Consider the following 55,885-nt stretch of genomic DNA (forward strand, 5'->3'; position numbering starts at 1 on the left):
ACGAAGCATCCTCATCTCCGCTACACCCATTTTGTGTACGTGTTGATGTTTCACCGCCCAACATTCTGTGCCATACAGCATCGCCGGCCTTATTGCCGTCCTATAAAATTTTCCCTTGAGCTTCAGTGGCATACGGCGGTCACATAACATGCCGGATGCACTCTTCCACTTCATCCATCCAGCTTGTATTCTATGGTTGAGATCTCCATCTAATTCTCCGTTTTTTTGCAAGATAGATCCTAGGTAACGAAAACGGTCGCTCTTTGGTATTTCTTGATCTCCGATCCTCACCCCTAACTCGTTTTGGCCTCCATTTGCACTGAACTTGCACTCCATATATTCTGTCTTTGATCGGCTTAGGCGAAGACCTTTAGATTCCAACACTTCTCTCCAAAGGTTAAGCTTTGCATTTACCCCTTCCTGAGTTTCATCTATCAACACTATATCGTCTGCGAACAGCATACACCAAGGAATATCATCTTGAATATGTCCTGTTAACTCATCCATTACCAACGCAAAAAGGTAAGGACTTAAGGATGAGCCTTGATGTAATCCTACAGTTATGGGAAAGCTTTCGGTTTGTCCTTCATGAGTTCTTACGGCAGTCTTTGCTCCTTCATACATATCCTTTATAGCTTGGATATATGCTACTCGTACTCCTTTCTTCTCTAAAATCCTCCAAAGAATGTCTCTTGGGACCCTATCATACGCTTTTTCCAAATCTATAAAGACCATGTGTAAATCCTTTTTCCCATCTCTATATCTTTCCATCAATCTTCGTAAGAGATAGATTGCCTCCATGGTTGAGCGCCCTGGCATGAACCCGAATTGGTTGTCCGAAACCCGTGTCTCTTGCCTCAATCTATGCTCAATGACTCTCTCCCAGAGCTTCATTGTATGACTCATTAGCTTAATACCCCTATAGTTCATGCAATTTTGTACGTCGCCCTTATTCTTGTAGATAGGCACCAAAGTGCTCGTTCGCCACTCATTTGGCATCTTCTTCGTTTTCAAAATCCTATTGAAAAGGTCAGTGAGCCATGTTATACCTGTCTCTCCCAAAAGTTTCCACACTTCGATTGGTATATCGTCTGGGCCTATTGCTTTTTTATGCTTCATCTTCTTCAAAGCTACAACCACTTCTTCCTTCCGGATTCGACGATAAAAAGAGTAGTTTCTACACTCTTCTGAGTTACTCAACTCCCCTAAAGAAGCACTCATTTCATGTCCTGCATTGAAGAGATTATGAAAATAACCTCTCCATCTGTCTTTAACCGCGTTCTCTGTAGCAAGAACCTTTCCATCCTCATCCTTGATGCACCTCACTTGGTTTAGGTCCCTTGTCTTCTTTTCCCTTGCTCTAGATAGTTTATAGATATCCAACTCTCCTTATTTGGTATCTAGTCGTTTATATATATCGTCGTAAGCCGCTAACTTAGCTTCTCTGACAGCTTTCTTCGCCTCTTGCTTCGCTTTTCTATACCTTTCACCATTTTCATCGGTCCTCTCCTTGTATAAGGCTTTACAACATTCCTTCTTAGCCGTCACCTTTGTTTGTACCTCCTCATTCCACCACCAAGATTCCTTTTGGTGTGGGGCAAAGCCCTTGGACTCTCCTAATACCTCTTTTGCTACTTTTCGGATACAACTAGCCATGGAATCCCACATTTGGCTAGCTTCCCCCTCTCTATCCCACACACATTGGGTGATTACCTTCTCTTTGAAAATGGCTTGTTTTTCTTCTTTTAGATTCCACCATCTAGTCCTTGGGCACTTCCAAGTCTTGTTCTTTTGTCTTACTCTTTTGATATGTACATCCATCACCAACAAGCGATGTTGATTAGCCACGCTCTCTCCTGGTATAACTTTGCAATCCTTACAGGTTATACGATCCCCTTTCCTCATTAGAAGAAAATCTATTTGTGTGACAACTAAAACAAATTTTATTAGATAGTTGCAGGATGTGAGTGGCTGGTAGATTAGACACTAAAAGGGACTTAAAACTAACAATGTGGAAACCATAAATCACAGGTAATGACCCAAGGGGATTGAATCACTCTCATAAAATTCATCATCCTTACTCTCATTATCGTAAGCATTATCACCATAGTCGTCATATTCGTTATAAGGATCCAGTTGTGGATCTTCTTCATACACTTGGACTGAGCTGTTGTTGTAGTCGATCGAGCGTTTCGAGAGAGACATCATTTTGGAGCTTGATGATAGAATATCAAAACCATCTGGTTCTGAAGGTGACGGTGTTGATTGGTACATTGATATCCAATTTGAACCCTTCCTCATTGATATATGTTCATCATAAAAAAGAAAGTACCACGCAAGGAACCAATTCATGTAAACAAAGTGGAGATTGAAAAGGTTAGGAAATTAAGAGAATGGGGGGACGAAATGATAAGGGTATCTCTTTGCAGAATATATGTTGATACACAAAATCCGGATGATCTTGGACCAACATAAATCCTGCCGTGAATCACACAAACGCACAAGAACACAAAGATGTATCGTGGTTCACCCCAATGTTTAGGTTACGTCCACACTGATGTTGATTCCATTTACTGTATGAATGTATGAACTATAATAGATCGGCAATGGAGCTCTCTATGGATGCAACCCTTGCCATTTTGCTCTCTATTTGGCTGATAGGGTATTGCCCTCTATATTGTTGTGAGGGTTGAGTGTGAGACTCTCTGGATGTGAGGCTGAATGTGATTCTATTTGGATGTGAGTTCTTAATAAGGGTGAGGGAGAGTCCATATTATAGAATAAGGGCTCCCTCCCCTTTTACATTTGTCATGGGCTTAGGGATGAGGCCCAAAGACGAGGCCCAATATATGGTACCAACAGGAGTCCCCCAAGTCTTCAATCAACAAAGTTTTTTGGCTGGAGACTTCAAATCCAATCCATTTACGGCCCGAAGTGGCTAGATGTCTTGAACCAGTACTCAACACAAGGCAATGCTCAACATAAAGCAATACTCGGATAGAGGTATCACACGTTACGAGACTGCTCGGTTGGAGGCGATACTCGTTGCGAGGCTGCTCGGCTAGAGCCTATGCTCGCGGTGATACGGTTGCTCGGCTGAAGGCGATGCTCGTTGCGAGGCTGCTCGGCTAGAGGCTATGCTCGCTGCGAGGCAGCTCGGCTCGTGGTATTCCTCATTGCAAGTATCTACTTTATGTCGACATGCACTCAGTATGAGTTGATTCTCGACATGACTTGGGTTCGCTTGTCGGGTTCTTTTAATCAGCAACAATGTTGATCAGTGAATCTAGTTACTCAATAATTCCTGACAAAAAATGACAGTATAAATATGACTGTATAATGAATAAATCAAATTGACAAAGTTTGTCAAGGCAAAATATTGTACTATGTGCCTTCTATAAATAAGTAATTTATCCAATCGTGTAGTAAATCACATGTTGTATAAGTGGCACAGTTTAATGGCAGTCACAATACTCTAGGCCAATAAATAAATATTGCACAGATACTTGGGTTAAATATATGTCACTAAGTGATGAATAATACTCTAGACAAAGTTTCATCATATCGTTTAAATAATAAAGGTTACTTTCATCATAACATATATCAATAACATATTAAATAAATGATGAAAACATAATGATGTCTGCTGAAAAGAAAAAGTAAAATGTTTTATTTCTTTTGGCAGAGAAGAGAGAGAGATGCAGAGAGCCTAAACAATGAGGAGCTGCTGCTCCATTCGTCAATCATCACTCCGCTAAAGTGTGTGTGTATATATATATATACATGTATAACTTTATGTGATGTGCTTTGTAATGTTTTTGACAGTGAGCATGTGATAAAATCATTACATAATGTAAATGGTGTAGTAGATGTACAGACTTTTACCACGTTTTATGATAATGATCACTGTGATATCACAGGTAAAGGAACGACTATATTATTTAACTAATATGCCCTCATGTTAATAGATAATAATAAAGTAATAAAATAACAAAAAAAAGAATCTTATCTCTTTCTTTCTCATGGCTTTGTCAGAAAATGGGCATAGGGTCCAAAGTTTTCCCGACATATTGGGTCAAAGGTGATGCTCGTTGTTGCTTTTATTGTTGTTTTCCTGACATGTGAGCAGATCCGTCTCACATGACTGCACCACTGTAAAATGCTCAATAATTTCTAGAACGAAAACCAGAACTTTTAGAACATGGCAGAGAGAGAGAGAGAGAGAGATTGAGAGATGATGGAGACGGAGGTCCAAGTCTCAGAGTGGGGAGGTGGAGCGACATTGTTGAGATCGTCGGTGACACCGAACTTCTTGAGCTCTGACAGCGAAGGCGGCTAAGGGGCAGATGACGGATGAGGGGTTGCTTTGAGACGGGTTGGTCACTCTCGTATTTGGAAAAAGAAGGGCCTTTGGTGGCAGAAAGGGCGGTGACGACTTGGATGATAGTCTCGACGCATCGCACGAATGACGAGACGAAGACGCGGTGTATTGGAAACCCAAGATTCGATCGGAGCTAGGTACCCGTGCAGAAGGCCCGGAGCTTGCTCTCTTCGATCAGAGGCGAGTCCTACGGCTTGGGTGATTGCGATGTCCAGAGGGGCTCGAAGTTGTTGATGGGGCTCTGAGACGGATGATGGGCCTCAGATTGCACTGGCCATCGACGGAGGTTCATAGGACGCCATGGCTTAGCATTCTGAACCAATTTATAGGTGTCTATAGCAAATCTCGAACACCCTTTACTGGAGTTTTCTGCTTTTGGTCTTCTGACTCAGGGTGAAGACTTTCTTTTTCATGTTCTTCTGCTTCCATTTCCATGGCTGATAATTTTGATTTTCCTTCAAAATTTGAGAACAATAAAGCACACCCAGTTGATATATCTTGGTTTTCTGAGGTGGGTTTGTCAATTTGGTCATTGGTTTCTGCAGATTCACGGTGGAGGTGAAAAATTGAAACAGAACCAACATAACTTTTCGTGTCGTTTCCCACAGACGCCGCCAAATGTTGATGCACAAAATCCGAAGGATCTTGGACAAATGTAAATCCGATCGTGAATCACACAAACGCACAAGAACATAAAGATGTATCGTGGTTCACCCCAATGTTTGGGTTACGTCCACACTGATGTTGATTCCATTTACTGTATGAATGTATGAATTACAATAGATCGGCAATGGAGCTCTCTGTGTGAGACTCTCTGGATGTGAGGCTGAATGTGAGTCCTTAATGAGGGTGAGTGAGAGTCCCTTTTATAGAATAAGGGCTCCCTTCCCTTTTACATTTGTCATGGGCTTAAGGATGAGGCCCAAAGACGAGGCCCAATATATGGTACCAACAATATAAGTGGTATCTGGTACTTATACAATGCAATTCATCTTACCGCGCGAGAGGAAAGCTCGCATCAAACATTCTTGAGGTCTTTGGTCCAGTTCAAGCAAATGAAGGACATACTAGACTTTTCCATCATGCTTTTCTCCCTGGGGGTGAAAACCATCTTGACCGAAGTTTACTCTACTTCTCTTGACGGGTTACTTGTACTAAAAAAATAAGCAAGCCTAATTCCTCCTAAGAAAAAACAGATTAACTTGATGAGGAATATATTTACTCGTTATATTATTGGTAATTGCCTGAACCTCAATCTTAAGATGTTTTCCAAACTTATCATAGATTTTAAGGAAAACTAATGAAAATAGTTTGAAAACTTTGAGTTTTAACGAAAATAACAAAATAAAGGGTAAAGTGAATAGTATCAGGATTAACATTTTAGTGTACAAATATAGTTTTTTGTTAAAGTAAACAGTACCGAAAGTTTTCATTAAAGTTCCTAGATTTTATTAAGATAAGAGCAGTTCCACCAGAGGTGGAATAGCCCAGCACCCAGTCAAAAAAACCAGGCTGGGACTCTGTCAACCCACTCTAGCCCACGGGATTGCCTGACACTCAACCCAAGCTGGTCTCCAGGCCAACTTTAAATTGACAGACATTGGGACCGGCCTATATGACATCATGATTTGAAATCGATGACGACGAACTCCATCTCCGGCGAGGAAGACGGTTGGATGACGCTACCTTCGAGGGCGAGGCCGCCAACCCGGAACTTGCTGTTGAGGACGAGCTAGTCTTGGAAGCTGTTAAAGACGATGACATCAAATCCGGTGATGCAGTTGAAGGTTAGGGCGTAGGTCCAGAGGCGGTGGGTTTGAAGCTGGTGAGCCCATGCGGCGATGTCGACCAGTTTGGGGTGGGTTGGACTGCGGAGGGCAATGGGCGGTGGAGAGGAAACGGAGAGTGAAAGAGAGGTGGGGATTTGATGGAGGGTGAAGATGGGGGTGTGGGGTTGGTGTGCTCTGGTTTGAGGAGCATTTTTGGAGAGAGAGGGAAAGATAGGGAGAGAGAGAGCTCACGGTGATGATGAAGGTGGTGGTGGGTTGGTGTGCTTTGATGTACAATCTGTCAAATTATTATTTTTTATTATTTTATAATAAAAAATAATAATATTTTAATAAAATTGACTAGGCTATTTTTTATTAGGGATGAAGATGCTTTGGTCTATTACTGTTCACTGTGGTATATTACTGTTCACTTGAGTGAATAAATGCGCTGGACGCTGGCGTAAATTATTCAGAGATGGAATTGTTCCAAGTAAATGGTGAAAAACATCATGATACTTTGAGCGGGGAATTCCCATTTCCGAACGACACCTCTTTTGGCGCCGTATCTTTATATGAGACCACATCAACTCTCATGCTCCTGCACCGCAGCAAATAATTAGCACGAGTGTTTGTATTCCCCCAAAACCCTAGCCTCAGGATACTATATAAGCTAAGCCCCTCCATTTTTCCCTTCCCAGTCCCCTTTTAACTCTGCAGCCCTGCGCCTCCCTGCTCCTCCCCTGCGATCCTGAAGCCCCCCAACCATGCAGATCTTCGTGAAAACCCTAACGGGTAAGACCATCACCCTAGAGGTCGAGTCCTCCGACACCATCGACAATGTCAAGGCCAAGATCCAAGACAAGGAAGGCATTCCGCCGGACCAGCAGCGCCTCATCTTCGCCGGCAAGCAGCTCGAGGACGGCCGCACCCTCGCCGACTACAACATCCAGAAGGAGTCCACCCTCCACCTGGTACTCCGCCTCCGCGGTGGCGCAAAGAAGAGGAAGAAGAAGACCTACACCAAGCCCAAGAAGATCAAGCACAAGCACAAGAAGGTGAAGCTCGCCGTGCTCCAGTTCTACAAGGTGGATGATTCCGGCAAGGTCCAGAGGCTGAGGAAGGAGTGCCCCAATGCTGAGTGCGGCGCCGGGACTTTCATGGCCAACCACTTCGACAGGCACTACTGCGGCAAGTGCGGATTGACCTATGTTTACCAGAAGGCTGGCGGTGATTAGAGTAATTTTGAATTTAATATTTTGAATTATATCGTTATGGATTTAAATTTTGATGCTTTATGATCGTTTTGGATTTCAATTTCCGTGCTTGAAGAACCTATGAGCTTTAGTTCTTATCGTTGTTTCAATTGCATATGCCACATCGAATTATCCTAATTTTGTTGTTTTTGGCTGATGATTTGATGTTGGTTTTTGTTTTGGGTTGTTTGATCAGATGCATTTTCACACAGCAGGAGTAGAAAGTTAGGTTAATTTAAACTATGAGCTTCATTTGCTTAACATGGTTATTAAGACGGTTAATTTGGTTTTGATTAGCTTTGTTCGATTGATTTGGTTATGAAGCTGGTTATTTGGTTTTGGGTGACTCATTTGATTATATTGGCGATCAAGCTGATCAAATGGGTTTTACAAAATGGTTTTGGGTGACTCATTTGATTATATTGGCGATCAAGCTGATCAAATGGGTTTTACAAAATGGTTTTGGTTTATGTTCGTCGAGTCTGGTTAAAGCTGGTTTACCAACTAGCTTTAGGGTCTAGTGGTTTGAGTTGTTTGACGCACGCACACGATTTGATATTTGTGTTCGTTAACTAGTTATTGTTGGCTCATTGTATAGCTTAGCCCGAATGTTCTCTGAAGGAGAATATTGTGGTATTAAAAAAATGTTTGTTATCAGTGTGTCATATGCATGATTAGTATCGTAGTATTAGCCATTGTTTTTGTTTTTGTGAAATTGCTGCTGGTCGTCTATGATAAGATTGGTGTTTTCGCATTGATGCTAGCATGGTTGTTCCCCAAGAGGTTCCTCATGGGACACTAGCCTTATATACTAGGTATTTGTGCATGATTAGTATCGTAGTATTAGCCATTGTTTTTGTTCTTGTGAAATTGCTGCTGATCGTCTATGATAAGATTGTTGTGTTTGCATTGATGTTAACATGGTTGTGTCCCAAGAGGTTCCTCATGGGACACTACGCATTATATACTAGGTATTTGTGTGCATCATCAGTGCTGCATTGAGACTTTCTATGTCAGCAATGAACCGAACCAAATTTATACAAGCTATTTCAGTGTGCAATGCTGCTGCATTTCATCTTTCTATATCGGCATTGAACCAAATTTATGGCGTTGACATGTGGTGTAGTCTTGTAGAGTAAGGTGTAGTTTCACATCTTTTACATTGCGACGCCATGTTTTATAAGATTGCGTATCTAAATTCTTGTTATGTTGAACTAGAATGGTATGGGCTTCTTTTAAGATGCTGAGTTGCTGTAGTCTGGAGTTTTCTTAAATGTATGTTATATTGAGTCATGCGTTTGAACTTGAAGTAAATTGTTTAAGCTGTTAACTAGCGGACGGTGGCCCTTTTTTTCACCTTCTGCACATCATTTGGGATTCTAGCTAGTCCTTAAAACATTGCATTTGAGTGCAAGATTTATATGGTTTGGTTTGAGTTGTTGAACAAACTGGGAAGTGTAGTTTTACAGTGCGATAAACCACGCACTAAGGTTAAGTCGTGACATGATACAGCGTATTGGAAGGAGTTTAAATTTTGGTTCAATATTTTTGGCTTTTAAAATGTCAAGAATACCCATTCAAGAAGGGTTGTGTACAATGCACATGCAATTTTACGGATGAAATCCAAAAAACAAGTACTATCCACACATTTACTTATTTATTTTTAATTCACTCTCTGTTAATTTATATATTATGATATTTTTTAATTTATCCAATTCGATTGTTGAAAAGTGAGGGGATTGTGTAGGAATTAAAAAGAGGTGTGTGAATAACACTATCCAAAAACTATGTGTAGGGGTAGGCTTTGTGTGGTTCGATGCGGTTTCGAGTGAAATCGTAATCGAAATTGAAACTTTTTGCGGTGCGGTTAGGTACGGTTTCAAACGGTTTTGGTTCGGTTTTTTCTTAAAAAATGTACAATTTAAAATAGGAGGATGTTTTTCTTCTCTCCTAATCTCTCAAATTCCCTCCTCTTTTATTTGAACGGTCACGGTTAAGTCACGTAAACATTTTATATTGATATTTGTATAGAGACAATAAGACAAAAAACAATGTGTGAGAGAGGAGAGGGAAGGGGATGGAAATAAGAGGGAAGAGAATCATACTCCTTTACGCATAAGACAGTCTTATTTTTCTCATGTATTAATTAATGAACTTACAGCAACAACAATGTAGTAAAAAACAACAGCAAAATTGCCACAAAAAAAAATGCAGCAAAATTGCATAAAAAATGCAACAAAACAACAAAAACACAGCATAAAAATGCAGCAAAACTACAAAAAAATTGTAGCAAAACAGCAGCAAACATGTACCAAAACTGCAGCAAATGACAACTACTAAAATTGAGACAACATCCAATGCATCAATGGGTTTAAATCTGTACACAACACATCTACTAAAATTCAACTTGATCACCAATCACAATACTTTACTACAACTCAATTAAAAAGTTAAGTTTGTCATAATACAACTAAAGTTCAAACTTCAAAATCTCAAACAAAGTTGAATGTCAAAATGCCTTATGGCATTAGTGCAACCAAAAAAATAAATGGTTTATGGATTCAATAGTCTTGATTTTCAACTTACTTTGCATCGTTCAAATTTCAAACATTTGACTTTCTTTTTCCTTTTGAACACTTATTCTTCGAAGATTTGTCTAACCATATGCAACAGTAGCACCAATCTACAACACACAAGCATTAAAGAAAGTATATATGTATACATCTTTCATAATGCACAATTTGTTCAAGTTATATATCAAGATAAGCATTGTCAAGCTCCTAGCACATCTATTTCGTTAAATTATTGACAGGTCATGCACTCATACAGATTCCATCATGTGTTTTAGAATACTTGCAGATTTTAATATACTAAATTTTAATTACGATACTTGGCAAACTCCAAACAAGACAATTTTGAACCAAATCAAGGCAATATAGTAAAATACGAACTGGTACGAGGATGTGAGTAAATAAAGAAAACAAAATCCAAAGAGAAGCAGGTGAAAACAGTGGAGGGTAGTTCCTAAAGAAATTAATAATTTAGAACTTAAATTGATACTTTGCTGGTTCCTAATCTAGTTCCCCTTTTGATTCACAAACCCTATCCTTAAAATTAATTATAAACCCTAACCCAGTTGCCCTTTTGAATCTTTGATTCAAACGAACCCTAACTCTAAAATTAATTTAATTACAAATTATTAACTAAACTAACTAATACAAGTTCTAAGTTCTTACCATATTAGCTGGAACGAAAAGCAGGTGAATGATTTGCCAAGTCTGTTTTGCAGAGCTTTTGATTTGCAAAGTTCAGGGCTTGCGGAAGCAGGCCCGACCCAGGCCCAGTGCCACATGGACAACTGTCCAGGGCCCAAAGCTGAAGGGGGGCAAAAAAAAAAAAACCCAAATAACTATGTATATTAAAAAAAAAAGTCCAAAGCCCAAATTGGGGCCGAAGGGCAAGAGCCCAAGAAAAATGAAAAAAGGCCCACATTTTGGGCATTACAAAAAATAAAATAAAAAATAAAAAAAGACATTAGGGACCACTCGGTCCTGGTATTGGGCACTACAAAAATTAAAAAAAAATAAAATAAAGACATTAGGGACCACTCGGTCCTGGTATTGGGCACTACAACCAAAAACTAAAAAATAAAAAAACAAAAACATTAGAGGGGCCACTCGGTCCCATTTAACCCTAACTCTTACCCCCTTTTCCCGCTTCCCCAACCCCCCCCCCCTTGTTCCCCAATTCCCCCTCTTCCCTCCCCTGCCGTCCCTACCCCTCACGCTGCTGCACGCAGCCAGAGTCCCAGACAGACAACACAAGAGGTCCTTGTCCGGCTGTCCCTCATCCTCAGCTCAGCACCAAGGGCATTCACTCACCAATCATCATCAACCCTTTTGAGTTTTGAGGTAAACTAATTTTTAAAATTTGAATTATTAATTCATAATTTAATATAAAATTTTGCAAGTGACATAGAATTATATGATAATTGAGGTATATAATTGTTGTTGTTGTTGATGAATTGAATTCTTGACTAATTGAATTATTTGATTTCATTTCAAACCCAATTTTTAGGTTCAATTTTTATAATATGTTAGACTATGTGTTAGTGTTTTTATAATATATAATATGTGTTGGAATGATAATTTTGATAGGAAATTTTTGTTATATCATGTGTAGGTAATTTTTGCAAACAAATTATCGAAGCCATGTCTTTTAGAAAACAACTCTTTGGTAATATGAAAAGGAAAAAAAAGGCAAGGGATAACGAAATTGCCGAAAGTTTAAGATATCTCTTAATAAATTTTTCTCTACAAATAATAAGTCAGTTGAAAATTTGAGAGAAAATGATGTTGGTGAAGAGTCACAAAATGTTGTTGGGGAGTCTCATGATCATGAAAATGGTAGTGATTTAAAAGAAAATATTGGTGATGAGTCTCAAGATCATGAAAATGGTGGTGATGTGGATTTAAATGTTGATGATGATCATATTAGTGTAGAGGAAAATATTGAGTCTCATGAACCTATTTTCCATTTAAACATTTATGATCCAAGAGTTTGGGATGGTCTTAATGCAAGAAAAGGGACCAATTCGAGAAACTAATTTCACTTATCCTAAGGACAAACTCTCTAGAAAATTTTCCTCACACTTCTATGATCGAAAATTACCAACGGGTGAAATTTATGATAGGAAATGGCTTGTGTACTCAAAAGAGTTGGATAAAGTCTTTTGCTTTTGTTGTAAATTATTTTAAACAATTGCCTCAAAAAGTGAGTTAGCAAAAGATGAAATTAGTGATTGGAGACATCTTGGTGTGAAGCTTGACCAACATGAAAAGAGTAAAGAGCATCTCATTAATAAGAGAACTTGGGTTGAGTTGAAAAGTAGATTGACAAAAAAATCAGACGATTGATAAAGAATTTCAAATGCGAATCAAGAAAGAGACAAATCATTGGAAACAAGTGATGCTTAGAATTATTGTTGTTGTAAAATGTCTTGCCATACGTAATTTAGCATTTCGTGGAACAAATGAAAGACCTTATGAAGACTCTAATGACAACTTCTTAGGTTTACTTGAAATGATTGCGGAATTTGATCCAATAATGCAAAAGCATTTTCGACTCATTGAGAATAAAGAGATTCATCACCACTATTTTAGCCATAAAATCCAAAATGAGTTGATAGCTACTTTAGCTTCAAAAATCAAAACCGCAATCATTAAAAAAGTAAAAGAAGCCAAATTTTTTCTGTCATTCTTGATTGTACTCTTGATGCAAGTCATGTGGAACATATGACTTTAATTTTGAGATGTGTTGACTTGTCAAGTATGTCAATAAATATAAAGGAGTATTTCATGAAGTTTTTAAGTGTGTAAGATACATCAGGACAATAACTTTTTAATGAGTTGCAAGATGTCCTAAAGTCTCTTGATCTTGATATTGATAATGTGAGGGGACAAGGTTATGATAATGGATCTAACATGAGAGGGAAACACCAAGGTGTCCAGAAAAGATTGCTAGACATAAATCCTAGAGCCTTTTACATGTCATGTGGTTCTCATTGTCTTAATTTAATAGTTTGTGATATGGCAATTTCATGTCTTAAAGCAAAATCTTTTTTTGGAGTATGTCAATGCATATATACGGTGTTTTCTAAGTTCACAAAGCGTTGGAATATTTTGCTTGAACATATTGATGATTTAACTTTGAAGTCATTGTCAACTACTCGATGGGAAAGTCACATTGAAAGTGTTAAAACAATTAAATCCCAAGTAGCCCAAGTTAGAAATGCTTTGTTTACTTTGGTGGAAATCACTGAGAATCCCCAATTAAGTAGGGATGTAGGATGTTTAGCATTAGGAGAACTTTCTAGTTTTGATTTTGTATTAAGTTTGGTTATTTGGTTTGACATTTTGTTGAAGATTAACATGGTGAGCACAAAATTACAATCTGAGGACATGCGTCTTGATGTTGCTGTAAAGGCATTGGAAGCACTTGTTACCTTTTTTGAAAACTACAGAGAAACTGGTTTTGCTTCTGTCATGCGTGATGCTAAAGAAATTGCACTTGATTCGGAAATTGACCTTATTTTTCAAACTAAACGTCATAGACCTAAAAAAAAACATCATGATGAAGTTGATGGTAATGAGAGCGAACAACAGTCTGCTAAAGAATCATTTAGAACATATTATTTTCTAGTTATAGTGGATATTGTTTTTTCTCAGCTGAAACACATGTTTGAACAGTTAAAGGCTTTTGAATCTATTTTTGGCTTCTTGTTTGATGCACCGAGGTTAATTTCATTGGATGAGCAACAGCTAAAAGAAAATTGTAGGAATCTTGAAGCACATTTGAAACATGGAAATACCATGGATGTAGATGGAGCCGATTTATGTTCCGAATTACATGTGTTGCAAATGATGTTACCTGAAGAAGCATTTCTCTCCAATAACCCTTGGACATCCATGGAAATAGCAAACTTTGTAAAAGAAACTGACATGTGTCCTAACGTCTTGATTGCTTATCATGTACTGTTGACTGTACCTGTGACTGTGGCATTTGCAGAAAGAAGTTTTTCAAAATTGAAATTATTAAAATCTTACTTGCGGACCACTATGACTCAAGATAGGCTAAATGGATTAGCAATCTTATGCATTGAAAAAGATGAGATTGAAGACTTGGAGTATAATGATATAATTGATGATTTTGCTTGAAAAAATGCCAGAAGACAATTTCTTAAAGGTTGAAATTTCAAGGAGCTTTGCTAGGAATGGTTGTATATGATTGTATTTTTTATTGTCGGGGTTTAGGTACTATATCCCCCCCGTTGTATATTTTCTCAAGTAATATAATTTGGGTGTGAGGGCTTAGCCCCCCAGCTTCGACTGGGTTCCAACCCTCGTTAATTTTTTTTTTTTTAACATATGTTTCCGTATTAAAAAAGGGCATATTTTGAGCTTTCGCACTGGGCACCAAAAAACTCAGGACTGGCCCTATGCGGAAGAAGGTGATCTGGGGATGCAAGCAGTGAGGTCGCAGAGATGCAAGCAGCCAGGTCGCAGAGATGCAAGCACCGAGGGCACTGATGTTGACTGTAGAAGAGATAAAGATGAGAGAGAGAGAGAGAGAGAGAGAGAGAGAGAGAGAGAGAGAGAGACATACTGATGTATCATGTATGGACTCGAATAGTGGTGCAAAATTGGATGACTAGTGTAGTTGAACTAATTAAAACATAATATTCAATATATGGTGCGGTTTTGAAAACCCAAAACTGAAACCAAACCATTTTCTTTGCCGCGGTTCGGTTTTGAAACCGCAACCGTTTCAAAACCGCAAAACCAAATTGTTCGATGCAGTCCGATTCGATTTGTGTTTCGGTTTCGATTTTTTGTTCCAAGTGCCCACCCCTAACTATGCGACGTCTCTCTCAAACTTTTTGTTAATTTGACAAAATGAAATTGTGGGTATAAGTTCGGGTGACATCCGAAGATTGCATATTTTGTTAAGCAGCTATAGCCAAAAAATAAGATATTGATGAGCATGTATGTTCAAACCGGTCCCGAATCACCAAAAGCATCATGACCATTGACATCTTTCCATGAGAATCATCACTCCTCACTCCTCCCTCAGCAGCAGTCAAGATTTCTGCTAACTTGGGTAAAAATAACTTCAACGTAATTACTCGCAGAGTTCCGAAGCTAATAACTTTCTTAGAGCAAACAAGGACAGGTGATAATTTATGAGATAATAACCTTTTCTGGGTATGTTTAGAACCAACAGGATCCTCTTCGGATTTTTTGGTAAGGATTATAGGGATTTGTGAATCGTATCTGTTCATCGTACATTGTACAATCAGGGTTTGCCAAGTACTGTTTGTGTTTATTTTAAATAGAAATATTTAAAATAATTTCTGACCGCACGATATACGATAAACGGACATGATTGATGAATTTTCGAGATCCTCACAAAAAGAATTCGACGAGAATTCGGATTCTGTTTAGAACAGACTATTGTCGCTATATAATTGTTGTGGTAACTATTTGCCAGTACTTGAATAGAAAATAAGATAAAAAGACAAAAAGAAGAGTGAAAGAAGAAGATGAAAGGAGATGGTAATAGAATGAGAGAGACAACAAAACTTTCTTTTGACTTTTGACTACTAAATGATCCACTTCAATTGACCTAAAAAAAAATATGATTGATCCACTTCAGAGATAGGGTTCCCAATTTCGAATTCATCCTCCTTTCTTTAGGGTAGATGCCCTTGGGAATGAAAGTTTCACTGCAGCTTTTTACAAGTCTTGCTGCCCAATATGTTGCGTTTCGGAGGAAAGTACCCATCGGTAACTGTAAAAAGTAAAGCGATTCACGTTATATGGCAAATACAAGTTTGTTTGATCCCAATTATATATGTACGTGGTCTATATATGGATGAAGTATTTACGTATATAGATTGATTCTAATCATTTATACTTATGAGACTTATAAAACATAAATAGTTAAAATTAACTCAAACACATGTGCGTGACTAATCCTAACACTTCTCTGCAAATACAAACCTATGAAAATAAAATAAAATTTGAGTCTTTGCTCAAACAATACAACCTTTCTACGCATGCAATGCAAATGCTAAAAGCTCAAAGAGTTTTGGCACAAAACACTAATTTGAAACTGATCTCTTCCTGCCCAATGTACAATAATGATAGCTAGAAACCCATTTCCCACTTAACAAATTAAACTATAGATGATTAGGGTCTGACCAACAATGAAAAACAAAATAGATGATTATACTACACTCTTGGGACAACCAAACATAAATATATAAAACCAGAGAATGTATGTGTATTTTCAAACTCTCCACCTTTGAGTTATGAATTTTTCAATCTGTGGGGATGTGGGAACCTTTGATCTTGAACTCTCACTTACAACCACATGGGGGAGAGTTAATTACCACACAGTGGATCAATGTCAATGAGTTAAAACGGTTACTTATGCAGTAGATGTAGGTCCTTGATGAACCAAAACTGGGCAGCACAAAAAGCAAAGGAGAGACCTTCTCATGTCAATTGGTCTTTGCTCCTCTTTCAGGAAAGGACAAATTCTGAGATGCCACTTTTCCTTCTCCATGCATGCTTCTAGAAACATCCACCTTATTACTTATGGAAAATTTGCTGCACTTTCACTTTCACTTTCCATGTGGGAAAAACGAGAGTCAATTTGTGGAGAAAACAACGCATGAAACAAAAGGAGCTTCTCTAACCCTAGCTAGTCACTTTACTCACCTGCCGTTGGATTGAAGTTTTACATCAGAAATAGATGTGGCAGCAAAGTTTTACATGAGAAATAGATGTGGCTGCAAAGGTATTGCCAGTTTCACCATTTTAGGATTTAGGGGTGTGACTGTAATTTGGCTATGGAGTGAGAGAACCTTAGACACCAAACATTCTGAAATGCTTCAACATTTATTTATTCATCATCCCAACTTCACGTTGATATAGCAGTGAAACCTGGCACACGTCTTTTTCCTTGAAACAACGAGGATAAAATCACATAAAAGTACTTGACCATGACTAAGTAATAATAATCAATGAAAGTTAGTGATTTATTAATACATAATGATTCCTCCAGCTTCTATTCTATATATAAACCCTCACGTTTTATAACCAAACACTTGTGTGCTTCCCTCTCTCTCTCTCTCTCTCTATCTCAAACACACAAACATGTCAACACTGAATCAGCTCTTCGATCTTCCGGATCAGATTTGCTATGTTCAATGTGGCTTCTGCACTACCTTACTACTGGTTACTCAATATTTGCCCCAACTCTTTTACAAGTAGATTGAGAAAAATAGTGATTTAGCTAGCATGACTGATTAAGTTCCTGGGTTCTGATCTGTTTCTTACTTTTTTTTTTTTTTTTTTTTTTTTTTTTGTCGAGTTTCTTAGTCTATTCTATTATCTGGCCAATTTTGACCGATTGGTTTCTATGTAAAAATGTAGGTGAGCATCCCATGCAGCAGCTTGTCAATGTTGGCTGTCACGGTCCGTTGTGGTCATTGCAGTTGCCTCCTATCTGTTAACATGATGAAGGCCTCCTTTGTTCCCCTTCATCTCTTAGCGTCACTTGCCCAAGATGAGGTACATATACCCTATACATGTATGAGCAGTTTTTTTAATATATCAATCTCATCAAATCTTGAATATTTCTTCGGGTTTTCCCATCTTGTGCTTAAAAAACCTAGTCTCTCACTTTACTAAAAAACAATATGGTGTCTCTGAGAAATTTTTATCTCTTCGTAGCAAAAAGAAGAACTTTGCTTAGAGGAAATGGTGGAGAAACAAAACCCCTTGGACATGCGCAGCCCACCAATGGTGGTTTCTAATTCTGATAATGAAGAGGAGGATACAATCTTCATGAATCCCATTGTTAACAAACGTATGTTTATAAGCCATCCATAATTTGGCAATTATATATATAGGCTTACATTAACCTTATCTAATTTCTACTGTTTGTGTAGCCCCAGAGAAGAGACAACGAGCTCCATCGGCTTACAACCGATTTATCAAGTAAGATTATATGCATGTGAATGTGATTCAACAACGAGGAGCTTTAGACATTTTATGTGACTTTCTTTTGTTAAACAGGGAAGAAATCAAGAGGCTTAAGGATGAGAATCCAAGCATGACTCATAAGGAAGCTTTCAGTACAGCAGCAAAAAATGTAAGTTTTTTATAGCCAAGATCAGTAATGAAATTTAATTATAGTACTATTAACTTTCGTGATTTTGCATGTTTGACTATGTGTAGTGGGCTCAGTTCCCTCCAATTCAGTACAAAGAAGATGGTCCAGATGGAGAGAGTTGCACCAGCCAGAGAGAGGAAAATGTGGCATGGGAATCTGATGTGCCTGAGGTAAACTAAACACCCTAAGTTCCCAACTTTGATCAGATTAATTTCAAATGTACTTATCACAAAAAATAAAATTCAAAAGGGTAATCAAATCAAGTAATCCCCTAACTTGTCGACTATTGTTTATAGGTTAGTTATGCAGCATGCGTGATTAAAATATTGATCACAAGCATGTAAACCCTAATTGACTTTTGTTTAGAGGTTGGCAAACCCTAACTAAAATATCATGTAATTAATGTAGCAAATGATCAGAATATATAGCAATTCACCAAGGGGGCATCACGAGGGCTAATAGTAATATCGATCCCAAAACTTGTCACTATCTTTGTAGTTCAAACTACTGAATGCCAAATTTATTATTTGAAAGCAAAGGCCAGCTCCTTATGCGTTTGTAATAATTAAATTTATGCCACTCATTCATGCATAACTTTCTGTTGTTAAAAATTTGCAGGCAGTCGAAGATGGCAAAGTTTTCGGTGAGACAAAGGCCCTAAGGCATTCCATATGGGCAAGGACACCCTTCGAGTGAATGAAGACTTGACCTAAACTTCTATAACAAGAAAGCTGTTTGTTTTTCAGGCCCACGATTTAGGGTTCAAGTCACTTGCTATTTTAAGAGTAGATTCTCTAGGAAATGTGCTTTACATTTCAGATTGAACAAAAAAGTCTTCACTGGCTGCAGAAAGATGTATTACTCGGTCGATCTAGCTTTCAAATGACCTTGCTGATTGTGATCGAATTATATATTTAATTTGGTTCAGTTAAACAAATTAAAGTTTTTCTAGTTCAATTCAGTTTCCAAGTAAATAAAATTTGTATGGTTATATGGACTGCATGCAAATTTCCATATGGTTGTGACAGCTACATTTCCTCATTTGGTTATATGCTAGCTGGGACTCTTGCTATAAGAGACATTAATTAATGACACATTTCAAAACTAGGGAAGTGTTTAAGTAGTTTGTCATGCATCATCTATCTAATTATTTTTCCAATGTTTTTCAATAATTATTATGAATGATGCTCGATATATGATATATATATATATATATATATATATATATATAGGGAGATGTTTGATCATGTTCATGAAATAGATGAAACTTTCATACATGGTTTGGCCAAGGGAGTCTCCTCGATTTACCTATCTCAACAGAATCTATGCTTAGGTGGTCTTCAGATTCAGATGACGGTAGTAAATGTGGATGAATCACAGTAATATGAATCATTTTGAAAGCAAAGTTGTAAGTTATACCATTCAAAAATGGCCCAGCCCTTGTGGGAAAATAGATAAAACCTATATTTGTGGCACACAGAGTCATGAGTACGTAGCACAAAAAAATTGGTACTTGATTGGGATTTTATCCATTTTCCGAATCATCGAACCTTATTTACAGCTATAATTACAATCTAGGATATTCAAAATGATGGTAGCTAATTTTTGAGCTGTAATTAATTTGTTTTCTGATTCACTCGTATGTTTCAGAGTAATCACACATTCACTTCTAGTACTGTTTCCTTCTTCCAAATCTTGCCCGCCTTTGAATATAACTGCCTGAAAATAGAAAATGCAGCAACCTCGAATAATTAAGTTTGCAATAATTTAACAATCTAATTAATTTTTCTTAGGCCCCATTGCTGTATGAGAATCTATACATACATACATACATACATACATACAGGATAAATCTTCCCGATCGACCATCACAGTTACAGTGATGTATATATTGGTGTGGTTGGGGTTAGATATACATATATCTAATTTTGTGGTGTAATTCATGAGTGTATTGAATGCAAATAATTCTAAAAAAGAAAAGAAAAGTATAGATGAGCTGGGTTCTTACCTATTAAAGGCCTGGGAGAAATTGAGTGGAAGTATGCTTGGAAGAAGTGCCTATTCTCTTTTTGTAGCTCTCTCCACACTGCAATCATATATATATGCATTCAGCATTCACACACTAGTAAACCAACTAACTAGACTAATAATGATTCATAGGGTGGGCATCAAACCAACTTATCCCAATCATATTGGTCGGTTTGGTTTTGATCAAGAAAAAAGTCAAACAAATCGAACTGAATCGATTTATTTTTAGTTTGGTTTTGATACTTTTGAAACCGAGCCAATCATGTATTTTTTAATTATTAATTTATTTATTTTACACGTGAACGTATTATAGGTTATTTAGAGGTCTTATTCGTATACATATTTATATGTCTCAACATATTACAAGTTGTCTATTAACAATTAAGAGATTTATATGTACTTTATACTTCTGTGAGGTTTTAATTAATAAATCGTCTGCTAGCATGAGTTTTTATTTAATTGAAAACTAGTTCTATTTGACTTAATGAATTTTTAAGGTTCCGAAAAACTTAATCTTTCAATCGAATTGGAATTAATGCATGAAATGTATGAATGTTTAAAAGATTAAAACTCTTGAAATGTTCAACATGTTTTATTTATGTGTAGAATAGACTTAAACCGACCAAACTAAACCGAATGAAACCGATTAATAATGGTTTGTTTTGATTTGGTTCGATTCCAACAGTGGCATTGATAAAAATGGAACAAAATCGAACCGTTCAATACTAGTTTATTCGACTCTATTTTTGTGCCACACCGAATCAAACGGATCCGCACCCACCCCTTATGATCGAACACACGCGTCTGTATACGTATTAATACACTAGTAAATACAGAAAATCTCGAGAGACAGACCTGTAAGCGTGACGAGTGGCCTAATGCTTGCATGCTCTGCTAACACCTTTACGCATTGGTCACGACTCATTTGAAGTAGCAAGCATCTCTCAATAAGATGTTGAACCTGTTTTTTATATGCATCAGTATCATTACCATAATTTCCATGCAAATTAAGAAAAGGGTAATGCTAAAGAGACTAAAGTTGTAATAAAATTTTGTAAATTAAATGATATGGAAATTGATGATTGGATAATTACTTAAGCGTTGATAAACGTGTTCATTCCTATTTATGACATATCATTTAGTTTGCAAATTTTATTTACAAATTTAGTCTCCTTAGCATTACTCTTAAGAAAATTATTGGCATGCATAAGTACAATGAGAGAGAGAGAGAGATGGAGATTACCATTCTAATGTAGCTTTGAGAGTGGCAATGCAGACATGGACCAAAGTGATGACTGTGATACATTTCTCCCGAGTCTCGATGAGTCTAGGGTTTGGACAAAAACAAAAGGCATGAAAGGCTAAAAGAAGAATAGAATAGAAGAGAGAGAGGTAGGAAGAAAACAGATATAGAAGCCAAAAAAAGTTCAAGGAAGAAAAGATATTTAGAGGGGTTATATAGAACAAAAGACGACCTAAAATACCAAAAGGGAAGTGTTGTTATCCACAGATATCGAAGCGAAGGGCCAAAAGAGCACTAGAAATCCAAATGATAGAGTCACCTCATCTCCAAAGACTTCAAAAGATAAGAGAACACACATTTGCGTTTGTGCCGATGACAAATCCGTACGTGGCTAAGCTACTAGCCACTTCACTTGATGATTGATGACTTGAACCAGTCCCAACAATTAATTAATTTGCTACCTATTTTCGGGTCCTACATCCCCTACTTGCAAATTGCCATGAGTTAGTATTGCGTTCGTGTATGCTAGCTAGGGCTCTTGATGCAATACCGTGCATGCCATGATTCATGGATAAATATACTTGTTGTATAATAGTCTTTATCTCGTTTGTCATACAAACGATATTGGAAAAAAAAATTGAACTTAGAACTTCGAATGCAAGTATAAAAATTATTATTCATAACCGAATGCAAATGGTTAGCCATTATGATAGTGCATAAATAATGTTCCTTCTACATATCGTTTTTGTAGCTGCTTGTGTCCCCCGCAACATTGAGTGTTCATTATTTTTTAGATGAATATACAATTTTCTTCACTTTCATTTCTTAATAAGGGTATTACAACTTTCTCGAAGTCCGATTTTGAAGACTTACAATTAATGATTTTAACAAACATTTAGACTTTTAACCACTTGAATTGCAAATCTTTTGCGACAATCTAATCTTTTATTGCATATGTTATAGGGAGTTTTGAGTCTTGACACCTGGAATGGCATAAGTTCTCCCCTTATGTTAACGTATGGTTCTTTCTTCTTTGTGGGTGCGTTTATTCTGCACGTCTTCATGTGTTTGGGCCAATATTATTCTAGATAGATGCGAAGCTTATGTGCCGCGCGTAATACTCTGGTCCCAACCTCATTCTCCCCACACTACAAAAAAAAAAAACATGTTAATGAGGAGATATTTTTCAGTGTAATGCCGGAAACTCGCACTCAGTTCAACATGAACAAGTCCAACCATTGGCATAAAGCCAAATTGCCTCCAACTTACTCACATGTGAATCGGCAAAGCAGAAACGTCATTTGACCATGTCAATAATTCATCGCATATGTTCCACCATTCTCATGGCCTGACTGAGTGACTAATCCACCTGATTAATTAGCATTATTTAATTGATTATCTTACTCACCATACCATCATCGAATAAAGTATTATTCTTTCTTTTGACAACTGTTGCCTTTGTATATAACCACGTTTATTGAAAAAAATAGCACAACCACCAGATGACCTTGTGAGTTGCAGACAAATGGAACTTATTCCACCCTAAAACAGGGAGAGGTTCCTTCTGGTCCAACTTCAATCAGCCAACTATTCCAAAAGACAAAAAGGATTCGAACACAATGCGTTACTGATCATTTTTATTTTGGAGGATTGATATTCAAGTTTTAAAACTCAGATCTATCAAGTGTATTTGCTTATTATTTCGGTTCATCGAAAAATGACTGATAGCTCAGAATCTGTTGTTTGCAAAAAAATACGGTACTAAGAGTGATCCAGATACAATGCCAAGAAACATTTACCACACTCAGGCGCTTGACAATGCAAAAATCAAATAAACCCAAAATGGTCACTTGAAACACCACTAGCTTCCTCAATTAACATCAGACTTATCCAAAATAATAACCAACATAGAGTCGGTACAAATTCATCAACTACACTTGTAGTAATTTTTTAATGAAAATAATGAAAACCTTAAGATGGGGCAAGAATTCAGTTGATTTCTCCATAAACTTTGAAGAAAGTTGAGATATTAAGATTTTACCGTAAGACAATTGACAATACTGAAAATAACCTAATTAACTCCATAATTACTAACCCATTTCCTTTAAGGCTCCATTTGTTACACCTTCTTAAGGGTGACTATCTAACAGAGATTTCAATCCAGTAGAAGGAGAATAAAGTTCCCTTATGACCCTCGAAAAGCAACCTAGCTAAAAGATTTATAGTTCCAACCATGAAGTTGCGGCCCCAAAAAGAAGAAAGCAGATAGCATTCCATTGGGTCGATTTCTTCTACCTACATCTAGAAAGTAGAAACCTTTTTTAATTTGTTCATAAATTTATACACACTGATGGGATATCTATATGCATGTATTACTTTCCCTGCTTTCCTTACCTACAAGAAATAAACTCATATAATGACACTATTAAAACACAATTATATCACAAGGACCCCAAATCACTTTCAGATCAACAACAAAAGGAGGGGAAAAAAAAAATATAACAATCACGTTAAAAACACATAATTCTTATCGTCTCCACAAATCTACCTTTTGATACAATCCCATCGTAGATATCACTCAAGAAATTAATTAATATAAAAAAACCGATATTATTGTGTGCAATCTACATGTTAAATATCGCGTGCGTGAGTGAGATGTGGGGGGAGTGATCAGATCAGATCAGGCCAGATGATGAATGAAACGCACTGACCCCTCCATTATTGTTCTGTTTTGGAAGAAATTAAAAGCAAAGAGAGAAAAAAAAAGACAAAAAATGCAAAATGGGTGGGAAATGCAGGCCAGAGGCTCCTTTCATAGCAATGACGTGTGTTTGTTGAAAGGCATGCATGTGAACGCAGGCAGCTCCATCCATCCACACTCACACGGCTTTTTAATTTTGAATATTTGGCGACACGCACTATGATTTTATTTGTACCACTGTATGTGCGGACGGCTTCTTTGTACTGCTAACTATGCTTCTTCACGCTATCCAAAATTTCAAACAAGAAGGAAGAAAGAAAGGAGAAAATTTCAGAGATGGCATGCCTGCTGCCGATTGCTTGCTCCCAAATTATTTTTACTTTTGATCCAAGCAACAACAAAGCAAACCATTTTCTTTTCTATGTGCCTTGGGTTTGCGCCCACCTTTGATTACTAATATATTCATACTTTGTAGATTAGGGAGGAGAATATTGTCACTAAGTTAGGTATTGGATGAAAATGAAAAAAATCATGATCAATAATATTATAGATAATACTTGCATCCCACCCCATGGAGGAATGCATATGTTTCAACTTGTGCATAACAAATGTTTACATAAATTTTTTATCATATGAACTGTTTTAAGTTCTTAATATTTTTTTGAATATCATCTCTAGAGAAAATCATTTGAATCGGAGATCATTTAATCATCTAAATGTATAAAACAAATAAATAGTGTTGGCATGAATTAGGGAAGTTAAACGAAAAACTCCCGATATTGTTCACTTTAATAAAAAATCACATTTTTATACTAAAAAATCAATCATTGTACTCACTTTACCCTTTATTTTGTCATTATCGTTAAAACTCAAAGTTTTCAAGCCATTTTCATTAATTTTCCTCATGAATTAACATATTCATGATGAACAATCCATTTAATTGATGCATTTAAATGATGAAACAATCTCCGATGCAAATGATAATAATACAATATTCGCAAAGGAAATATGTGCATTCCCACATATAGTGGATTGCAAGTATTATCCTAATATTATGTTCCGTTTATCTTCAGTACTACACATGTTAACGTTGTTGTTAATACAATTACGCATGTATTTTTGCTTTTCATTACTCCTAAGTATGCAATCAAGTTTCTCAAAACATCCGCAACCTTTTCTATAGCAGCCGTGGACCACTACAATGTCGGTTTCCCAAGAAAGAACGCAAATCGAGATAAGAACAATATAGGTTGTTCTCGGCTGAAATCATCTAATTTCAACCACTAGTTGATGAAATGATCAGTTCAACATCTGAAATTTAATTTCAGATAATCTTAGTAAAAACCTCAATTTCTTTTATTAAAGAAAATACCATCATTTTTAGATTAATATTATTAATCTCTATAATTCATAAGCATCCAACGTATTATCAAGAATTCTTTTTGTTCATTTTAGAGCATTGAAAACAACTATTTTCTTTTATTTCGTAACTTCCAAAATATTTGTGGCTTCATTCTAAATAATTGTAATTTAAAGATTTCATTTATTCTTAAAAAATGGATGTTCAAAGCACAGAAATTCAACCATATGGGTTGATTTTGTATCATAATTGTAATGGGACAGCTGATTTGGTTTTATTTTGGTGTTTGATTATACAATTTGGTTCAGATTTGGTTAAATGGCCAATATACAATTGGTATCCATATAATTAACAAATTGCATTAGACTAGTCTTTAAACTTGCTAAGGTGTCATGACTGGGCAACCAAACCATTAGTATTCAACTTCGCAAAAGCCCGCGTCATCAAATTAATACTCTCAAGTTCGAATTCTTTTAAATTTTGGTTTGTACAAAAAATTAGTACTTGGGCGGCTCTTTAATCAGTGTTTAAAATATCAGTATTGATGCAAAATATCGATATACAAATTTGTGAAAATATAAACGGATATATCAAATATTGATATGCTTTCAACAGAAATGAGAGAAATTTAAAATAAAACTTTAGGGATTGTCAAATATCGGCTTAGACTAAATATAAGAGTTTTTCCAATCTTTAACAGATGTGTCAAAAATATCGACGATAAAATTTTAACACAAACTTAAGAGTTTTTTCTTATATAAGTAAAGTTTGAACTTCATCCTATTTTTTTAATATTTTCATAAAAATATCAACCGTTATAAAAAAAAATTTCTAAACGCAACTTGAAATTAACAAATTATTTCATTCATATGGAAATATTTTGGTGTGGTTGGTCTCCGTTGCGTCTCTACTCTCTAATTCCGTGAATGATGCGGTTGATGCTGATGAGATGATGGCTCCTCGTCTGTCCGCTCACCCGCCAAAATTACCCGTCAACAACGGGCCTGGATTCTCTGCCCCCCCTATCCTACACCCTTTGTATCTTTTTTTATTTTTGTGGTCACCGTTAAGTTACGTTAACATTTTATATTGATTTTTTTATAGAAATAATAAGACAAAAAACAATAAGAATATAAAATGTTAACATGATTTAACTGTAACCACAAAAATAAAAAGGGATGAGAAATGTATGGGATGAGGCAGATAAGCCAACAACAAAGCGGGTGCGTGGGGTCCGCTCTTCTGTGGGACCCATCACACTCAGTCAGCCATGAGCTAGCCAAAACTAAAAGCTGTAGTTGTACCCCCCAACTTCCTCAACCCACCCACACCCCCTTCCCCTGTTCCCCCGCCTTTAGTATTTTTCAACTAATTTCTGATCCATGGCCCCCTTCCCCCCGCTCTCGTTCTAATTCTACCCACCCACCCACACGCCACACGACAGATAATGTGTACCCCATCCTAATAATAATAATATTTTTTTCTTAAAAAGGGGATCAAAGATGGTTTTACCATCGCAGTCTACCTTTTTGGAGGCTGAGAGGCATTTAAGTATCTTTTAAGTTACCATCGTGTGATTCATCAACATTAAAAACCGAACATAGGATGTGTCGTGTGAACTAAGGGTATGAAATTCGTCACCAATTATTGAATCCCATCATAATAATTCAACCCATGTAATAATTTTGTTTGACGCCCAAATGGAAATGCTATGTTGTTTTACCAAATTGCCTTGTCTTTGTTACCAACTATGAATTGCATCTTCGTCTTGAAAACGACCTTTTTGGTCCGTTATCATCGATCGAACCCGTCGTTATTTCTTATAAATATTTTTAGGGTTTTTTTTTTAATTAAATTTATGACTTGGACTCAACAGCCATACAATAAAAGTTGGTAATTAAGGTAAGTAAATTAGGAACTGTCGTTTCCCAAAAAAAAAAATTAGGAACTGTCACTAAATAAGGTAATAATTTGCGGTGGGAAAATAAAAGGAAAACATAAGGGCGGTAAAAAGGTGAAGCTGCAACAGTAAAAAATGGTAATTAAGGTAAGTAAATAAGGAACTGTCAATAAATAAGGTAGTAATTCGTGGTAGGAAAAGAGAAAAATAACAAGGGCGGTAAAGCGAGTTAGTGCGGTGAACTGCACAAGTGAACCACTTATTTTTTTCAAACGGTTGCATTTGGAGTGAGATGAACTTTTTCAAGATAAATAATAAAAATAAAAATAAATAATAGAAAAACGTTTTATTTTTAATTCTTATCCATATATTAAAGAGATTATGTTTCTCTATGCTATATGACAGGTTTATTTACTCCGAAATGACATAATTCATGAACATGAGAAAATAAATTGAAATATAATCAATTATTCTCGCTAATATCTATTTTATAAGTTTTTACGTAGCATAATATAAGTCGTGAATTTGAAATAAATATGATATGGGTAAATATATAATATAACTTATCAGTTACCATACAAAAAAATAACATTATGGTATCAGCGTAGGATGTTTTATTTTTGAAATTATCATGCATAAAAATAATATTTATTTATTTATGGAAATTTGATAGTAAACGAAAATTGCAAAAATAAAGGGAGAGAGAGAACGGCAATCCGTTTGCGTAACCACAAGCACCGAATATGTGTGTGATTTGGATTGAAATAATAGTTTTTGGGTTTTGGGCACTCTCTCCCACTCTCATCCATCCTCCTCCCATTTCTCCATAATATTCTTGATCCTCCATCTTCTTCCAAACCACAATAGCTCCATTCTTTAATCTCTTCGGTTTCGATTTTCCAGATCTTCCTCTCCCTTTTTCTCTTCCAAATTTCACTTCTTGGTCCTTTTCCTTTCTGGGTTTTGCATTTCACTCCTTCTGGGCAGCTTAAACATCATTCCCCAAACGATCGGTTATCGAAAAAGCAGCGCATTTCTTGAGGTAGTCATCTTCTTTTTCTTGTTTCCTGTTAAAGTTTGGAACTTTTGTGATGTTATTTTTTTAATAAATCTTTGTTGGTTGTTTTTTGAGTCTGATTGGAGTTGGCATGTGATTGCAGGATCTGGGATTCTGGGCAAGCACCGATTTTTCTTGAGACTGAATCAAAGAGGATTTGAATATTGAGGTAACTTGTTCTATCTGCGATGCTGCTGCACATTTTTTTTTTGGGATATTGATTTTTTGTGGATTTTAGCTAATTTTTGTAGGAAAGGAATAATCTTTTCAGTAGGAGATTAGATTGGCATTGAATTCTTTTTGTAAACGATCTAAAAGATTGCATTTTTTTCCTTGTTGAGATGGGTATCTTATTGACTTTCCATATTTTTCAGGATTTTCCTAACCTCTTAACTTAGATAGGAGTTTTCCATTTATTTTCTCTGTTGAATATGATAGCACCGCTTGGCATATCAATCCCATCTCTTTTGTAGCACATCCAATTTATTCACCTGCTGATTTAGCTTCGTTTTGTGTCTTTCGTTCTTGGAATCATCGATATGCTCTGATTTTACCGCATGTGTGAATGTTGTCTATCTATGATTGCATTTGTTGTTGGTCGATGTTATCGGCTAAGCCACACAATGGGCTGCCTAATTTGGTATCGAATTCGCCATCCACAAGATTCGAACCTAAGACCTCTCACTTCCAAGTGAAGAGGAATACCACTTGACCGTAGTACTGAATGGCTGAAAGTGTGATTACGTTTATTGGCTGCTTTTGTTTTTTCCCTTCGGGTCACGTCTTGAGTAATGTTCAGTTTTCCTTGTTTCCAACTCCACTGATAGGAGATGACAAGGACTTCATTCTTTCCTGAAATATATCGATCATAATTTGAAGCTACAGTGTTTAGATTTACAGCTGATTTAAAATATTGAGACTTGCTGCATTGTGATGCATTGAAGCATTTTGTTTTGATCATCAAAGTTGTTGGATGCAACTGGTTTAGAGGTTTATGTTGTGAATGCTTATGTATATATTATACAACGTGCACTGACATGCTTTCTCTTGAGTTTTTATGTAGTAAACGAAGAGAAGAACCCTAGTTCCTTTCCATTTTGGCTGTAGATTGAACTTGATGCCTAGTTTAACACAATCAAACTCATTATAGCTTGACCCAATTCAGGGGCAACAGGACGCGTGTTAAGACAGATGTAATAACTTTAGATGCAAGCTGAATTGTGAATCACTTTTTAGCCAAATATGTGAAGGGTTGTCCTTTTTTTACTGGCATAATACGGTTTATGTTAATTCAGAATCAATATTGCATTTAAAGGCTGTAGATTATGAATAACGGATATCCTCATCCCTAGAGTTAATACTCTCTCTAGTGTTTCCTAGATTCCCACATTTGGAATATAAGGGTTTCTGATATGAACAGAAAAGCCATATTGAAGTTTTACTTAAAGTTGTAGACCGACCGTTGAAGCGTCCTATTCAATTAAAGTAAAGTTAAATGTGGTTTCCAACTTTGTTTAACTATTTCATTGCTTTGTGTTTTTTTCATGCATATTCTGGAACATTGTTTTCGCCTCTTATACCATGATGTACCCACTTACCAACTTACGATAAAGCATTTTAATATGTGACTATTGTGAAGAGAATATCCTAATTTGTGTGGAGAAGCCCATTTTCACAATGCACTTGCTCTAAAGGATGAAATGACGTGGTTCTGTGTAACTTGGTCTCTCAATATACTTAATAATAGAAAAAGCCATCTATAGTAAGGGTGAGCCTTGTATATGCCTTTTGGATGATTATTTCTTGAATCGAGTAAAAATAAAATTTGGTTTGATTATTTTTTGATGCACACTGGCTGTTGCTAGAGATCCTTCAAAGAACCTTGTCTTGGCCATTGCCCACTAGTTCTAATTCAAGATTTAAATTTCCCCTTTTCCAGGTTGATTCTTGCTGTTTATTTTCCAACCTTCGCCGAAAGAAAACAATTGAGGTAGTTTAGTTTGCCTTATACGATGTTGGGAGGCAACAGTGGTAACCCCATGCTTCCTGTTTTCGTGGATGAAAATCGTTACCCATATCCGACAAATGCTTCAAGTCAACTACAGCTGTTTGGAAATGGTAAGTTGTTGTGTCTGCATTCTTTGTTCCGATAAGAACTTTAGAATTAATTTAGATTCATTGATTTTAATCATCTCTACACATTCATGTAAAGTTCTTATCTTGCAACTCAATCTTTATTGAGCATCATTTTTCCTTACTAGAATTTTTTATAGTTCGACTTGTCTTTAAGAAGATGAAATTTCAATTTATGTTGCAGTACAAGCTGGATGTAACGTTGATCCTGTAAATTATTTTGGAACTGAGCATATTACTCCCATGCTTCGGCCTAATAAACGAAACAGGGAAATGGAAGATATCTCAAGACAGCAGAAGCTTCAGATTTCTTTGAACTATAATGTCTGTCCTGATGAAGCTGATCGTTCAGCTAGCATTCCAAACCCAAACGCTGTATCAACGGGGTTAAGGCTATCATATGATGACGATGAGCGCAACTCATCAGTTACTTCTGCAAGTGGAAGTATGACAGCAGCACCTTCAATGATCCTATCCCTGGGTGACAATATTAGGACTGAGCTGGACCGACAGAAGGAAGAGTTTGATCAATACATCAAAATTCAGGTACTTGTGATCTTCAAACACAAATATCCATATTTCTCGTTTTCCAGCTTATGGTTTGATATGTGATGTCTTTTGGAGTAAAATCGGTATAATTTTGATTTGTGAATAGAGATTTGCAACTTCATTTTTTTCTGTTTTCTCATACAATTTGAAATTCCAATCTAACTTCGTACAGATATTATGTTTTAAAGATGGCTGCTATTTATGGTATAACATATCGTCCATTCTTGCTATAACATATCGTCCAAGAACTTAAAAATTTCGAACAGGTCATGGGGTGTTAACTTTTTTCTGTGTGTAGACATCATATTATAATTAGTTGCTCATGTAAATCTAATGTTGGATGCTCATCGAACAGGAGGAACACTTGGCAAAGGGAGTTCGGGACATGAAGCAGAGACATATGTCTTCCTTCCTTGCTGCCATAGAGAAAGGTGTCAGCAAAAAGATGATCGAGAAAGACTTGGAAATTGAGAACATGAACCGGAAGAATCGAGAATTGGTGGATAGAATAAAACAGGTGGCTGTGGAAGCCCAAAACTGGCACTACAGGGCGAAGTACAATGAGTCCGTGGTAAATGTCCTGAAGAGCGACTTACAGCAAGCAATTTCACAGGGTGCCGATCAAGGGAAGGAAGGATTTGGAGACAGCGAAGTTGACGATGCTGCCTCGTACATCGATCCAAATAACTACCTGACTATCCCAGCTGGACCAGCGAAAACCGTGTCGAAGAATTACCTTGGGTTGAAGGAGCAAACGGGTTCGAGAACGTGCAGAGCATGCAAAGCCAAGGAGGTGTCGACCTTGTTGATGCCATGTAGGCATCTGTGTTTATGTAAGGACTGTGATGGGTTTGTCAATGTTTGCCCTGTTTGTGAGTCAATGAAAACTGCTAGCTTCCAAGTGTACTTGTCCTAACTTATGAAGCAAGTAACTTAAAAAGGAAAGAAATTAAAAAAAATTATGTGATTAGGTGTTGATTATCTGTGTGATTTTCTCTCTGAAATCAAAATTTGTATGTAGAAGATGTAGTTGTCTTTATAAATGAGTTACAGGCTTTTGTTTTACTGTTTTATACAGTCAATATAATCGCTTTTGCTACTCCAATGCGTTTTTTACTATATTTGATAGAAAAACTTGAAATCACATCTGGGTTATAGAGGCATTTTTTGGAAAGGACTTGGATTCTCTGCCCTCCCATTTCGGTGCCCTTCCCGTGCCCTCCTGTTTTGTGTGGTCACGGTTAATTCATGCTAACATTTTATATTGTTTTTTATAAAATAATAAGACAAAAAAAAAATAGTAATATAAAATAACCATGACCACACAAACAGGAGGGCACGGGGAGGGCACCGAATTGGGAGGGTAGAGAATCCAAGTCCTTTTGGAAAACATCCGCCTAATAAAAGCACGCGTCGAAAAAGTGATTGTGAGCATAAGTGCTTCATTACAAAAACAACAAAAACAAAGTGGTAAGAATCTAATTCATCCGATACTCTGTCAGCATACCACTAATAGTGTTTCCGCTTTAATAATTGGATGAGAAGCACTTAAGCACTCAGGTTAGCATGGCATATTGGCAATGCCGCCGCCGCCGCCACCACCACTATCCTAGCAGCAGCACAAGAACCATTTCTGCATGTCATTATTCCTCCAACAGAGGCAGGGGCAGCCATGCCATCCACACTAATTAACACATCAATAAATTCGTACTTTACGGTCTGGGACTCTGGTGGATCTGATTTTTTGATAAAAACCAATATTTAAAGTATGGAAAATCGATAAGGAAAAGGTTTGAACTTGGACGCATTGGATTGATGAAAAAGACTCTAACTACCAAGATAATTCACCACTTACCGCATCCTGGGACATTTATATTGTATTCAGAGGGTTTTCGGTTTTCTTCTGCTTTTCAGCTGATTTCTTAAGTACTGGGCTTCCCAGCCATCCTCTTGTGTCCAAAGGCTATGGGGCAATAAGCAATATGGTGCGCAAACATCCAAGGCCAGAACAGCCCAAATGCAATCAGCAGAGGTGCAATTGGAAGATCTCTTGAGTTCTGATTTGGTTTCTATACCCAATCACATTAAGCTTCAACGTTCCAAATCAATGACGTAGGGTTTTCCCCCCAAAAAAAAAAAAAAAAAAAAAATCAATAACGTAGGCTGAGTTTAGACCGTCGTGAGTGTCGCACTAGCTAGTGCAAGAAGTAAGCATACTTCACTTGGTGAACGACAAATGAAGTTTTAGTCTTGAAAACTTGAGAGAGGCATGCGGATACTTTTTTTGATTCAAATGTTACGAGAGAGAGCGTTTGAACGTAAGATTTCTCAGCACAAGGAAAAATGTTCGATAATCACCAAGCAGATACTTTTAATCAGTCTGAAATTCCAATTAGTTGGCACATAACTTCTCATTTCAAGAATTTCAAGAAAAATCCTGCTAATCCCAATTAACCACATGACAACCGAGCTAATTAATCAAACAAGATGCCTATTGATCCTATTTATTTATAATAGCTGCCAAATGTGACCAACTGATTGTGACTCCTGCCTCGTGGCTAACACTTTCTATATATATATGAGAACGGATTTGTGGTACTATTGTTTTGACATAATTTTTTACATACGTTTTTTATAATCTATTCAGTAATATATTTAATAATTTGAATCGTTTATTTTTCAAAACATCATTCATTGATCATCTCTTCTCACACGTCCATTGAAATATATATATATATATATATATATATATATATTCTTTGTTGATGAATTCAACTGGAATCTCTTGCTTACTAAAACCCTAAACATAATCGATATCAGATGTCAAACCTTTTGTTTTCTTGATTCCACTGCAGATTCTGAGTCGAATAGTATGTGACGCAGCTGCAGCTTGATTAAGACAAATTAAAGAACAATTAAGTCAAGTCAATTATTCAGCAGTGTCCACTGTCCACCTATGAATATGATAAAAAAATGAATCCCATAATTCAAATGTGCACACTAACAAGATAACGACTTTTTTTTTATTTTTTTAATGAAGAAAGTCTCACGTTTTAAACAAATCACACCACAATTATTCTTGATATATAACAAAAATAATTGCCTCTTGTTCTTGGTTGATGAATTGCACCAGATGTCTGATTTACTATTGAAATTTAAACTCATTGGTTCACGACTAAATTCTTAAGTAAAATGTACAGTTTAAATTTTGTGTTTGTGCTGAAATGAGCGGTTCAAATTCTAAAATTACGATAGTAGACATCATCATATTAATATGTTCATCTTCACAAATCCCAATCGGCCAATCGGAAAAGAAAAATGTTTGTTGTTGCTAACGGGGAGGATGAACACTTTAATCGTGACTAGGCAAAACTGAGTCAACTAGGAAGAGCTGCTGTATAGAGTTGACTAAGGGCAAACCTTTGACTGGAGTTGGTAACAATCATCAAAACCCCCCAAAAAAACATACAAAAATCAAACAAATATTATAATAAAAGAGCCCTTTCATATTTTTCCATTTTCACATAAATTTTGAGGGCCTTCTTGAGTGCAACACCATCTCAAAACACCATAATATTATATATTATGATGCTTTTATATATAATTGAGTAAGTTGTGTCTTAAAATTTAAACTTATTTAATGGTAATAGATAGAGTGGCGATCATCATCATCACTTAAGAGTGGTGAGAAAAAATATTTCCTACAATAATTTAGAAGAGAGAGAGTTTCAAACACACATAGGTGGAACTTCTACATCCTTTCGACTAAAATATTAAACCACATGCATATGCAATCACTAAATATCCCTTCTAAAAATTGAGAAGTGCTCCTAAAATGTGTTAGTAATGGATGGTGATTATGTATACTAATCTGATTTAAGTGAAAAAAAAATAAGAAAAATCATCCCTTTGTTTGAAAATAATCACACATCTATGTATGTCACGGATTCTATGTTTCGAGCTATTGAGTTTGTCTGACTGCGACCTTGGATAGAGTGAAATTCTCCATAGTCTATCCGGATTTGGAAAAGTGGATAACCGTAACTTACCACTAGTTATCATCCTTAAAAAAAAAACATATGTATGTCAATTTTAGGTTCTAAATAGCATAATATAATAAAAATATTAGAAAAACGATTAGGGTCTGCACAATTTTTTTTCTTGTGAAGAGTGCAAATTTTAGATTCCCATTTTTGGACTACGGCTAGGGGCGTTGGACATTGAGGCTCGAAAAGTATAAAAGATCAACGGTGATGCACACCACACAAAAAGCAACCAACCGTATCCCGAGAAGCAGTGGATCATTCCGGGGGATGAAATTACAAAAACAGGCTGTTGTCGAAGACTCCCCGGTCCAAATCGGTAGGTGCCTGCATGTGTTTGTAAAGTTGCCGCTAAAAATTAAATCTAACCCCGCACCAACCTACCCTAAAAAATATCAAAATTAAAAATGGACCCCCCAAATAACAGAAAATTACATTTGCGTTTGTAATTTTGGGCAGCTATAAATATACTCCTCCATTGGCTTGTGGATTTCAGTTGTGAGTTTGCTCTGCATCTACCTCTGTACCTAACCACTTCCTCTCTCTCTCTCTCTCTCTCTCTCTCATCACAACTAACGCGCATTTTTCAACGGTAAGTTTTTATTTTCCTGCATTTCTGAAAACCCAAATCCCCATTTGATCAAATTCAGAAAAAGTTGAGATCTTTGATTGATTTGATTCTTATTTGTGTGGGGGAAAAAAGCAGGTTGAGAAATGGCACGTAAGAAGATCAGAGAGTACGACTCCAAGAGATTGTTGAAGGAGCACTTCAAGAGGCTCGCCGGCCGTGAATTGCCCCTTAAATCTGCCCAGGTGAGTTTTTTTTTTCTTCGATTTGTATTTTTTCTCTGTTATGCATTTAGATCTTCAAGTTTCATAATTTGGCGCCCCATTTCGAACGAAATCATTTGGATATTAATAAATTAATCAAACAACAACCATGTGGTTAAACTGTTGTTAAATGCTAATTATGGTTTGTGTGGTTTGGTTTATAGATCTAATCTGAGCTCAATAAACTTAATCATTCAAAGGGTTTTGATTTTAGATCAGGTTTTGTCCCGTTTGGGTTTTGGTTTCCTTAATTGGGTTGTTTAAAACAAATCTGTTTGTATGATTCCGATTAAGAAGTGAATTTGATGTTTCTGAATATAAGTTATGTTGGAAATTGTAATTATATTGTGTTTTTATAGATTACCGAAACAACCGATGTCAATGAGCTGCTGGAGAAGGAATCGTGGCTTTCATCTTCCAAACTCGTTGTCAAGCCTGACATGTTGTTCGGAAAGCGTGGGAAGAGCGGTTTGGTTGCCTTGAATCTTGATTTTGCTCAAGTTGTCGACTTTGTGAAGGAGCGCCTGGGCAAGGAGGTATTTGATCTTCACATTGTTTCGTCAAGACATAAATTCCTTATGCGTGTTTGGTATTTGATGATTTTGATCTACATAAGAATCGAGAATTTGGCTTACGTGTTTTGATCTTTTGGCGTTACAGGTTGAGATGGGTGGCTGCAAAGGACCCATAACAACATTCATTGTTGAACCCTTCATTCCCCACAATGAAGAGTTTTACCTTAACATCGTCTCAGACCGACTTGGAAACAGCATAAGCTTCTCCGAGTGTGGAGGAATTGATATTGAGGAGAACTGGGATAAGGTATTTTTGGATGTCAATGTGTTACCAAATTCTTATTCAAACGCTATTCTTTGTTATTTTCAATAAAAAGATAAAATTCCTAGAAGTGCATCTTCTATGAGCTCTATTCGTCTACCTTAACGTTCCATATTTATAAAAGAAATATACTTTATGCAGGTTAAGACCATATTTGTCCCTACTGGAGTTGCTTTTACATCAGAAGTTTCTGCTCCACTTGTTGCAACCCTTCCCTTGGAGGTAAGTCTTTTATTGATATGGTATTTCGGTATCATTTCTGTATAGTTTACTTCTGACCAGAAAAAAACAATAATGTACTCGATTTTGCTTGCGTCAATCATATGCTATCTCTCTTGAGTTCATGTTCGTTTTAGTTTAAATTGGAAATCATTGACAAGTATTATTCTTGAATATAGATCAAAGCAGAACTTGAGGACTTTATCAAAGCCGTATTTGCTCTATTTCAAGGTGTGTTAAAAAGTTTTGGTCGTTCCATTTCGTACTAGATTGGTAAGAAGTAAGAACAATTTTGCTAATTATCATTCTATTCCAGATTTGGACTTCACTTTTCTGGAGATGAATCCTTTTGCATTGGTTGATGGAAAGCCATATCCTTTGGATATGAGAGGCGAGCTGGATGACACTGCTGCTTTCAAGAACTTCAAAAAGTAAATTTCATTCATTCAGTTGTTTTTACCTTCTCTGTTTTGTTATGTATATGCCAAGCTATTTACTAGTGTTTTAGCGTACCAATTTCAATACCACCTTACATTATTATTATGTTCCAGGTGGGGCAGTATTGAATTTCCAATGCCTTTTGGAAGAGTTATGAGTCCTACAGAGAAATTTATTCACGGGCTAGATGAAAAGGTACACACACAAGCCTTCAACTTTTAAATGAGTAATGTATTTATACTTTCTGTTAATACTCAAGTAAATACCCTGTGTCTAGACGTTCCAAATCCTTTTTTTTTTTTTGGTCTAGGAAAGGAATTGCATCTTCTTGGCACTACCAAGAAGTCAGCTGATTCTTAGTTTGTCCAATTTATATTTTCACTATGTAGCCCAAAAGCCGGGATTCCTGCTGTTATGGTTTATCTAAATGCATGTCGCTAGGAGTGTATTATAGAGTTCAGAGCTTTCTGACCTTTGAGAAATAAAGGTCCTCTTTTCCCAGTCAACTGGTCTGCATGTACTTCATTCTTTAAATTGGAAACCTGGTCCTTAATGTCTGTCAATTGTAATTTCATATTGGTAATGTTTATCTCAAATCATCCGGTGACACGCATTTTAGTAGCCCTGCCATTGTTGATTTATCAGGTTTATTTTTCATTTATTTGCAGACAAGTGCATCTTTGAAATTCACAGTTCTGAACCCAAAGGGACGAATTTGGACTATGGTCGCTGGAGGAGGTGCAAGTGTCATCTATGCAGACACGGTGTGTGTACATAAGATTTAGAAGTTTAACTGGATTTTAACCCTTTAGCTTTTTGACAATTTTTTTCATTGGCATTAATTGCTCACCCAAAATGATTTTCTTTGGTCAGGTTGGAGATCTTGGCTTTGCTGATGAGCTTGGAAACTACGCCGAATACAGTGGAGCACCCAATGAAGAGGAGGTGTTGCAGTACGCCAGAGTTGTGATTGATGTAAGAATGATACATTTACACTCTTAGCATTGTCTTACACTATTCCTATGTCCAGTGCATGTTAGAATGCTGCTTTCAGTTTTACCCTGCATCATTATTCTTCATAAAAGACAAACGTCAAGCCACACATGCGTATGCACCTCATTTTTGTTGTTTAATACTAATCTTACACCTTGTACAGTGTGCAACTTCTGACCCTGACGGCCGCAAGAGAGCCCTTGTAATTGGAGGAGGTATTGCTAACTTTACCGATGTAGCTGCAACATTCAATGGCATTATTCGTGCCTTGAAGGAGAAGGTGAGCTTAATCTTCTAGTCTAAATCCTAATTGTTTTTCAGCGAGTAATGTTGTTCTGTTCTTATCTTTTCAAAGTACGAAAATTGACAATGGCATATTTGACTACTCAGGAATCTAAGCTTAAAGCCGCACAGATGCATCTTTACGTCAGGAGAGGAGGCCCTAACTACCAGAGGGGGCTTGCAAAAATGCGGGCACTTGCAGAGGAAATCGGCCTCCCTATTGAGGTACCAAATATTTTCAAATTCCATTGATTTGGCAGACATGCAGAGGTCACACTAAACTTTAATTCCGAAGAACTCGTCTGACGTTTATACTTCTGTTTCTGTGTTCCCTTGCAGGTCTATGGACCCGAAGCAACAATGACCGGTATTTGCAAACAGGCAATTCAGTGCATCTCCGCTGCTGCATAAGTTATCGTTCAGATTGCTTGCACCCTTACTGTCTCATTTCCTTTCATTTTGATTTCTTTTGTGGCAAGTTTCATGTCTCCATTAAATCCTTGTACCAATTACGTTGTTTCAAAATCCTCGACCGAGTTAATGTAGTTATTACGTGCAAATGGGTAAATGGTAGCATGATGATGCTGTGTGATGGTCTTGTTACCGTAATAAACAAATAAAATAAAAATTTATGTTGGCATTCATTTTGGAATCCTTGTTTTTCAAAGACAACAAACTTGCAAAGAGATCCCAGTGGGATAACTATTACTATGGTCGTTAAATCTTACAACCGAATACAAGGCAGATTCACTGGAACTTTAGAGGTCACTTTTGTGATACGCAGACGTTGCAAGTTCATCATCTACAAAGTTTGCTTCACGAAACAAATGCCCGAGGCCAGTAACCCGAAGATGAGTAAGAATACTTTTAATATCCTGCATCAATGAACCAACGCGCCAAGGAGCGACCCGACAAATGAATCAAAATCTGAGAATCCCCTTCAACAACTAAATTCGAGAGACCAAAACACTTGGCGCAAGTTAATTCAACTTTCAAACCACTACCCTCAAACCAAATTTGCTATTGTAAATATCTCAAAAAATCAGCAAGAAGCTGTTCAACCCCAGAAACCTCAGCAGCAAAGTTTGAACTGTATATCTAAAGTACTATTCGATAAAATAGCAGATGGGCCGCAGAACCCAGCAAAAAACTTAGCCATGCCCTTCTCTTGTGGGCTGGAGTTCGTTCTGATCCACACTCACCTTTGCTCCTCTTTGAAAGCCGTCGGTCAACATAGAAAATAAATTTATATCTTTTTATGGGGTGATATTAATAAAAATAAACAGGTAGAAGAAAGAAGAGATGTTGAGAAATTCCCGTAACATCATTTTGTCTCTGTGTTACTAAATCTGTATCTCTCACTCCATATTCTGCGACATGTTGAAAGATTTATGATTGTCGGACGATGATTGTATTAAATATATGTAAGAATTGTAGCTAAATTCTTAAATATGTTAAAATTTAGAATTTACATATAATCACGTAAGCACGTAACGAGCAGGGACGAATCCTTTGAGAGCAGCCTAGGCCTGCAGCCCAAGTGAGACTTTGAAAACATAAAAAATTAGTAGTAGTTATAATGGTTTAGTCCAACTCAGCAGACCCGAGTAAGTGTTGCGAAGCTTTATTACTTAACGTGTTTTACTTAATTGTTATTTAATATTGCGATTTAGTTGTATTCTTTTTTATTTGGTAAGTGATGTTTCTTAGGTTCGATTTTTGTCAAAATGTGAATTTAAACCACATTAGATAAAAATTTTTGTTAAAAAAAAAATGTTTTACTTAATTTAGGTTATACGATTGAGGATTGTGTTGGATGTTAAGCCCTAGTCCAAAAGCTAATAAGGCATCACAGTTAATAGGAATTGTTATGGAATGTAAGTAGGGTAAGGGTTTGGTTAATGTGCCATAGCTTGAAGTTTGAACTCCAAATATAGATAATATATCGTTTATTCTTGTAGAACAAGGGATCCTAATTCTATCATATTTGGACTGAGATTTGATAAATCACATCCTTGTACAATAAGGAATCTTAATGACATTATGGGAGGATTCATTAGGGTTAAGTTAGTATAATTAAATTTTAACAAAGGTCCCTGCACATGCCACCGAAACCAACTCCAAAGAATTCCCCGTAGGTTCGAGTTATATAATTATTATTTTTATGGTGTTTTAATTTGCATGAACCAATTAGGTTTAACAAATTGTACCAGGTGGTTTATATTTGTTGAATTTTTTTTTTTCAATTGTTCGAGTCTTTCTAGTATTCTTATTATATTAAACTTTTATGTAAGTAGTTTATGCTGTACATATTTGCATTGCATGTTGTCTTTGCTTTTGTTGTAACTTCTTATATGCATTTTGAGGGAGAACTCATTGTTTCTCCCTAACTATGTGTATATACCCTCGTATATATACCTAGCCCCACCGACGGCCATGTCTTTCTCCACATATTGACCTCGCGTGTGGCTTGTGAGTTGAGATCAATACTCTTTTTCTGACAAAATACTGCCCAACTGCACAATACCATGCGCACGCGCACAAATTATACATAATATATATATATGCTAGTATTATGATTATACATATATATGCATTGCCCTTTAAGAGAAAAGATTTCTATGCTTAAAAAAAAAAAAAAAAAAAAAAAACTTCATTCTAATCCTTGGCAAATATGACTTTTAGACTAAAACCAGTAATATCAAAATATAATTTTAGTCCCTTGATACATCAATAACCTCATTTATCAATTACATTTGTTTTTTTTAATTGTTTCTCTTTTTCTTCCTAATTTTAATGTATTAATTTTATTTCATTATAATTTTCATTTTCATTTCACTTATCATAATATATTTTTTTGTAAACATTTAGATAAACTAATTTTTGTTATACAATATATTTCGCTGTGCTTTGTCTTCTTCATTTAGGTACATTAAATAAATTTAAATATTTAATGAGAGACATTAAATAAAATGCACATTAATTATTTTGAATTAAGGACACATCAAGGGACTATAATCAATATGTAATCTAGCATCAGATTTATTTTAAATTTCAATCTTCTTGAAGGATTAAAGTTAAAAAACCCCTAAAAAATTAGGGATTAGTTGTGAAACCCACTTCACATTGAACTTCAACAATCTTAACCGTCTAATTTGTAATAGATTATCCTTGCAAGAATTCAATTCAATCCCAAATCATTTGCTCATTTAATTATCACGTTAAATTTTAGTGTTCCTTAACACATAGTGTTCTTCAATTTCTTGAACTCAATGAGATGATTCAAATATTTTCAAAGATAATCTATGAGGTACAAAGTTGAGGACCGATATTATGAGACAACGATGTGGACATGTGGTGAGTGTCTATGCATGCAGGCAATAGGTGTGTCCTCTTAAGTGGTAGAGAAATTATTTGAAACAAAAATGTATACGGACTGCGACTGTATGACACTATTTAAAGTGGCCTTGTTGCGGTTGGTGAGCTTTCTACTTCTATAGGTCACTATGCTTTTGGTGAGCTTTCTACTTCTATAGGTCACTTTTTAACTTAGAAGACGCATGCAGGCCGGCAAACCAATATCATATTCAAATTTTAACTTACAATATAATTTATGTGAGAAACGTCTTTCCACTGCCGGCCAAAAAGTGCCCTTTGTAAGGTTGGATCGTTTTAGTCTAATATGGTTAATTACATACACCAAAAAAACATGATTAATTAGAGATTTGATAAAGATATGGAGCAACAACTTACCCACTCATCTTGTCCAAAATCCTTTTTTTTTTCTTCTTCTTTTATTTTCCTCTCTTTTCATTTTGTGTGAAAGATATGTTGCAGGAGGATAATGAAACGTCAAAACATCTTACCATGTATGGGCAATTAAGATCTAGGGCTTGTGTTGAAATTGTGGCTCAAACCTATGTCTCGCGCATCAGTTTGCAAGTGCAAGACCATACCGAATATCTAAAAAGGAAAATTGGAGAATTGGGAGCATTGTGCAATGATGCCATATGCACATCCTAATTAGGACAAGCCCTATTGGACAACACTAATTAAGCGATGTGAAGCATGTGTGACTGTTGGACTTCACATGAGGGACAACCTATTTTTATATTATTAGGATTATATACAATTTTAGGGTTTAGGGTTAATTTTATAAGGTTGGATTAAGTATTACTTATTGGGATTAAAATTTTAAATTAGTTAAATTTGTTAACTTTTCAATCCTAGGCTTAGGATTTAAGTTTAGTTTTATAAATATAGGATTAATATTTGAGTTGTAGGTATTAATTTTATGTTTTTTGTGTTAATTTTATAATTTTAGGTTTGGTTTTATAATTTATAAGTTTTGTGTTAATTGTATACTTTTAGGGTTCAAATTTTAATTTTTAAAGTTTAGGACTTTGTAGATGTCGCAATTGATTAGGCAGTGTAGGTATTTCCAATGGATAGTTTTCTGGACCTTTGGATTTCCTACGGTAAAAAAAATTTGAATTTGAAATCCAACGGCTAGTGATGTGGCGTGATCTAGGCCGTCCGATCCAACGATCAACAGTCCACGTTTGTCAGCCCCCAAAAAAAAAAGGCACAACGGTCATAATTATGATCGCTGGCCACGTGTCAACATATAGGCTATTGGATTTGAATTTTTTCAAATCCAATGGTCCAGATTAATTGTTTATTTGCAAACAATCTATCCTTCTTATAATATGTGATAGTTGCCCTGTATATTAAGTTACCATGCACGTATGTTATTAGTATTACAACGTTGCTATTTACAACAAATATCTTAATATCCGCTGTATCTGTATGTAATTACAACAAATTATTTAAATGCAGAGTATATATATGCGAGTAAATTATACGTTACAGCTACGGCTTACAATTTAAAATCAATTAGTTTAATCCAATTACATAAAGATTGAAAAGCATATGCAAACGGAAATGCAAAAATATTTAAATGGGCAAGATATCTAGAGAATTCAAATTCTTTCCACTGCACCCCATTTTTTGTTAGGGTCCGACTATTCCTTATATAAACATCCCGCCACACGCACGCCTTTCCCACACTCTCTCTCTCTCTCTCTCTAAAATAATTAGCAATGGCGCCTGAGCAGGTTCAAATTCCGACCAAAATTTCCAGAAACGAAGACCAGCAAGAAGCTCCGCTCTACGGAGACATCTTAGAGGCCATACTCTACCACGTGCCTCTCCTCTATCTCGTCCCTGCCTGCCACGTGTCCAAGTCTTGGAACCGCGCCGTCTCCTCCCTCCGCCACCTCAACCGAAACGTCAAGCCCTGGCTCATCGTCCTCTCCCAAACCACTTGGTCTCCCTACAAGACCACCGCACGTGCCTACGACCCCTCCTCGCACACTTGGATCGATATCCACTCTCAGCCGTCGATCAAATCCATCTCCACCCTCCGATCCTCTCACTCCAAACTCCTCTACATGCTCTCTCCCTCCAAATTCGCCTTCTCAACCGATCCCCTCCACCACACGTGGCACCACGTGGACGCCCCTCTCGTCTGGCGCACCGACCCGATTGTCGCGCTGGTCGGCCACCGCATAGTCGTCGCAGGCGGCACCTGCGATTACGAGGACGACCCTCTGGCCGTCGAAATTTACGACACGTGGGAGCGAAGGTGGTGCACGTGCAACTCAATGCCCGCTATCCTCAAGGACTCCGCGGCCTCCACGTGGCTCTCTGTCGCCGTGGACGACAGCAAAATGTACGTGACAGATAAAAACACCGGTTTGACCTACACGTTCGATCCCGACTCCAGGACGTGGAGTGGACCGTACGATCTGTGTCCCGACGGTACGGTGTTCGGCGCCATGACCGGATTCGCTAACGGCTGTTTCATTTTGGTGGAAGCGATCGGAAGCGCGGTGCATTTGAAAGGCGTGAAAGTGTGGGAAGTGAACGGCTTGTCATTTGAGTGCAAAAAGTTGATCGGGGAGATGCCCCCGGCGATGATGGCGAAGCTGAAGGGCGAGAGCGACTGCGCGGGGACGGTTTCGATGAGCTGCACGAGAGATATGGTGTGCCTGCATAACCCTTGGTCGCCAGAGGAGCTGATTCTCTGCGAGCTAGTCGACGGCGGGTGCAGGTGGGGGAGCGTACGGAATGCAGTTGTGAACGGCGGGACTCGAATGCAGAAGCTGGTGGTGACGTGTTCGAATGTGGGATTGCCGGATTTGCACAAAGCCGTACAAGTTGGAGCGCTGAAAGTGGTTTGAAAACGGCGGTATGAATCATTGCGGAAATTTAATCGTGTTTTATATATGGAATTTTATTAGTTTTCCAAAAAGTATGTTGTTTCGAGAGCTTTCGTTGAATTTAATTAAGGGGTGTGTCGATATAGGTGCGTTTTAAATTTTTTAGACTAAACATTTATGTTTTTGAGAGATTTGATTAAACTCTCATTCTCATAATTTTTGTGCCACATGTATTAGAATTAATCATTTTTATACCAAAATTACATGACCTGCCACTACCCCATATTTCTTAAAATCTCACACCAAAAAAATGCACAACATATTGAACCGAACTTCCTATAATCTAGCATTTCGATTAACCTCTCCCTTGTGAGATATTTCACAATTTCTTCCTATAATTTAACAATGATTATCTACGATTTAACATAATTTTTTCTCAAAACGGTTGAAAATATTTTAAAACTCACTAAATCAAACGTACCAATATAATTCTTTATATCAATACCTTAAGAGAAAATAGGACTAGCAACCATATAAACGTACCAATAAATAATGCGTATGAAATTGAGCATACCAAAATCGAAAGTAATGTACTAATATCAACAATATGTACCAAATCAAATATACTAAAATCACAAATAAACTTACCAATCAATGTTTTTAACAAATTCAAACATGCCCAACGATAATATACACATAATATATGTTGTACCTGATAATAGTTTGTCAACAACTATAAGTAAAAAAAAAAAAGGAAAATAGTTTGACAAAAAAATATGAAAAAAATACAGAGTACTTTCTATGTTGGATATCACCAACCATTTGGAAAAAAAATCAATAAAACGAACCATTTGGAAAATGTAATAGTATTAAAGTTTGTAGGATAAATAAATTATTTTGATCGAAAGAAAATAATTGGAAAAAGATATAATAGAGTTAATAATTAATATCCCACTAAAATAAGGAAAAAAAACACATAAAAAACTAAGAGGATAATTCAAAATTAATAATTAACATTTTATTTTTAAAAATACAATAATAATATGTAATTTAACTTAATAGAAAATTGCAGGGAATTCTAATTTGTGAACTTTAATGAAAAGTTTCCGGTACTGTTCACTTTAACGAAAACCCACATTTTAACACTAAAAGGTCAATCATGGTACTATTCACTTTATCCTTTATTTTGTTCTTATCATTAAAACTCAAAGCTTTCAAGCCATTTTCATTAGTTTTCCTTTCTAATTTCCTCTTTAATTAATCGAAAATAATGGTGACAAATGTTACATTGGACGGTCCGTTATTCTATGCTTCTGTTGACTTACTAGAACACGGTTTGCAGAAAAAGACATGAGATTCAAGTCTTGTTACATAACATGTTGTTTATTGATTGGAGAGATTTTTCAGCTGGAACAGGTGACAACACGTTATTAAACTAAACATGGTAAATACCAAAAATATGTATGACAATATTTGGGAATTTCTTATATATTCATTAATCTCCAAAATGGAGTATATATAGGAGTTACAATTGGTATTACATATGTACTTTACCATTGTGGGACAATAAACTACTATTTACACTTTAACTAATATATAACTCGCAATACTCCCCCTCAAGTTGGTGCAAAGATGTCACACATGCCCAACTTGTCAAGCGAGTTGGAAAACACACTATTAGACACAACCTTAGTACGAACATCAGCAAGTTGATCTTCAGATCCCACAAACGGAAACATAATAATTCCAGCATCCAATTTTTACTTAATGAAATGTCGATCAATCTACACATGTTTTGTTCGATCATGTTGCACTGGATTATGAGCAATCTCAATAGCAGCCTTGTTATCACAATGAAGTTTCATAGCACCTTTGGGTTTAAACCCAAGATCTCTCAACAATTTTGTCAACCACAACAACTCACATACACCATGAGACATACTACGAAATTCAGCTTCTGCACTTGACCTAGCCACCACTTTTTGTTTCTTGCTTCTCCAAGTAACTAAATAACCACCCACAAACGTAAACTATCCAGATGTCAATCGCCGATTAGTGATAGAACCTACCAAATCTGCATCTGTATACCTTTCGACATTCAAATGATCATTCTTGGAGAAAACCAGGCCTCTGCCAGGAGCCATCTTCAAGTACCTCAAAATACGGGTTACTGCATCCATATAAGCTTCACTAGGTGAGTGCATAAACTGACTTACCACACTAATTGCATAAGCAATGTCAGGGCGAGTGTGAGACAAATAAATTAATCTCCCCACAAGCCTCTGATACCGTTCCTTATTAGTAGGAACTTGATCTGGAAATAAGCCTAAACGATGATTCTGCTCAATCGGAGTATCAACAGGTTTGTAATCTAACATACCTGTTTCAGCTAACAAATCAAGAACATATTTCCGTTGAGACAGAAAAATACCATGCTTGGATCACAACCTCAATTCCAAGAAAATACTTCAATTCACCCAATTCTTTCACCTCAAATTTAGTAGCTAGGTACTTTTGAAAGCATTGTATCTCATTCTGATCATTACCAGTCACTATCATGTCATCAACATAAATATGAAACTTTGAGTATTTAGAGATGCTTTCGTTATTCCTAATAATATGGCTCGGTAACAAATTGCTTCTTCTAAAGAGCGCCCCGTTCGTTCAGCTCGCAGCAATCCAATTAGTTATCCGAGTGAAAAAACATTAGACATTCCATCTTTTGAAACCAACACTTTTTATGTTATTTGACGTACAATAATTTCTATATGTCTATTATGGATCTGCACCCCTTGGGATCTATAAACCTTTTGGATCTTATTAACCAAAGAGATACGACTTTGCACTATAGTTAGCTCAGCACCAATCATAAATCCCCAAGGAATTCCAAGAATTCTTGTTATACACTCGTTCCAACCCTCAACTCTCTTTTCTAGGTTCATCGATATTGAATCAATCGAACGCACCTCTAAAACCTGTTCAACTTTTGGAAGGCCCTGCGTTATATCACCAGATCTAGATTTTTCATATATAAATGTAACGAATGTATCTCATTCGGAAAGGATTTCTCCATAATGTCCATGAACAGTTGCTCCTGGAGTGGCTAAATAGGGCTTCGCCGATCTTATTACTACAGAGTCAATTTGAACAATTATAACTTGCCTCGATTTTAGGTGTGATCCTTTTTGGGCTATACAATTTGAACAATTGTAAACCTCCCAAACCACGCTTTAGGAGATTGTTTCAAACCATACAAGGCCTTTCGTAACCTGCATACAACACCTTTTCCAGGAGATGTTCCAATACCAGGTAGGAGATCCGTATAAACTTCCTCCTTAAGATCACCATGAAGGAAATCATTCTTAACATCAAACTGCAATAGAGGCCAATCCTGATTTGCTGCTAAGGACAGAAGAACATACACAATATTAAGTTTGGCAACAAGAGCAAAAGTCTCTTGATAGTCCACCTCATAGGTTTGAGTATAACCCTTAGCAACTAATCTGGCTTTATACCAGTCAATAGAACCATCTGCTTTGTACTTAATAGTAAACACTCATCTACATCCAACGACTTTCTTCCCGTTTGGTAAAGGAACCAAATCCCAAGTAGAATTCTTTTCCAAAGCTTCCATCTCAACTTTCATGGCATTAACCCACTTAGGGTCAGAGAAAGCATCTTGCAATTTTGTTGGAATTGATACACTAGATAGCTGACATATGTAAGATGCATATGGTTTGGACAAACGATGAGTATACAAATAATTGTTGATAGAATATTTGGCTTTGGATGCATATCAGGCTCATATTGTACTTTAGGTTTTCCACGATTAGCTCGTGGAGGCAACTGATAAGTAGAATAATCGTCAAAATTTACCTTATGTATGCCACCATCTTGTACCAAACTGTTAGAAGAATCATCACTGGACGACCCATCATCAGACAACTCGTTAGACATATCATCAGCAGGCAACCGATCATCAGAAGGCAATTCGTCAGACATACTAACAGGCAATTCGCTGGGCACATCTGATCTGTCGTCAGTAGAAATAGTTCCGGGAATGACAGGTGATCGATAACTATCTGTAGCTGACTGATCATTATCACGCAACATAATAGGTTATGTTCCCAACTCTGCCTGTAACACATTATCCATACCATCTCTTCGAATCTGCACTTCACTCCCCATCTTCCCCTGAAGTGGAGAGTCGGAAGAGGGCTTCACAAAATACGAAACTTCCTCATAGAAGGTGACATCCATGGTAATATAAGTTTTTTGAGTCGGATGATGATAACACTTATAGCATTTTTTATTGTTAGCATACCCAATAAAGACACACTGGAGAGCACATGCATCAAGTTTACTTCGCTGATGAGAGTAGACATGCACATACCCAATACGCCCAAACACTTTCGGAGGAAGCTTTGATACAGAAACAAGAGAAACATGTTTTTGTAGCACATCAAACGATGTCTGAAAATCAAGAACCCTACTTGGAACACAATTGATCACATACACAACAGCCAAAATAACATGACCCCACAAATGATTAGGAACATATTTATCCAACATTAAGGAGCAAGTAACCTCCATTATTTGACAATTCTTCCGTTCGGACACACCATTTTGTTGGGGTGTAAACGAAGTAGTTGTCTGGTGAATAATACCATGATCACGAAAAAAGCATGCCAAAGTGTGATTCACATATTCTCCTCCGTTATCAGACCTGAAGACCTTAACTTTGGTCTGAAACTGAGTAGACACCATTGTACAAAATTCTTGAATAAGTAACGGAACATCACTCTTATTCTTCATCAAGAACACCCAAGTTAACCGAGTACAATCATCAATAAAAGTAACAAACCAACGAAATCCATTAGAAGTAACTTTCGTTAGACCCCACACATCAGAATGTATCAAATCAAATGGTAAAGTAGCTTTAGAATCACTTACGAGAAAGGAATCACGATGACTCTTAGCCATGACACATGTTTTACACTTGAACTCTGAATCACTACAAGTGCGAAACAAAGAAGGAAATAGATGCTTCATATAACTGAATGATGGATGTCCCAATCGTTGATGCCACAACCAAATTTGATGTCTGTCATCCACTTTAGCACTTAAAACTTGATGATTATTTGAACCGGAAACAACAGTATCCTTCATAGTCAAGATGTACAAACCACGTATTCTTTTACCACGACCAATTATCTTCTGAGTTTGAATGTCTTGAAAATAACAATACGTAGGGTAGAAGTGAGCAGAACAATATAAGGTATCAAGAAGTTTTCCAGCCGACAAAAGATTACACTTAACATAAGGAACAAGTAAAGCATGGACCAGTGATAAGGTTGGAGTCAGAGAGATAGTGCATTCACCCTTCATAAGGGAAAGTGCTCCATTTGCACTAGTAATATACGAATCACAAACATAATCACATAACTCATCAAACGCTCTAGGGTCACTAGTCACATGATTAGTGGCCCCAGTATCAATTATCCATTTATTTGTTCCACCAAGATGCATAACAACACTATGATTATATTGAGCCATTGAACAAAATCAAGAACAATAAAGACACAAAAGATACGCAGCGGAATGAAAACAATTTACCAGAACACTGTAGCAATCACTGTTCATAGCACTGTAGCAGAGCACTATTCACGACACTATAGCAATCACTATTTACAACACTGTAGAGGATCACTGTTCACAAAGCAGACAACTATTCACGCACTATAGCAAGTGTTGTAATGTAGCGCGGCACTATTCATTTTTTTTAACGAAAGAAATCATGAAAAATGTGGGCACAAAATTAAAGCACACAAGCCACCAAGAATGAACTGCTCTGATACCATATTAAACTAAACATGGTAAATACCAAAAATATATATGACAATATTTGGGAATTTCTTATATATTTGTTTATACCATATTTAAGGCCTCGTATTTAGATCTCGTACAAATACTTGGGGGATTTAAATGTAATTATGTGATAAAGGAAGGGCCAAATATGTAATAAGTGATGAGTCATTATTCTATAAAAGGACCCCTCACCCTCACAATTGGGAGAGGCCAATTCCTAGGCTCTCTCACCCCCTCTCAAAGCTCTCACTCTTAGAGCTTTCTCTCCCTCAAATAAATACATAATCAGTGTGGACGTAGCCCAAATCTTGGGGTGAACCACGATACATCTTGTGTTATTTACATTTCATGCAGATTCACGGTCGGATTTACGTTGTTCCAAGACCCTCCGGTTTTGTGCATCAACATTTGACGCCGTCTGTGGGAAATGATACGAAAAGCTATGTCAGTTCTCTCTCAATTTTTCACCTCCGCCATGAATTTGCAAAACCCAAGAGCCCAAAACCTCACTTTTGGATTTTTTTCCAGAAAACCCTCTATCTCTCTCTCTAGGTTTTATTTATTGGTGTTGTACTTGGTGCATTTTGAAAAAGTCGCTCACAAGCAGCGGCTCTCTGATTCCAATCAAATCTACCTTCCTCCAAGGCCAGTCTCTCTCTTTTTCCTACTTCCATGACACCACTAACCCCTCACCATTAAATCAATCAAACCCTAAGCATTTTCAAGAAATCCAAGAATTCAAAAAAAAAAAAAAGTTCATTCCTTCCTACGTGAAAAAGCCGACGCAGAGGAAAAATCATCTTCGGTTGCTAGAAACCAAGACCCACACAGCGTCGTCGTTTGGGGGAGAAACAGAGTTTGACTCCGGCTGCCGAGTTGACCGTCGATCGAGCAGAAGAATGAGGGTCGGAAGAACGAGGAACACGTAGTGCGCCTGCAACGCAGGAATTTTCAGAGAATGATCCGTTTGCAGGTTTGCAGCTTGAGTCCGTGTCACAGTCAATTGATGGAGCTGAATTGCAGAGCTTGCGCTTCTCATTCCTGTGGTGAACTCCGACGACGAGGATGTATCGTCCAAACCCTCTTCTTCATTCTCACTCTGGGAACTTTGATTTAGGGTTCAACGTGACCTAGATTGTCTTCAAGCTTGCAGGAGCTCAGGGAGGGAGGGTGATGTACCATCCTTGTAACGTGACACATAGTGGACCTACAGAACACCTTAACATTTTAGTGTTTGGTGGATCTAGATTGTCTTCAAGCTTATCCAGTGACATGTAAAAGCTATCTTTAAAAAAGATGGGACACTTGTCGAACCACTTGGCCTAGTCATCCTGTTTCCAGTATTACGATCTCCGAGGTCTGTGGTGGCGCTTCAAGATTTCTTGGATCACACTGCTCAATGTCTCCATATGGTGAAGGCACCAACACATAAGATAGATCTAAGTTCCGGGTCCACAAGAGGGTTATCGACTTGTTCAGTTCACCTGATGTTGTCAAGCAAAGTACTTCCATCACGATTGAACCAGGCGTTGAAGTGGAGGTCACAATCGCCATTCCCGAGCTTGCTGCGAGTGTGACTCAGAGAGCTGGATATGGAGAAATGGCTAGCGTCTTACGGTTGTGGACTGCGGTGCCCGGCGGGGACGGTTCGTGACTTGGTGAACGGTTTAACTCAGTGGCGTGCCAGATGGTGGGCGCGACGTGGTACAACATTTGCAAGGCACCACTGATGGCGCTAGAAGGAGATTATCAGAAACACATTCAATACGACTTGAAGAAGATAAGCTTTCGCTGTCTATTATTATTCTTTTTTACTGTCACCTGCCTAAAGGAAGAAAGTAAAGAGGAAGGAATTATACCTGATGCTGGCGTTGCTGCCCTTCTTTATGCCTTAAAAAGCTAGAAATTTTCTTTTGACCGCACCCTGGTCAAATAACAATGAGTATGGACACACAATTCTTAGCTATATCATGTAATTATTGTCTGCCATTTGCCCAAAAGAACAAAGCAAAAAAAAAAAAAAAAGCAGTGGGGAACAAAGAAAGAAAAAAAATAATAAAAAAGAAAGCAAAAGTGAGGAATAAACACCTCACTAGAATGATGTGATTTACTTTTCTTATTTCTGAATGATGTAAATTATTTTCCTTATTTTTCGGAGACATCTGTATAACCCCCATCAGAGGGTAATAGTAAAAAAAAAATGGCAAAGCCCAAAATAAATGGGCTGGAATGTTTTGTAGAGGGCGAAGACCCATAAGCCCAAAATAGCTCCAACCAGGTGATCAAAAGTATGCCCAGTACTCCAAAATTATTCGGCAACCTGCCGCTATTACCACCAACCAGGTGATCAAAAGTACGCCCAGTACTCCAAAATTATTCGGTAACCCACCGCTATTACCACCAACCAGGTGATGAAATGTACAACCCGTACTCTCTTTCATGCCACCAACCAGGTAATCAAAAGTACGCCAAGTACTCCAAATTATACATGAGCATTACTCATGTTATTCATACATAAACATTCATGATCATCACTCATGACAATCATATATAAACATTCATGACCATCATTTATGTCAACATTCATAAGCATCACTCATGTTAACATTCATGAGCATCACTCATGACAACATCCATGAGCATCACTCATGTCAATCAACATAAACATTCATGAGCATCACTCATGTCAATTAGCTTCAAAAGCTTCATTTACAGAGCTCTAGCTTCAAAAGCTTCATTTACAGAGCTCTAGCTTCAAAAGCTTCATTTACAAAAGCTCTAGCTTCGAAAGCTTCATTTACAGAGCTTTAGCTTCAAAGCTTCACCTACAAAGCTTCAGTGCAGGGTATACAAATACCGCCTCCGAATAACCGCCACTTCGGCCCATACATGGATTCAATTTGAAGTCTCCAGCCAACAGACTCTATTGACTGAAGACTTTGGGGACTACATTATGTACCATATATTGGGCCTCAACTGGGCCTCATGAAAAATACTTGGGGGACTTAGCCCATTATTTATGTATTGAGGAACGAGCCCTTATTCTATAAAAGGGACTTCCTCACTTTCATTAGAGAGCACCCATTATTCACCCATTATTCATGTACTAAGGAGCGAGCCCTTATTTTATAAAAGGGACTCCCTCACCATTATTAGAGAGCATCGCCGCCTACTGAGCAACCGCCTCGCCGCGAGCATCAACTCTAGCCCATCATTCATGTATTGAGGAGCGAGCCCTTATTCTATAAAAGGGACTCCCTCACCTTCGTTAGAGAGTATCGCCGCCAGCTAAGCAACCGCCTCGCCCTAAGCATCACTCCTAACCCATTATTCATGTACTGAGGAGCGAGCCCTTATTTTATAAAAGGGACTCCCTCACCATCATTAGAGAGCATCAACTCTAGCCCATCATTCATGTATTGAGGAGCGAGCCCTTATTTTATAAAAGAGACTCCCTTACCTTCAACGCCACAAACCGAGTTAACCAATGCAACATAAGCCACGAGCTGAGCAGCCTCGCAGCATGTGCTACTTCTAGTTGAGCATTATTTCAGATTGAGCACCGCCTCATATCGAACATCAGTTCAAGACAACATCTAGTTACTTCGGCCCACACATGGACTGAATTTCAAGTCTCCAGCCAAAAGACTCTCTTGACTGAAGACTTGAGGGACTATTGTTTATACCATATTTAGGGCCTCGTATTTAGATCTCGTACAAATACTTGGGGGGACTTAAATGCAATTATGTGATAAAGGAAGGGGCAAATATGTAATAAGTGAGGAGTCTTTATTCTATAAAAAGACCCCTCACCCTCACAATTGGGAGATGCCAATTCCTAGGCCCTCTCACCCCCTCTCAAAGCTCTCATTCTTAGAGCTCTCTCTCCCTCAAATAAATACATAATCAGTGTGGATGTAGCCCAAACCTTGGGGTGAACCACGATACATCTTGTGTTATTTACATTTCATGCAGATTCACGGTTGGATTTACGTTGTTCGAAGACCCTCCGGTTTTGTGCATCAACAATATTCATTAATCTCCAAAGTGGAGTATATATAGGAGTTACAATTGGTATTACATATGTATTTCACCAATGTAGGACAATAAACTACTATTTACACTTTAACTAATATATAACTCGCAACACACATTACATGTCATTATTTATTAAACGAACATTTGAAAACAAAATTTTCTGTCATTGTACAATCACATGCGACCTACACGCTCGATCCTAACTCCAAGACGTGGAGTGGACTGTAAGATTTGTGTCCCGACGTTACGGTGTTCGACGTCATGACCGGATTCGTTAACGACTGTTTCATTTTGGTGGAAGCGTTCGGAAGTAGTGTGACCTTTGAGTGCAAAAAGTTGACACGGGAGATGCTACTGGCGATTAGGGACAAATTGAAGGGCGAGAGGAATTGCGCGGGGACGGTTTCGATGACTTGCACGAGAGAACTGGTGTGCCTCCATGGATGGAGCCAATGAAGGCCCACTGGGAGCAGATGCCAACAAATAGCTATATAATCAAATTCAGATATATTACACTATTAGTGTAAATATATAAGGTTAAGATTGGGAACACATTTTTATATACAGAGTGTACAACTATTTTGTAATAATGTATTTTAATCATGGGTTTTTTGTCTAAAGAAATGCCTTAAGAAAAGGTAAATGTATAGAATCTTTAAAAGAGAGTGTTTTTTCAACTCTCTCAAAATAAAATATATTTTAAATTATATCTACAAAAAATCACCCAAATTCAAATCATATCACCATTGAAAATATTTATGAAGTGGAGCCTGAGAAGGTGTGTCAATAGGTGTGTCCAAAAATCTCTCAATTCTAATATATATTATATATGTCTATCTATTTATAAACTGCAACGACAACTCATATGTATACACAGATATGCGTTGTACGGTCAAAATGTTCCAGCAGAGACCATCCATGCCATAATCATGATTCATATGGCATATATGCATGGCTGCAAAATCGCCTTCATGTGGGCATAAAAATTTCGAATC

The 55,885-nt window shown here is 37.1% G+C and overlaps 7 protein-coding genes and 1 long non-coding RNA gene across 9 annotated transcripts; 6 read left to right on the top strand and 2 right to left on the bottom strand.

Moving 5' to 3' along the window:
* The first annotated feature begins 6,753 nt into the window (after positions 1-6,753).
* Positions 6,754-7,541, top strand: LOC103424406 (ubiquitin-ribosomal protein eS31 fusion protein). Its single transcript, XM_008362488.4, has one exon. The coding sequence runs from the start codon at positions 6,915-6,917 to the stop codon at positions 7,383-7,385; it is 471 nt and encodes a 156-aa protein (XP_008360710.1). The 5' UTR covers positions 6,754-6,914; the 3' UTR covers positions 7,386-7,541.
* Positions 7,542-9,796: 2,255 nt separating this feature from the next.
* LOC139192665 (uncharacterized) lies at positions 9,797-10,731 on the bottom strand. Its single transcript, XR_011576911.1, has 2 exons — positions 10,640-10,731; positions 9,797-10,086 (listed from the first exon to the last, which is right to left on the bottom strand). It is a non-coding gene; the product is annotated as an uncharacterized lncRNA (long non-coding RNA).
* Positions 10,732-13,333: 2,602 nt separating this feature from the next.
* On the top strand, positions 13,334-14,119 carry LOC139192971 (uncharacterized). Its single transcript, XM_070815915.1, has one exon. The coding sequence runs from the start codon at positions 13,334-13,336 to the stop codon at positions 14,117-14,119; it is 786 nt and encodes a 261-aa protein (XP_070672016.1).
* A 2,979-nt stretch (positions 14,120-17,098) lies between these two features.
* LOC103403316 (axial regulator YABBY 4-like) lies at positions 17,099-19,070 on the top strand. The gene is made up of 7 exons (XM_008342130.4): positions 17,099-17,206; positions 17,405-17,542; positions 17,705-17,840; positions 17,923-17,971; positions 18,050-18,125; positions 18,212-18,316; positions 18,765-19,070. Exons 1-7 carry the CDS (start codon positions 17,126-17,128, stop codon positions 18,840-18,842), a joined length of 663 nt encoding a protein of 220 aa, XP_008340352.1. The 5' UTR covers positions 17,099-17,125; the 3' UTR covers positions 18,843-19,070.
* Positions 19,071-19,538: 468 nt separating this feature from the next.
* On the bottom strand, positions 19,539-21,788 carry LOC103403035 (uncharacterized). Its single transcript, XM_070815762.1, has 4 exons — positions 21,418-21,788; positions 21,030-21,135; positions 20,155-20,232; positions 19,539-19,865 (listed from the first exon to the last, which is right to left on the bottom strand). The coding sequence occupies exons 1-4, from the start codon at positions 21,478-21,480 to the stop codon at positions 19,816-19,818; spliced, it is 297 nt and encodes a 98-aa protein (XP_070671863.1). The 5' UTR covers positions 21,481-21,788; the 3' UTR covers positions 19,539-19,815.
* A 6,295-nt stretch (positions 21,789-28,083) lies between these two features.
* On the top strand, positions 28,084-32,222 carry LOC103403034 (probable BOI-related E3 ubiquitin-protein ligase 3). The gene is made up of 5 exons (XM_008341844.4): positions 28,084-28,420; positions 28,539-28,604; positions 30,375-30,553; positions 30,753-31,114; positions 31,473-32,222. The coding sequence occupies exons 3-5, from the start codon at positions 30,448-30,450 to the stop codon at positions 32,031-32,033; spliced, it is 1,029 nt and encodes a 342-aa protein (XP_008340066.1). The 5' UTR covers positions 28,084-28,420; positions 28,539-28,604; positions 30,375-30,447; the 3' UTR covers positions 32,034-32,222.
* A 3,387-nt stretch (positions 32,223-35,609) lies between these two features.
* LOC103403033 (ATP-citrate synthase alpha chain protein 1) lies at positions 35,610-39,404 on the top strand. 2 transcript variants are annotated; one of them, XM_008341841.4, is made up of 13 exons: positions 35,610-35,752; positions 35,867-35,973; positions 36,351-36,527; positions 36,652-36,813; positions 36,970-37,050; positions 37,227-37,278; positions 37,364-37,478; positions 37,599-37,680; positions 38,154-38,249; positions 38,359-38,460; positions 38,642-38,758; positions 38,869-38,985; positions 39,100-39,404. In XM_008341841.4, the coding sequence occupies exons 2-13, from the start codon at positions 35,875-35,877 to the stop codon at positions 39,169-39,171; spliced, it is 1,272 nt and encodes a 423-aa protein (XP_008340063.1). In that variant the 5' UTR covers positions 35,610-35,752; positions 35,867-35,874; the 3' UTR covers positions 39,172-39,404. The 2 variants fall into 2 exon arrangements, with proteins under 2 accessions (XP_008340063.1, XP_008340065.1); XM_008341843.4 differs by having other exon boundaries at positions 35,615-35,752; positions 35,864-35,973.
* Positions 39,405-43,752: 4,348 nt separating this feature from the next.
* Positions 43,753-45,262, top strand: LOC103403032 (F-box/kelch-repeat protein At1g23390-like). The gene has a single exon (XM_008341840.4). The coding sequence runs from the start codon at positions 43,863-43,865 to the stop codon at positions 45,003-45,005; it is 1,143 nt and encodes a 380-aa protein (XP_008340062.1). The 5' UTR covers positions 43,753-43,862; the 3' UTR covers positions 45,006-45,262.
* The last annotated feature ends 10,623 nt before the right edge of the window (positions 45,263-55,885 follow it).

This window comes from Malus domestica, chromosome 16, assembly GCF_042453785.1.
Source record: "Malus domestica chromosome 16, GDT2T_hap1".
NCBI lineage: Eukaryota > Viridiplantae > Streptophyta > Magnoliopsida > Rosales > Rosaceae > Malus > Malus domestica.

What these genes read in the sequence shown, in the direction of transcription:
- LOC103403035 (XM_070815762.1), bottom strand. Translation starts at nt 21,480, where the DNA reads ATGTATCACAGTCATCACTTTGGTCCATGTCTGCATTGCCACTCTCAA. An exon ending in CTCAAAGCTACATTAGAATG is followed by an intron (nt 21,136 to 21,417) that starts GTAATCTCCATC and finishes TATAAAAAACAG; the next exon opens with GTTCAACATCTTATTGAGAG. An exon ending in TTCTCCCAGGCCTTTAATAG is followed by an intron (nt 19,866 to 20,154) that starts GTAAGAACCCAG and finishes TTCTATTTTCAG; the next exon opens with GCAGTTATATTCAAAGGCGG.
- LOC139192971 (XM_070815915.1), top strand. Translation starts at nt 13,334, where the DNA reads ATGGTGAGCACAAAATTACAATCTGAGGACATGCGTCTTGATGTTGCT.
- LOC103424406 (XM_008362488.4), top strand. Translation starts at nt 6,915, where the DNA reads ATGCAGATCTTCGTGAAAACCCTAACGGGTAAGACCATCACCCTAGAG.
- LOC103403032 (XM_008341840.4), top strand. Translation starts at nt 43,863, where the DNA reads ATGGCGCCTGAGCAGGTTCAAATTCCGACCAAAATTTCCAGAAACGAA.
- LOC103403316 (XM_008342130.4), top strand. Translation starts at nt 17,126, where the DNA reads ATGTCAACACTGAATCAGCTCTTCGATCTTCCGGATCAGATTTGCTAT. An exon ending in GAATCCCATTGTTAACAAAC is followed by an intron (nt 17,841 to 17,922) that starts GTATGTTTATAA and finishes CTGTTTGTGTAG; the next exon opens with CCCCAGAGAAGAGACAACGA. An exon ending in GCTTACAACCGATTTATCAA is followed by an intron (nt 17,972 to 18,049) that starts GTAAGATTATAT and finishes TTTGTTAAACAG; the next exon opens with GGAAGAAATCAAGAGGCTTA.
- LOC103403033 (XM_008341841.4), top strand. Translation starts at nt 35,875, where the DNA reads ATGGCACGTAAGAAGATCAGAGAGTACGACTCCAAGAGATTGTTGAAG. An exon ending in TGCCCCTTAAATCTGCCCAG is followed by an intron (nt 35,974 to 36,350) that starts GTGAGTTTTTTT and finishes GTGTTTTTATAG; the next exon opens with ATTACCGAAACAACCGATGT. An exon ending in TTCACGGGCTAGATGAAAAG is followed by an intron (nt 37,681 to 38,153) that starts GTACACACACAA and finishes ATTTATTTGCAG; the next exon opens with ACAAGTGCATCTTTGAAATT.
- LOC103403034 (XM_008341844.4), top strand. Translation starts at nt 30,448, where the DNA reads ATGTTGGGAGGCAACAGTGGTAACCCCATGCTTCCTGTTTTCGTGGAT. An exon ending in ACTACAGCTGTTTGGAAATG is followed by an intron (nt 30,554 to 30,752) that starts GTAAGTTGTTGT and finishes TTTATGTTGCAG; the next exon opens with TACAAGCTGGATGTAACGTT. An exon ending in ATCAATACATCAAAATTCAG is followed by an intron (nt 31,115 to 31,472) that starts GTACTTGTGATC and finishes CTCATCGAACAG; the next exon opens with GAGGAACACTTGGCAAAGGG.